This window comes from Lygodium microphyllum, chromosome 10 (assembly GCF_053477565.2).
Source record: "Lygodium microphyllum isolate KBCC chromosome 10, Lygodium_microphyllum_v1.1.10, whole genome shotgun sequence".
In the NCBI taxonomy this organism is placed as follows: Eukaryota; Viridiplantae; Streptophyta; class Polypodiopsida; order Schizaeales; family Lygodiaceae; genus Lygodium; species Lygodium microphyllum.
Genome location: NC_141144.1, coordinates 19,933,737 through 20,005,825, shown reverse-complemented (window position 1 = coordinate 20,005,825; position 72,089 = coordinate 19,933,737). Strand labels below are relative to the sequence as shown.

At 42.0% G+C, this 72,089-nt stretch overlaps 1 protein-coding gene and 1 long non-coding RNA gene across 2 annotated transcripts; one reads left to right on the top strand and one right to left on the bottom strand.

The window, feature by feature from the left end:
- Nucleotides 1–33,898: 33,898 nt before the first annotated feature.
- LOC148029774 (uncharacterized) lies at nt 33,899–38,132 on the bottom strand. The gene is made up of 3 exons (XR_015692098.1): nt 34,697–38,132; nt 34,272–34,588; nt 33,899–34,176 (listed from the first exon to the last, which is right to left on the bottom strand). It is a non-coding gene; the product is annotated as an uncharacterized LOC148029774 (long non-coding RNA).
- A 114-nt stretch (nt 38,133–38,246) lies between these two features.
- On the top strand, nt 38,247–44,019 carry LOC148029773 (laccase-4-like). Its single transcript, XM_087686094.1, has 7 exons — nt 38,247–38,577; nt 38,980–39,131; nt 39,479–39,726; nt 40,007–40,135; nt 41,012–41,601; nt 42,004–42,418; nt 43,398–44,019. The coding sequence occupies exons 1-7, from the start codon at nt 38,446–38,448 to the stop codon at nt 43,550–43,552; spliced, it is 1,821 nt and encodes a 606-aa protein (XP_087542220.1). The 5' UTR covers nt 38,247–38,445; the 3' UTR covers nt 43,553–44,019.
- The last annotated feature ends 28,070 nt before the right edge of the window (nt 44,020–72,089 follow it).

Sequence of the window (72,089 nt, the reverse complement as noted above, 5' to 3'; positions counted from 1 at the left end):
AAAAGGAGATGGTGAAGAGCTTCACCCTCTTGATCCCTCACTCCCACTCACTCACTCCCTCACATTCTCACACTCCCTCTCTTAAGAGCACACACAAGCAAGGAGAGGAGAAGAAGAGAAGAAGAGAAGAGCTCTTGTTGGGCACACACCAAAGAATGACTTCCCATTCACTTTTTGAACTTTGTCAAGAATTGCATGGTGGGGAGACTTGCTCAAGATGCTGCATCGAACACACACATAATGCACAAGGAGAAGCTCACTCAAGAGACAAGAAGAGAGATGGAGGCCAAAACATTTTCTTGCTGGTTTCTTCTTCTTCTTCCACACACTTTATAATGTACACAAAGTATAGATAAGATACAACATAAAGGAAAGTGGCCTACTAAGTCAAACAATGCATAACCGACTACAGTAGTCAACTGGCGCTATAACTATGCCAATTGTAAATAGGTGTAACAACCTAAATATAATAAGTAATGAGTTATTGGCCATGTGAGAGTCATAATGACCACCCACATGCTAAGTGTAGATGTGTGGACCCATCTAACCAGGCGGTCTATCACATCAATGTCCGCATGTGTTGAGCTTGTCATCTCAACACTCCCCTTCAAGCTCAACTGCATCTCTGCAACTCCAAGTAAGCTTCGAAACTTTTGAAGCTTCTCTGTACCCAATGCCTTTGTGAATATGTTAGCTATCTGATCCTGTGTGCTGACATACACCAAGTCAATCTCACCTGCTAGTACCTTCTCTCTCACAAAGTAGTAGTGTACCTCAATATGTTTTGTCTTGGCATGGAACACAGGGTTCCTAGCCAACTGTATACTACTCATGTTATCACAATAAATGACAATTGGACCTTCCACTTGCACATCCAAATCAACCATTAACTTTTGTAACCATACTGCCTCACATGCTGCAACAGCAGCACCTCTATACTTAGCCTCTGTACTCGATAAAGCAACTGTAGATTGCTTTTTGCTGCTCCAAGCAACTGCTGCACTACCAAGAGAGAACATGTATCCATTGGTAGATCTTCTATCAGACATGCTACCAGTCCAATCTGCATCTGTGTATCCAAACACCTATACATCTGTACCTACCTCATAGAAAATTCCATAATGTACTGTGGACTTCACATATCTCAATATGCATCTGACTGCATCCACATGTGGCTTTCTAGGTACTTGCATAAACTGACTCACAAGACCAACAGCATAGCTCAAGTCTGGCCTTGTAATGGTCATGTAGATCAAACTCCCCACTATCCTCTTGAACATAGTAGGGTCTTCTATCTCATCCCCAACATCAGCTCTCAACTTTACATTCTGCTCCAATGGGAAGTGGTTTGCATTCTGTCATACCATACTTGGACAACATATCCAAGCCATATTATCTTTGGGACAGCCATATACCATCATCACATCTTATCACCTCAATGCCAAGGAAGTACCTTAGCTCATCTAAATCCTTCATCTCAAACTTCTTCTTCAAAAAATCCTTGACTTCAGCAATCCCACTATCACTATCACCTGTAATAATCAAGTCATCCACATAGATGACTATAATGACCAAACCTACATCTCCCTTTCTCACATAAAGTGAGTGATCAGCATCAAAAACATAAAAGCCAATATTGACAAGGTACACTCTGATCTTGTCAGACCATGCTCTAGGTGCTTGCTTGAGCCCATAGAGCACCTTCTTCAACTTGCACACATACATGGGATGCTCTAAAACTTCATAACCTGCTGGTTGATCCATATACACTTCTTCTTGCAAATCACCATGTAAGAAGGCATTCTTCACATCCATTTGTTGCAACCTCCAACCTTTGGCTGCTGCCAAAGCAATCACACATCTGACAGTTGCCATCCTAGCAACTGGACTGAAGGTTTCTTCATAATCTATACCATATATCTGGGTATAGCCTTTTGCAACCAGCCTAGCTTTGTAGCTACTTATAGAACCATCTGAATTGTGCTTAATCTTATAAACCCACTTACATCTAATATCTTTCTTGCTCTTCGGCAATGATACTAGATCCCAAGTATTATTGGCCTCTAATGCAGCCATCTCCTCATCCATTGCTGCATCCCAATGAGCATGATCAACAGCCTCCTCAAAACATGTGGGCTCAACATCCTCAACTAGTTTCACCATATAAGCATAATGGTGAGCTGCATAACCTTCAAAACCAAATCTTTTAATAGGTATCTGACCCTACTAGATCTCGTACCATCGAATCACTCAATGGAGCCTTTACATTACTATGAGCTCTCTATACACCTGGTGTCCTGACAAAAGGAATACCAAGCTCATCATCCAAGCTCTCTGAGCCACTGGAGTCTCCATCAAGAGTTACATCAATGCCATCTGACACTTTATTCTTTCCTTTGTCTTTACCTGTAGTGCTACTAGATGCAGATGTAGAGGTACTCCTTAGTCTCCCAGACCAAGGACTACCAGATGATGTCTATGGTCCACTAAGAGTCCGTGATTCTTGCTTTTCAGCCTGCAAATGAGTGTCATGATCATCATCATCATCCAATGTATCACCACTAGATACATACCAACTACTCATTTAATCAAAGATGACATCCCTGCTTACTTCGAACTTACATGTGACAGGGTTATAACAACGATACCCTTTCTGCTCTAAAGAGTATCCAATAAAAACACATTTTTTTGCCTTTGGATCAAGCTTCTTCCGTAGCTCATCTGGCACATGAACGTATGCAACACAGCCAAATACCTTCAAGTGCGATACATCAGGCTTCTTGCCAATAAAGCATTCTTCAAGAGTCATCCCATGAACTGCAGTTGTGGGAGTTATGTTCATAATATAAACAGCAGTATGAATAGCCTCAGACTAAAAATGCTTAGGTATATTCTTTTCAGCCAATCAAGGCGCGTGCAACTTTTGCAATATGCCTGTTTTTCCTTTCTACAACCCCATTTTGCTGTGGGGTATATCTACATGTGAATTGTCTCTTTATCCCATGAGACCTCAGAAAATCACTAAACTCATTCAAGAGGTACTCTCCCCCTCCATCTAACCTCAAGAACTTTACTTTCAAGCCTATTTCTCTTTCAAATGTAGCCTTGAAAGTTCTAAAGTGCTCAAATGCTTCACTATTTTCCTTCATAAAATATACCCACAGTTTTCTAGAACAATCATCAATGAATGTGACAAAGTATGAACTGACTCCAAGAGATACATTTTGTGTAGGCCCCCCAAATGCCTGTATGCAGAACATCAAGGATATTTCTGCTTACATCTCTGTCATGTGAAAAGGGTTGTCTTTCCTGCTTACCAAACTGACATGCTTTGCATACCTTATGAAATTCTGCAACTCTGTAACCAACCCTTCAGACTGCATTAATTTTAGCCTTTGTACATTTGCGTGTCCAATGCGTTTGTGCCAAATTTCAATATCTGCAACAACACCTTTTCCTTTAGCATACATAGCAGATTCATAGTAGGAATTCCAGCATCCAAAGTAAACATACATCCAACTCTACTTCCCTTTGCTACCAACCTGCACTTGTCATTGAAGTCTTCTACAAAGCAACCCTTTGCATTAAATCTGACTTGCAGCCCTTGCTCTACCATTTGATCGACTGACACCAAGTTCTTTGTAATAGATGGCATATGTAATACATCTGAAAGACTCTTTGTCTTACCATCATGCAAGGACAAGGAAACTTTTTCAATATGTGAAATTGGGTGGCATGAATCATCACCCATCTGCACATAACCTGCATTTTGCAAATCTTGCATCTCTCCAAACCATTCGGCATGGCTAGTCATATGATTGGATGCACCTGAATCAACATACCAAACATTATCATGTGTTCCCTTTCCTATAATAGCATTCAGCATATGCTGCATAATAAATAGACGTTCATTTCTATCTTCATTTTATCGTGAAGACGATGCATAGTTTCGTTGCTGCAACTTACCACTACGAATATCATCTTTCTTAGTATAACATTGGGCTGCAATATGACCTGTTTTGCCACAGTCGTGACACACAATACCAAAGTTGTTAGAACCTCTGTTCTGCCATCCACCTCTTCCTCTAAAGCTCCCCCTGCCTCTAAATTTACCACGACCTCCTGAAACCTGCATATAGCCAAATTGCTTATTCAATCTGTTTTGCTGGTTGTCACTGCCACATCCTGTACCACGGCCTCTTGAAGAGAACCTACCATGTCCCCTTCCTGAACTGGAGTAGAAAGCTTAGACCTGTTCACCACTTCTTTCAGATGTCTCACTCTGCATATTGATCTCTTCAGTGATCATAAGGGAGACCAACTCATCGAAATCTGAAAATGGCTTTCTGACATATACGAAAGTTACAAAAGACTTCCAAGCCTTTTCATTGTTAAGTCCACCCAAGGTAGACAACACCAAATCATCATCATCGAGCATTGCATCAATCACACTGCCAATGCATCTGCAATGCTCCTTACCTTCAGTGCATACTCATTGATAGACATCTACCCTTTCTTCAATGTATTCAACTCTTGCTTGAGTTGAATCTTTCGTGCCTTTGTATTTACGAAAAATATACTTTCAAGTATGGTCCAAGCTGCATATGAATTCTCTGCATTTCTAATATTTCCCAGCATATTATTGTCAATTACTGTAGATAGCCAATACATGACCTTCTTGTCTTCTGCATTCCATTCCTTCCGTGCCTTTGTCTCTTCTGCAGTTAGAGGATCACTCACCTCCGGCTCCTTTTCTTCACCTAAAACAAACTCGTAGAGGCCTTTTCCAATAAGGAAGTTCGTGACACGGAACTTCCATGAAGGGTAGTTGTTCTTATCGAGCTTCTCAATGATGGGGCTTCCACTGTTCTCTACCATTATTACAAAACTAATACCAAACAACAAGCAAATCTTCTATAACCCTCAACCTGTAGTGCACAGCAATACATAGACAGCCTTTTTCACTATCTGCTCAATAATATATCTAATCTGCAACTTGTTTGCAGATAACCTTATGTTTGCTTCCTGCAAACACCTCAAGACTTACAGATTCGCAATCTGTAACTTGCGCACCCACTTTCGGTCAAAACAGCCGAAATCACAGTGTACCCTGAAACTACTGTCCACAACCTTGTGTCTCTAAAACGGGGCCTAAAACGGCCTCAGATGCCCAAAATAAGTGCGGAAAACCCTAAAGGGCTAATCTGCAGAATACACAACGCTCTTTGCACACACCAAATCTCACTGCAATTTGAGATTTTTTCTCTGCCTCTGCTTCTGGTGCCTCCACAAGCACTATCCAAGAGAAAGAGTGGAAGGATGGAAAAGCTTCTTACCCATGGCTTGCTTGCTCGAACCTTGCTCCTTCTCCTTCACTTTAGCCTTCGAAATCAGCCTCTCTCAGTGGCACAGCTCTGATACCACGTCAAGAATTGCGTGGTGGGGGGACTTGCTCAAGATGCTGCGTCGAACACACACATAATGCACAAGGAGAAGCTCACTCAAGAGATAAAAAGAGAGATGGAGGCCAAAACATTTTCTTGCTGGTTTCTTCTTCTTCTTCCACACACTTTATAATGTACACAAAGTATAGATAAGATACAACATAAAGGAAAGTGGCCTACTAAGTCAAACAATGCATAACCGACTACACTAGTCAACTGGCGCTATAACTATGCCAGTTGTAAATAGGTGTAACAACCTAAATATAATAAGTAATGAGTTATTGGCCATGTGAGAGTCATAATGACCACCAATGTGCTAAGTGTAGATGTGTGGACCCATCTAACCAGGCGGTCTATCATCAATGTCCGCATGTGTTGAGCTTGTCATCTCAATACTCACTTCCATCACTAAAGGGTTGGCAGTCTTCGTACTCATCGTCAGAGTCCTCTACACCAGACTGTTCATCGTCCTATAGGGCTTGATACATCTCTTGTCGTCGATCTGGGACTAAGGCCTAGTTGTACATAAGGTTCAAGTGATGCACCCTAGTCCATTGCCACTTGGATTCGCCTAAGAGATCCTGAAGTGGTTTGAGGTTTGCTGCTGAATTGTCTGCCAGCTTTTCTATTAAGTATTCCAAGGCCTCCTGGAGTTCTCTCTTGTTGCCTAGCACTTGGAAGGTGACGGGTTTAGGTCTCCCAAGAAGGGTTCCTTCCATCATGCACATTGGTATAGAGGGCATGGCGTCGGTCATGCCCATCATCTTGATGGCTTGCTCATGCGCCTCTTGATCCGAGAATGGCAGGTTGACTATAGCAAGGACATGCATCCAATCACGCTCATCCTCTGGGCATGGGATGTACTTGGTCAAGGGCCCATAAGACTTCTTGACCTGACTGTCACCCTTGAGCATCGAAGAGATGGCATCCAAGTTGACTGGTGAGGTCTTCCAAGTGTCCATCTCTACCCTCACAGCTTTCATCCTGTTGCCTAAGAATATCAAGCCGTCACCCCAATCTTCAATAACTCTGGCATTGCACATCCAAGGCTGGCCTAATAGAACATCATAGTCCACCCCCTTCATGACTATAAAGTCGAAAGAGATTTGGACACCTGCGATTTTCACTGGCCAGTTTTTAAGACTCCGAATGGCCTCATCCTCATGCCGTTTGCTAATGTGACATTAAACTGAGCAGTCTCAACAAGTGGGTTTCCCCAAGTCTGCAGTACTGCGTGGCTTAGCATACTAACCCTGGCTCCTGTGTCTATGATGCCCTTTCTCGTTGTGTCTCCTAAGGCTAGGACTGGTAACACTACATGCATCTCGATGCCTTTCTAGAAAGCATTAACGTGCAACAGATGATTGGATCCTTGCTAAAACAGGTGTTGGATCACAAGAAAGCATTAACGTCTTGGATCATGCATTTGCCCTCCTAGGCCTCTACCTCGTCCTCTCCCTAACTTCATCACTAGTACTGGTCGATAGTCCATAAGGACGACGTTGCCCTCGTCGTCGTGAGAGACATAAGGGTATAAGTAAGTCTCTTCCTCATTTGGCTCTTCCATATAGTGGACTGGAGCGTCACTCGGTGGATGGGTCACATAGGGACTGGGCGGCCTAGGTATACCTGTAGGGTTTATGTCCATCCTGGGGACAGCCGGCCTAATGTCGTTCGGTGCAGGAAGGGCCAATGGGGCTCCCCTTATGAAAAGTGGCTGTAGTCTGTTTACTAGGTAAGGCTGACCGTATGGTTGGGAGTATGAAAGTCTCCTGGGAAATCTGCAGTGCATAATGTCGTGGCCGAACCTGTCGTAGTTAGCGCAAGGCCTCGATTGAGGGTCTTGACACTCGGCTGGTGAATGATTTTCACCACAGTACACACATTGGACTTTTGGCCGCGTTGGTCGTCTCCATAGGTCTTGCAGCTTGACTATCTCCATCTTGACATCAGCCAAGTCGTGGTTTGTCTCAATGGCCTTCCCCTTATCTTGGGATGATGGGGCTGGTCGCTCACCAGATGTTGATGCTCTTTCCAAACCTCGTGAGATGGTTTCTTCTGAGTTGAAGCTCGTGGAGCTCCTCTCTTTCAGTTGATCGTCAACTCTGATAGCTTCCTCAAAAACCCTAGCTAGCGTGTCTCACTACAAGATCGAGTTGGCTGCCAAAGCCTTATACAGTTCCTCATTTTGAATTCCACTGATGAACATAGTTGAAACTGCTCTTTCAGTCGGTCGTTCACCTATAGGGATTCTCTTGAAGAGGCTCCTTATGTGGGTTACATTATCGCGAATGTCCTTCTCTTCTTGCTTGACATTCATCAGTTGTACTAGTAGATTATTGGAGTATCCAAGCTCAGAAAATATCTTAATGAAGAGATTCTTGAGGCTATTGAAGTTTGCTCCCTTTGCGGTGTCTAAGCTTGTATACCAGGTCCTGCCCTTGTCACCTAAACAGAGCCTGAACACTTGAGAATGTTGAGTCACGTCGCTCAGGTCGTTGGCTTCGCAGACTTGCTCGAATTGCTCTACAAAGCTGTATGGGCCGTCATGGGGTTGGTACTTGTTGAGCTGCTTTGTGACTATTGGGGTTTTAGACTGGCTCTTAGAGCCTTGGGTTGCTCCTAATCCTGCCAGCAGTGAGGTCGCCAATGCTACAGCACTTTGCTCTGCTGCTGCAGTGTTGTCTAACAATCGCTTCATAAGAAGTTCGCTCAGTGTTAAGTCTCCTTCTAGGGCTCTCCCATGATCCATTTGGTTTCTGCCGGCCAAGTTCAACACTCGTTGTACCTCATGCAACTCCGTGCTTTGCCTGTGACTCCTGGCCTGCTAGTCTTTATTGTACGCACCTATGCCTTGCAATGCCTTATGGGCTAGCTTCCTCTCTTCTTCTAAGTCTGCAATGATAACATCTGCTATCCCACTGCGGTGCTCATACTGAGCATGCACATTATAGTTGCTGACCAGTTGCTGAATAGCCTCTGGGAAGATGCCCAAGTCAAGTTCCTTGTTAGACCTGCGGTCTGAGCTTTCCTCTACCATAATAGAGTTCTCGTGCTTCGCCAAGCTATCGATCAGGTTGAGTGGGTTTGTCAAATCCCCTTCGTTTGCACTGCTTGCTTGGTACTACTTTGCGCGTTGATGGGTTGTCTCTGTCTGTGGGTTCTCTCCTATTCGTGGGTTCCTTGAGTGGCTTATTTGAGTGAAATCCTTGACTTATTAAATACAGTCCTCAAGTATGAACTTAGATTCATCATTTCCAAAGGTTAGAAAGATTTCCCAAAGTCACACATACATTCTACATAACACTTACATAAGGTCTACAGAACAGTTACAATACAGTACCAGAATAGCTACAGTACAATTACAATACAGAGACAGAGCAAAGATAGAGGCTCTACAGAGGGTTTACAAAAGGTCATCAGAACCTCATAACTCATACTCAAACCATTCCAAACTATCAAAAAATATTCAATAGGCTTCCAAAAGATCTCAATCTTCATCAATCATTAATCCATGCTTCATACAGAAGATAATCAGAACAAAACAGAAGCTATACAGAAGGTATACAGAACCAATTAGAACCTCAATAGAACCTACCAGAACATCACAGAGCTTCATATCTCCACTGAAAATCATCATGAACTTCCAAAACATAATCAATATCATCCAAAACGCTCTCAAATACTTCCATTAACAACCATACATCACTCTAAATCCATCAAAAATCAATCATTCAAACTTCAAAAACAACAAAAATTAGTCAAAAATTCAGTCTTTTTCCACTCTCAACTTATCCCCGCACTTAGAAAGGAAGCGTCCTCGCGACCTAAGGAAAAGAAGAATATAAGTTAATTAAAGAGCTCAAGTTTGTCTTCCGTTCGATCTTCAATAATCTTGCTAACCCACGAACCCATCTTATCACCTGTATCTGATAGAAAAAATACCACTAAAGGAAAACTTTCGTTATTCATTAACTCATCTCATTAATCAGTTTTAAAACCATAATAAATTTGTAAAGAATATGAGAAGTTCTCTTCAGCTTTCCACCATAGGCTTTTCTTCCACCAGCAATCGGTTGAAAAGAGCTCTCGAACAAGTTATTCTCAATCAGCACGAACTCATCACATACAATTATTACAACACACACACAAACACTAACACAACCATCTGAATGACACCTCCAAAAAGAAACATATCTCATTAAGAATCATCCAAGATACATTGCAAAGGCATCAATGAAGATGATCCCTTTTAAAAGCTTAGTGGTTCCGAAAGCGATCCATGAGAAGGATTCATCTACAAATGTCTTTGGAGGATTTTGAAAGAATTGCAAGCAGCACATCCTTTCTAGCACAACAAGGTATCTGCTAGGTAGACATAGGGCATGAAAATACAAGACATCCAACTGGTGGGAGTCAATGTTCACATTGACATTCATACAAAGTTTTGGAATGGCATTTTGATCATTATGGGAATGCCTATGCATGTATGCTAGATACCAAGCAAAATGAGCTGCCAATCTCACCAAAGGATCTAGAGATTGTGAATATTGGTGAGAAAAATGAAGATAGTTCTGATATGCTTGACTGGCAGTTGTCCAATCCCCTGGAATTATTGGCCAGTTTATTTGAGGTCCTGTAAGAGAATCAGTCGAGCTCCATCCTTGTCTTCTTGGAATCTGCTGATCAAACCCTTCATATTCACTAACCAAGTGAGGGGGTTGAGAGATAGAAGTGGCAGGAGATGGAAGTGGAATAAGTAAAAGAGGATGAAGAGATGGGTAGGCAAAATCATAAAAGGAGGAATAAGTTAAAGAGGAGTGGCTGAAAATTTTAGGGAATCAATTAGGAAGGGTGTTAATTGATAAATAGGAAAGGTAGAAGGTACATGGATGGATGGAGAAGGACATGGTGGAGAAGGGGAAAATACTCTATCTTCGATAAAAGAACAATATGTAAATATGGAAATTTGAGGAAAATATTGAGGTTAGAAAAGAAAGGGTAAGATTGCTGTTGAATTGGTTTGAGAGAGGGAAAGATAGATATCATAACGGTGAGCCATTTGTTGGTAATACATTAGGCTAGGAACAGAGGGACCTAAGATAGATCTTCTCTAATAGGCATCAAAACAAGTTGAATCAAATGGATTATTTCTGGAAAGGTGAGCTAAGAGATCCACCCTCACTTGGTTAGTGCTCTGTATATAGGTAGAAGCTATGTTTTGTCGTTGATTCAGGACCACAGAATCAATCATGGAGTGCCAAGAATTATCAGGGCAAGTAGCCACTTTTGAGGAGTAACTCTAGAACATGTCATCTATTCGCAACTCCAAATAGTTGACATACAAAACAGCTTGTAAAACCACGTCTCCCACATACTAGGCCATATCCACCTCATCTAGAATCAACAAGTCTCCCCGTGGATACACATATGACAGCAACATGGTATCCATCGTCACAGAATCTTCAAACACCATACAGACCACTTATGTCAATAACTTAGGAGATCAAGCTCCACTCCAACCATCCTCTCGAAGAGGAAGATCCATCGTTGAAAGCTTCATGTAAAAGGCCAACTTTTGCAATTGATAATGGACAAAGAGAGAATGGTCCGGAGGAACATATTCCTGGAAATGTTCAAAGGTAGACCATAGCAGATCCATCTTGGACTACAATCTTTCCACTTTATCTTGGAATGAAGGACACAAGGTAGCTTGTCTCTGGAGAACTGCCAAGTCCTGTTGTGAGAGAGAATGGATCAGTGGAACATTAGGGCTTGGAGGAATAGACCGTGACTATGCCAGTTGGTCTTGCAACTGCTTGATTTGGGAAGCTTGTGATTCCACTGTGTCATTAGCAGTCTGTAAGGCTGAGAGTTTTACATCTAAAAGAGTTTTAAACTCTTGCGCTTCTGTGGACATTCTCTCCTTTTCCTCTAAGATTCTAGTGACCTCTGATTGAGCTTCTGTTAACTGAATCTTCAAAGAAGATATCTCTTCTCTTTGGGTCTCAATCATTTGGGTTTGTTGCTCCATCTGCTTAACCAGATCTACTAATGTGTCTTTAGCAGAGGCTAACTTGGATGTTGCCTTATGCAATTGGTCTTTAGACTACATCAGTTCTTCATAAAAGGAAGCATACAGCTGTTGAACACAGGCTGTCACTGACAGTTCAATTGAACTTTGAATGTCTTTACATAGGAAGGGAATGGTATCTCCCGTGTTCAGTGAGGGGACTGATATGTCCAACGAACCTTCTCTATGTGCTCTGAACAGGTTGCTATATGTGAGATAAGTAGGGAGATCACTGCCAGATGTAGCAAGAATTGTCATGGAAGGAAGAACGGAAGGAGCTTTATCTGCCACCCACTTCAAGCATTTGCGTTGAATGACCAGTGGAGGAGGAGAATCCAGATTCTCTATATCAATTGGTTCTGACTCTTCTGAAGGTGGAGGAGGAGGTATTGGATCAGATGGAGGAGGTGAAGGCACACTCTTCTTTAAACCAGAATAGGTCAAGAAAGAAAATAGGTAGGATCCATAGGTGACATTTGTGACATTGCCCCGGGTTACTTTAATGAAATGTTGATCCATCTTCGTTAGTAGATAAGTGCTCCAATCAATAGCTACTCCTTTTAACACCATCCTTGAAGCTGTAAAGAGCTCTTTTGACAAGTAATGGGATGGCGTCTTTGTAGGCATAAACCTGTCTTGGAGAAAATGGCAGACCATCTTCCACACACGATCAATGATCATGGAAAAGGAAACTCCTGAAGTGTTGATCACTTTCTTGACATCCAGAATTTCCTTGGTCTGTTTTTGTAACAGCTTCAAAATCTCATCGTTAGAGAACAGCTGTCGAGCTGTAACAAAGGGCTCTCCTTTGTAGGGAAGAGACAGAGCCTTCCCTAACCCTCGAGGTATCAGGGTCATGGAAGTACCATGGACCAGTCCCGACTTCTTGCTGTATGAGGCAAGGAACTCATCACACATGGATGGATCTTCTGGAATCAAGGGGAAGGAGGTAGCTACGAAAGTCGCAAGTCCCGCCTTCGTGAGAGGCTCAAAAGTGAGTAGGGAAGAGTAATCCCTACTGACCAATGGGAGATACTTGATAGGAGAAGGAGGGTGAGGCACCATTCAGATGGTAAACACACACACACCACAACACAGATAGTCACAAAGAATGCCTGCAAAACAACCAAAGGGCTGTAAAAAAGGAATCAATCCAAAAAGAAGGACACTCATACAAACATAGACGTAACTAACCTAGTTACCACCCCAGACAATACACAGCCTAGAAAAATTTCGGTATGACCTCTACACATATGCGACTGAAAGCTTCATGCGATGCAACATTCAAGCACCAAAATCCCCGTATCAGGCAAGGAAGAAAGAACTATACACTGTACCCGTAATCGTAACACATGGACAACTCAAACTACCATAAAAATGTACATCAAGACTTGACCATAACCTAGACCATCAGTGTCAACTAAAAGACTTTTATGCGCCCATCCCAGAAGCGTGTTTATTCAAAAAAGAGGGAAAAAGTGCAGTGAGGGAAAATTAGTTTAATGAAGGATTCATTTTAATAAATTATTAACAATGGGTGACATTTTATTAGGTTATAAACCTTAATAAGAAAACGGCGGTTCCTTCTTAAAATTTTTAATTACAATTTATTAAGTTGAAACGGTGCTTTAACACAACTCGGACTATGATGCCCAGACTAGGTCTCTAAATGCAAATTCCTTAATTAAAAATTAATAGTGATGTGGAGCGCTTTTTTGCCAGCGCGTGCTCTTGTGACGGCTGGTTCATTTTTATTACAAATTAAAGTGCCTCTTAAGTGCATGTAGCGCGTGCAAAGTGAACGGCTGGTTGATTTTGAAATTATGAAGTTGTGTATTTAGCACGAATGCGCGTGGAAAATGTGGGTGAATAAATAGTTCATTTTAACAATTAATTGTGATTAAGGGAAAATAAAAATAAATAAAGCTCACAAAATAAATACCTGGTAGGGGTGTGTATGCAAGGGCCTAAAGGCGCATGGAAAAGTCCCCCAAAAGTAATGAATCCAGTCAACAAAATCAAAGACCACTAACTGAACAACAAAGACAACACCTTAGTGGGTTTGATAATTTGTAATGTATTTTTATTTTTTAAAATTTTTATTATATTTTTTTGTTTAAAAAAAGTGTGGAGTGTGTAGGGGTGATATTTTCGGTGTATTTGTTTTGGTTTTATAGTGTGGTTGGGTTAATTTATGCTATTATGTATTTTGGTTTGTTTGTTTTATGTGTTTTTTTCATGTGGTTGGTTTTTAATAAAGGATATGTAGTTGTTTTTTTTTCAAAAGGAAGAATAATTAAATATGGATATGGGATGAAGGAAAAAATAAAATTTCAGCCATTTAGGAAATATCCACAATTTATGTTAGGAAAAGAAGATTTGGATTTTTATGTTTAATCTGTTTTTTTTTTAAATATTGGTGCCTTGTATGAAAATAATTTAAAGAAAAAAATGAGTGGAAAAAGGTCAGGGGGTGGGTAGAATTTTTTGGAATTTTTCAGAATTTTGGTGTATTTTTTACTAATTTTTAATGAATTTTCTGCGTTTTTAGGTAATTTTGAATAAGTTGTCAAATATTTAATTTTCAGTAATTTTGATGGTGGAAATTTTCACCTGACGAATTTTCCAAAAATTTGCAGAAATATAGGGAATTTTTAGAAATTTTTGAATTTAGAAATGAACTAAGTCAATTAAATCATGGAAATCGGGTTAGTTGAGTAAGGAGGGTCAAATCAAGTCAGCTAAGTTTTGTTAGTCTGGTTAAATGAAGTAAGTCAGACTAAGTCAAGTCAGGTTAGTCAAGGGGGATTAGGGTAGTCTGGGTTAGTTTAGGTTAGTTAGGTTAGGCTAAGTCCAATCAGGTTAGGTTAGTCTGGGTGAGTCTAAGTTAGTTAGGTTAGGCTAAGTCCAATCAGGTTAGGTTAGTCTGGGTGAGTCTAGGTTAGTTAGGTTAGGCTAAGTCAGATTCTAACTAACCTAGGTTTGACTAACTAACCTAGGGTTAGTTAGTAGGGTGGGGACTAACCTGAGGTAGGTTAGTTAACTTACTATAGTTAGGTTAGGGTTAGGGGTAACCTAAGTCTAGTTAGGTTAGGGTTAGGGTTAACCTAAAGAGGGTTAAGGTAACTAAATTAAGGTTAAGGTAACTACATTAGGGTTAAGTTAACTAGATTAAGGTGAAGTTAACTAGATTAAGGTTAGGGTAACTAGACTAAGGTTAATTGAACTAGATTAAGGTTAGATGAACTAGATTAGAGTTAATTGAACTAGACTAAGGTTAGATTAACTAGATTAGGGTTAGTTTAACTAAAGTAAGGTTAACTTAACTAAACTAAGGTTAAGGGGTCCTAACCTGTGATGGCAGTTAGGGATGGCAGTTAGGTGGGAGGAGGAGGAGGAGGAGGAGGAGGAGGAGGAGGAGGGGGAGGAGGAGGGGGAGGAGGCGGTCGGTGGTGGCGCGCGCACGGCGGGTGGTTAGCGGCACGGCATAGGGCGGCTGTCGGCACGGCACAGGTTAAGGTAACTAAATTAAGGTTAAGGTAACTACATTAGGGTTAAGTTAACTAGATTAAGGTGAAGTTAACTAGATTAAGGTTAGGTTAACTTGACTAATATTAATTGAATTAGATTAAGGTTAGATTAACTAGATTAGAGTTAATTGAACTAGACTAAGGTTAGATTAACTAGATTAGGGTTAGTTTAACTAAACTAAGGTTAATTTAACTAAACTAAGGTTAAGGGGTCCTAACCTGTGATGGCAATTAGGGATGGTAGTTAGGTGGGAGGAGGAGGAGGAGGAGGAGGAGGAGGAGGAGGAAGAGGAGGAGGAGGGGGAGGAGGAGGAGGAGGAGGAGGTGGTCGGTGGTGGTGCACGCACGGCGGGCGCTGGGCGGCACGGCATAGGGCGGCTGTCGACGAAAGCACAGGAGCGTCAGGGCGGCGGGCCACAGAGGCGTCGTCGATGGGCACAGGGGCGTCAGGGTGGTGAGCCACTGCAGGAGGGGGGAGAGAAGAAGGAGGAGAAGGAGAAGAAGGAGAAAGAAGAGGGAGGGGAGAAGGACGAGGAGGAAGAGGAAGGAGAAGTGGAGGGAGAAGGAGAGAGAAGAGGTGGAGAGGAGGAGGAGGAAAAGAAGAAGAAGAAGAAGAAGAAGAAGAAGAAGCAGGAGAGAAGGAAGGGGAGAGGAGCGTCGAACAGGTATGTAGGTTTTTCTTTTCATTTTTTTCTTTTCTTTTTCAGCATTTTTGGTTTTATTTTTTATTTTTGATTGTTTTCTTTTATATATATATATATATATGTATGTATGTATGTATGTATGTATGTATGTATGTTCCTTTGTATGTGTATGTGTGTATTTTTATTGTTCTCTTTTTTTTCTCCTTCTTTCTTTGTTTTGTTTTTTTAAAGTGAGAATTTATTATTTTTATTTTTATTTTTTGTTGTTTTTGGTTTTTTTAAAAAAATTCTTGTGATATTAAATAATGAAAAAAAATAAGAAAAGAACACATCCCGGGCCTGTGCACATGCCCGGCCAAGGGTAAAATTTTTTTGCAATGACGGGTTCAAACGGGCAAGGACGGGAACGTGCGAGCCACGGATACCATGGGGCATCCTGAGGTGCGTAAAACCAAAAACAGACACGTTCACGCATGAGGCGAGAAACACGGTTAACGGGAAAAATAAAGAAAAAGTAATAAAATCCAAACCATTTGTCGAAACAAAAATTCGTAAAAAGAAAAAATGGGCCGGGGATGAGGGAAAAATGTTGGAAATATGCGACACGGGTTCCGGGACAAAATTAGGGTGTTCACATGGAAAAAATGCAAAAAAAAAACCCAAAAACACATACGGGCATTAATATCGGAAAATCCGCGCATCGGAATGAAGTATGGAAAGAAGGAAAAGTGTGCAGAACAATGTGTCCAACAATCCCAAAAATGGGCCGAAAAATGGACTCGAAAATTAATATGGAAAAAATCGTGCGTTGGAATAGTAGGCGATAAAAAGGAAAAATGTCTAGATAAAAGGAATTCATAAGACTGGCACATCAAAACTCAGTTTGGGGAAAATTAGGATGGGTTCACCTGGAAAAAAACACGAAAAATGCATTAAAAAACGCTCTGAAAAATTAATAACTAAAAATTCGACAGTCAGAAAAGGGGGGGAGGAAAAAGGAAAAGGTGGAAAAAAGGCTGGCAGGACACGACTGTCAAATCAAACTGGAATTCTAGTGAAAATAGGGCAGGTTCACATGGAAAAATGTGAAAAATAAGCATGAAAAAGACTCGAAAACCCGCAAAAATTAACAACGGAGGAAGTATGCATCGAAAGGACATGGAGTAAAAAGGAAAAGTGCCAGGGAGAATGGGTAGAATAGGCCTCACTCATCAGATCAGGGTTTCGAAACAATAATGACACGTTCACATGGAAAAATGTCCCATTTACGGGAATTGCTTCAAAAATTAATAACTTGAGAATCGTCTATCGGAACAGGGGTGAGTAAAAAGGAAAAATAGGCAGTTCAAAGGGACAAACAGGGCTGTAAGGTTGGATTGAGTTTTCGGTGAAGGTAAGGCCCGTTCATATGAAAGAAGCGCAAAACCCAGAATAAGGGCAAACGGTCAAGGAACAACCCCTAGGACAAGGTGAAATAGAACGGAAGGGTGGGGAAGGGACCCCATCAGGGTAAAATGAAATCACGGCATAGATGCATGATTAGAACATGATATATGCATTCGGGTATGCAACATGGACGTGCAGGGACGCGTCCCCACACTTAAAACCTTAGCAGGAAGGGTAAACCCAAACATCAAGGACTTGGCACCTCACATCAGACCAATCTCGACGTCCCCACACTTAAAACATGACCAGTATTGAGAAACAAAAGGTGTAGGGCTAGAAAAACTTGGTCCACATTGCCGAAAAGGAATGTTGATCGAGGTTGCATCTGGAGGCGTCGTCGGCTGTAGGAGGTAACAAGGTATCATCATAGCACACATTCTTCGGCCTTCGTGGCAGGGATCACACGGTAGCATCCAGGGAGGTAGCTGGTTGAAGGAATCACAGGAAATTCGTCGATGGCGAGGGATATGGCACTCAACTCACGATCACTCAAATGGATTGAAAGAGCAGTCACTCACCCCATAACTAATATCACTCGAGGAGATCAAAATGAAACCCATAGCTCACACCTGGTTTAGGAATTGACAAAAGAATGATGCAGAGGGAGTATGCCAGGGTGCATAATTGATGGTGCATCAGTGCGTCCAATCAGTCTGGCATAGGTGCAAGGAGAAAGGCCAGGGAGCCTTGTAATGCAGTGTATAGAGAAGAATGACGTGTCTTGTGCTTATGGCAGAAACCCATCCCGTGGGTGCATAGGAAAATGGAAACGTACCTGACTCCAAAGGTCGTAACGTCCCTCAATCCTCACCTCTCGGTAATTGATTGAAGAAACTCCAGTCACACTCAGCCCACCCTCTGTCTCACGCTCTGTTGAAAGATACAGAGGGCAACCCTTTCCTGAAACCTGTTGATGTAATCCTCACTGTCGCTTGTGCAAAGGTTGTATGCCTTGTGCACATTTGATGGTGCAATTGTGCATCCCGCCCTGTGCTCGCATACAATGCAAGCAGGAAGGCCAGAGAGCCTTATGGTGCAGTGCACAATAACAGATCGTGCTTTGTGCATTGAGAAGCCCATCCCATGCGTGCAACACTCCGTTCACACATCTCGCCTCTCATTTGATTTGAAGGGAAAGACTGGTCACTCCCCCCACCCTCTGTCTCACTCTTTGATAGATACAGAGGGCAGCCCATACTCACATCCCCATCCTGTTAGGATGAAAGCTCACATCACTCAAGGAGTTGATGATGAAGATCATGTTGGCTGTTGGTGTCATCAGGATCTTGAGGGCGAGGCATACCCAGGGAGGCAGCCTACAAATCTCATACTTCAATGATTGGTAAGAAGAGTTGTCTGTTAAGAAGAACAGACAAACTGATATTGCAAAGACAGCGCACCAAGGGAGGTGGCTTCAAATTGCTTGCTGAAAAGGTTCTGCTGTGAATCAGCTATCCTAAGCTGCGGGGTGTTGCCACCTTTTCCATAGTCAACTTCTCACCCAAGGGTGCTTCCATCTTTTCTTGGAACGAGGCCTATTGTGATAGGGAATTTCTTCCTTTTCTCCCATAATAGTTTTGTTATTTTTGTATTTTCTTCTTCTTTTCTTTTCTTTTATTTTCTTTTTCTTTTTTTTAAAAGTTTTTTTTTGTTTTTTTGTTTTTCATTAAGAAAGAGAATGGTAGAAATACCATATGTTAGGACCAACCTCACCACCGTTGTTAGATCAGACGAGAAGAGAACAATGTTGGGTTGAGATGTTTCTGCGAGGGGGTAGCAGAGCGAGACCGCCTCATGAGGAGAATCATAATGTTTATCAAAAGCACGACAAGAAGGACAGTGCGACGCCCGCCCAAAAGGAAAGGGGTAGGTCGATTGTGATTGTCAAGATCCCCAGAGAGGGAAATACTTCTTCAGGTGATAGCCATTGATGAGGAAAGGATCATTAGAAGCATCAACGGTCTGCACCTGAACAGAGCCGTTAGGATTGACGGCCAGTACCTTGTATGGGCCCATCCACTATTGTTGAAGCTTGCCAGGAAACTTGCCAAATCTCGAATCATAGACTAGAATAAGATCACCTTCTTTGAACTCCTTGTGCTTGATGAAACTGTCATGATAGGCCTTGCCTCGCGCTTGAGTGGTTTCCATGCACTGTAGGGCCATCCGCCATATCTCATCCAAGCATTCCAAGTGCAGGAGACAGCATTGCAGTGACTCACTATCTCCCAAGCATTCTTTAACTGCCACTCACAAAGAGGGCAATTCTAGCTCAACAGGGAAGACGGCTTCTGTACCATACACTAGCTGAAAAGGGGGTCTGTCCTGTAGCTGCCTGATGAGAGGTTCTGTACACCCAGAGGGCCTCTGTAAGTCGATCGTCCCAGTCACGAAGATATGGGGCAATCGTTCTTGTCAAAATGGAGCAAAGGATACGATTGGTGACTTCAACTTGGCCATTGGCTCTGGGGTAATAGGGAGTGGACTTGGGATGGCAGATCTTATACAGTTCTGTCAACTCCTCCATGATTTTGTTAAGGAAGTGAGTACCTCTGTCACTTACCAGCTCGAGGGGACTGCCAAAACGGGTGATAATATTCTCGTACATGAACAGGGCTACACTGTTACTATCATCCCACTTCAGGGCTTTAGCTCCACACCACTTTGTGACATAATCCATACATACTAAGATGTATCTGTTCAGCTTTCGTCTGGTCGGTGGATCAATGGGACCCACAAAATCAATCCCCCACTTCTCGAACGGCTTTAGGGAAAGAATGGGTTGCAGTGGCATGGCACTTGTTTTGGTGGGTTTCCCCATTCGCTGAGACAAGCATCACATCTTTTACAGTAATCAGATATATCCTTGTGGAGGGTCGGCCACCAATATCCTGCTTACAGAGCCTTCCTAGCTGTCGCTTCTCCTGCGAAGTGTCCACCACATGGTTCGTCATGGCATGCTTTCAATACTATGCCGATTTCATCTCCTGCAACACATCTTCACAGCACTTCATCTTTGCCTTTCTTGTACACTGCACCGCCTAATAAAGTGTAGGGGGCTGATTCTAAGAGAAACTTCTTCCTCTCACAACTTGAGATGCCAGGAGAATACTGTTGAGTTGCTAAGAGATTGGCTATGTCTGCATACCAAGGAGTAACTGTTTCAACTAGAAACAAGGAAGCATCGGGAAGGTCTGGATCATCCTGTTCCTCTTCTTCTGTTTGAGGGATCCATGACAGATGATCAGCTAAGACATGGGAACGGCCACAGGCTTAGTGACTACTTCGAAGTCGAACTCTTGGAATAGGAGCAACCATCTCATCAGTCGTCCTTTAACATCTACTTTGTTCATCAGGAAGGATAGGGCTTCATGATCCACGTAGAACTTGAAATGCATTAACAATAGGTAGTGTCGAAACTTCTCCAGTGCAAACACCATTGCCAAGCACTCAAGCTCTGTCACTGTATAGTTCCGTTCCCTATCAGTGACCTTTCGGCTTGCATAATATATCAGTTGATCTAATTTAGAAGGGCCCTTTTGACGTAGGACAGCACCATCCCTTCAACTGATGCATCTGTGTGCACATGGAATTGCTTCGTCCAATCAGGAGGCTGTAAAATAGGTGCTTGAATAAGGCATTGTTTTAGGGTATTAAAGGCCTCTTCACAGTCATCAGCCCAAAGGAAGTTAGCTTCTTTCCTTAGGAGCTTGTGCAGAGGGGCTGCCTTAGTTGCAAAATGTGCAATAAATCTCCTGTAGTAGCCCACATGGCTAAGAAATCCTCTTAATTGCTTGAGGTTTGTTGGTGCTGTTAAGGTGGCAATCTTCTCGATCTTCGGCGGGTCTGTTGCAATTCCTTGTGCAGAGACAATATGGCCCAATAGAACTCCCGAGGAGATGTGAAAGACACATTTGTCGGGGTTGAGAGAGGTCCCATACTCTCGACATCTATCAAATCATTGCTCTAGGTGTCCCTAGTGCTCTCGGATCAAACTATAGACACAAAGGTCATCCAGATACACCTCAATGAAATCATGCAGATGATTCTGAAAGGCAGCCATCATTACTCGTTGGAAGGTGGTAGGAGCATTACAGAGCCCAAATGGCATCATTCTATAGGCATAGGTTCCCCATTCTGTGGTGAAAGTTGTTTTGGATTGGTCCTCTTCTGCGATTTGGACGTGGTTATATCCATTGAATCCATCCAAGAGGGAATAAAGCTCATGGCCTGCCACTGTGTCCAATAGTTGATCTGTAAAAGGGATAGGGAAATGATCCTTCTTCGTCTTCAAATTGAGCTTTCAAAAGTCGACACATATTCGAAGTTTCCCGTTCTTCTTGGGTACTACCACAATGGGCGAAACCCATTCACTGTTAGCCACAGGATAGATGAACTCTGCTTCAAGAAGTTTCAATAATTCGGCCTTTACCATAGCAGAATAATTAGGATTCATACGTCTTTGTCTTTGCCTTAGAGGTTTGGCATCAAGCTCTAGGTCAATGTGATGTTGAAATACTGTGGGATCAATCCCCTTTAGGTCTTTATATGACCAAGCAAACACATCTAAGTTCTCTTTGAGTAGGTCTCGAAGGACCACTAATTCTTCTTCTAGAAGATTGAAACCCACTTTCAGGTGACGTTTAGTACCGTCAGCATCCAAGAACGTTACTTGTCTTTCACCTTCCACTTCGCGGATAAATGTCCCACGGATTGCTTCTAGATAGAGGTCTGACTCTTTCAAGAGAGTAGTATCCTCATTTGATGTTCCACTAGAACCACTGTCCTCCTTCTGAACAGATGACTCATTCATCTATTTAGGTTGCTGGAAGGGTATCAGAGCTGTGTTTGCTTCTGTGTGAGTGGTAATTTCTTCTGGAATTAGGGATTCATCTTCAGAGGATGCATCCAGGAATGTCACATAGCAAGGACCTTCTAGGGGCCGTGGCTCTGAGGGCTCTAGCTTCTGTTGGACAGGGGGCATCATCATCATCTTTTCTTTGGACGGAACAGTCAGGGCGATAGGAGCCACTGGTAAACTTAATTTTTATGCTTTTAATCCATTACTTATACAGATTCTGCATACTTTGTGGTCCGTTGATCAATCCAAATGGAGCCATAGTCATTCCATCCAGCACCCTGAGATATTTGGTCTCTGAGGTCTCTGTAGGGACATCAACCAGATCATCCTCTATCAGAGGAAATTTCTCATCTGTACTTTCATAACCTGCTTCATTTTCTTCCTCATCATTTTCATCCACTTTCTCTGGAAGCTCTGTCTCTGCTTCTGTAGAGGCTTTGTAGGAGAAGAACAGATCTTTTGTCTCTACATCTGCTTCTACTTCTGTCACCAATTCTGACTTTGCTTTTGCCTCTGGCTCTGGCTCTGTATCTATTACTATCTCTATAACTGTCTCTGTATTTGCTCTGTCTCTATTCTGTAGCCGCTCTGTATCTGCTCTGCCTCTGTACTGTCTCTGCTCTGTAACTATACTGTCTCTGCTCTGTCTTTGCGACTGTCATGTAACAGGGAGAATAGTACATCCATGCTTCTATTTCACTGTCAGAGGTGATTTCAGAAGTTAATTCTAATTGAGGCAGGAGATATTCTCCCATGGACAAGGATTTTACATCCTGTGGTAGTTGGCTTACAGTGCCCACTGTTAGGGACTGTGCCTCTGTTTTCTTAGGAAAGATTTGCTTAACAGCCTCTTCATCTCCTGATGTACCATCTGTTACCTCATTGGAGGAGTCACTTATGACCTCAATGGATGTGGATCCATTGCCTTTTTGCGATCCATACAGCTTTAACACCACTTTATTGGGTCCTTTGCCTAGGGTTAGGGTTCCTTTGAACCAGTCCATCCTGGCTCTTGCTTTAAAAAGCCAAGGCCTTCCCAACAGCAGAGGGTATGAGGTCCCATAAGAATTTGGTTTGACCACCAAATATGTCACCCAATAATCTCTTCCTGCAAGGGTTGTTTTTACGTATGGGAGGATGCCCAACGGTTTGACTCTGCTTTGGTCTGTCAATCTGATAAGCCACTGTGTAGGTTGAATTCCTTGCAACCCTAAGTCCTTCATTGTGACATCTGTCATTATGTTGACTGATGAGCCTCTATCAATCAATGCATCTGAAATAAAGCATTCTTCTATCCATACACTAATCTCTGGGGTTCCAGGATCTAGGAAGGCATTAGCCACATCTACTTCCTTTATAAGTTCCGGGGCCTTATTGGTCTTGGTCGTTGTTGAAGGAGCGATCCTTAGTCCACGTCTTCTTGTCAAGATGCCTTTGAATTTCTTTCAGTAGCTGGGAGACAGTATCAACAACTGCCGGAATGTTAAGTTTGGTTTAAAAGTGTCTAGGTCTTTGACCAAGTCATAATCTTTAATAGGATCCACACGCTTCTCGAGCCTGCTGGGGAATGGGGCTACACCATTTTCATCTTGCCTTTTTCTTCTAGTAATTGTAGCATCGGCACTTCTTCTGTTTTTGAAAGTGCTTTTGTATTATCCATCTCGTGGGCCTCTGGCCCTATTTCTGGGACTGTCTCTGTAACTCTCTGTGGCACTGTAGTGCTCTGTACTACATTGTTCTATTCTGTACTGCTCTGTCCCTCTATTGGCAGGTTGAACTTCATAGTCTTGGCAGGAGCGTTGTTTTCATTCAGAACCACTGGTTCCTTCTTCTTGGTGCATGTAACAGGGGCAACTTCCAACTCGACCAAATTGGAAGCAGGTTCTTGTACCTTCTGTTGGGTATCAATGGCATTGGCCTTTACAGGCACTGGACTGGGGTAGTCCTTTATAGTGTGGCCTTCTCCTTTGCATCGACTGCATAAGGGCTTGTAATCCACAGATCGTCTAGGGTTTGGACAATTTGGGAAGATATGTCCCTTTTCTCCACACCTGTAACATTCCACCTCTGATCTCTATCCACCACCAGACTGTCGTCCTCTGTAACTTTGAGAGGGAAACCTCCTCGGACCGAAATAAGGACCAAATTCCCTAGGCTTTGGTCCAATATCCTATGTTATCATTTTGGATTCTAGCAAGTTGAATCTTGCATTTTCATCCTTCTATCTTCGTTCATGCATCTCTTTCAGAGAGCAAATATCCTCTGTATGGTTCTTCCTCAAACAGTAGGAACATAAGGCTCGAGGAATGGTTGGATTTCGGGTACATTCAGTGGCTAAATGTCCTGCTTGATGACACTTTCCGCACCATGTATTAGAGCGCATCACCTCTCTTCCAGCTCCCATAGGAGTGGATATATTGGCGGTATTCACCTTTAGCATCTGTAACTGCTCTGTAATCACATCCAAAAGCTCTTTCTTGATACTTGCAACTGAGTTAGATAAGAAGTCCTTCGAATTTTCACCTCCTGAAGTGCTTGTGGTAGGGTTTTGGGAAGCTTCTGTAATTACTGCATACACTGGTTGGGTAGATCTAGAAGGTCCTCTGTTCTGGCTCTGATTCAGAGCTCCTGTTGAGACTTGGGGTTGTTGATTCCAGTTGGTAGGGTTCCACTGTTGTTGAGTCGCCATTGGAGGAACTGTTTGAGGCCACTGTTGTTGTGGTTGAACCATCATTTGAGGCACTGTCGTCTGCGGTGACCATACTGGATTAGGTGCACTATACTGCGACACTGTTTGCATCCGGGGATAGGGGTAGGGAACTGTCCCTGAGACTGCATTTGGTGGGTATACCATTCCAAGCATGGGGGGAGGTAAGACTCCTCTTCCTAGAGTCATTGACAGCCTTGCTTCAACTTCGTCATATAATCTTGCACCTTCCACTGCAGCTTGCAGATTGACAGGTCTTCTCAATTCCACAAACTTGTGAACTTCTGGTTGTAGGCCCCTGAGAAACACTCCTTTCTGGATTCCTTCATCCAAATGATGGTTAATCCATCTCGTCAGGATGGATTCCATTTGCGAGACATAAGCTTCTACTCTTTCTCTAGAGGACTGACTTAGGTTCATGAACTCCTCTCGCATCCGCTCTTCAAAACATTCACGCTTGAATTTAGTGAGGAAGGCCAACTTCAGGTCGTCCCATGTGCCAAAAGTTCCTGCTGCTTATCTCTCATACCACTGAAACGCCGCGCCCTTAAAAGTGGCAGGGAATATCGCTAACCAATGCTCAGGGGTTCTGGCATTGTTAGCCACACATGCTACCATAAACTCTGCTACATGAAGATAAGGGTCTTCATTGTACTCTCCCTTAAAGACTGGCAATGGGACTACATTTGCTGGCCTATCACATCAATATTTCCAAAATGAATCTGACTAGAAAGGGGACCTTGAGTCACCATGGGGACTTTTGTAAAGAGTACTTTTAGGGCGTCAAAGGAGGTTTCTGCTGCGAGCTCGTTCTCAGCTTTGATTTTTGCTTTCTCTCTTCTCACGTACCTTTGGACTCATTCTAGCGCTTGCCTCTTTATTGCGTCATTCATCAGGGGGTTGGCTTCAACTAGTTGGTCTAGACTCAACAGGATAGTATCAGAGAGGGCTTCAATCTCTGATGGATTCTCTGGCCAACATCTCTTCTACTTCCTTCTTCTCAACATCTCTGAACTCAGCTTTCAAACCACTACAGAGGGGAAGATATTCTGTTCTGAAAGTATCAAAACTCATTCTTCTTAGGATTATTGTTGCATCATTATAATAATGCCAGCTTCTGAGGGTTTCAACAGTGTATGTTGTGAAAAACACTCTGTCTACCAACTTCCAGTGGGTTGCTAATTGGACAAACAGAAGATTGTCAGTGCACCAAGCATCCCATGTATCTTGCTGTTGAGCATCCACGAGCAAATTCCAACTCTTTTCCTTTTTGTCTTCATGAACCTCCACAGACCAAGACTCTTGAAGCTTTTTCACAATCTCCCACTTGATGATGTCTGGAAACTTCTCAATGAATGCCAAATCTTCCATGGATGGTCATTCTCTCTGTTTCTTCTTTTCAGTTTGTTCCCAAACAGTTTGCCACCAAAATGCAAGTTTTTGTTGCTTCAACAGGAAGAGGAAACAGTCCACCACATAGAGCATGCATCATGATGGTGATTCAGTGGAAGAAGAAACTTTGCAAACGTCCATTGAATTCTCCTCTTCTTGGCAATGCCATTTCCTTCATTTTCAGCCTCTTCTGATGCTTGTTGATGGCAAGTTTCCCCAGCTGCACACCAAAAACATGGAGCCCCAAGAGGAACACCAAGGAAAAGGGAATTCTCTTGCAAGAAAATCTATCTTGTAACATCAACAAGCTTTTATTTCATTCTTTTCATCATCAAAACAAAGAAAACAACAATTCTTTACGCAACATCATCGTAGATATCTCCCACGGATTTGATAGAATCAACCATAATCTTCAAAACCTTCATAAAATCCATCAATAGAACAAAGAACATAGAAGAATACACCATCTTTGAATGGAAATCAATCACATATTATTCATCTTCAATGTCTTCATAGTTCTCTCTCTCAATCTCTCATATACAATTACACTGTTTTGATAGAATTTACTATCTCTGGCTCTCTCTCTCTCTCTATCAATAGTACATCATATCCTCACTACAATGCTCTCATAATAACCCTAAATAATCCTTCTTAGGTCGTGGATGGACCTCCCAATAGGTATGTCTGATATGAAGAGTCACCAGAGCCACTACAATGTATTTTCACAACTCACTACTGTCACTGTCACTTCTTCCACTTGTTTTAGCTCTTTTGAACTTAGATTCATCCTTTTTAAAGGTTAGAAAACTTTTCCAAAGTCACACATAAATTTTACATAACACTTACAGAAGGTCTACAGAATAGTTACAGTACACAGACAGAGCAGAGACAGAGGCTCTACAGAGGGTTTACAGAAGGTCATAAGAACCTCATAACTCATACTCAAACCATTCCAAACTATCAAAAAATATTCAATAGGCTTCCAAAAGATCTCAATCTTCATCAATCATTAATCCATGCTTCATACAGAAGATAATTAGAACAAAACAGAAGCTATATAGAAGGTATACAGAACCAATCAGAACCTCAACAGAACCTATCAGAACATCACAGAGCTTCATATCTCCACTGAAAATCATCATGAACTTCCAAAACATAATCAATATCATCCAAAACAGTCTCAAATACTTCCATTAACAACCATAAATCACTCTAAATCCATAAAAAATAAATCATTCAGACCTCAGAAACAACAAAAATTCAGTCTTTTTTCACTCTCAACAATCTCCAAGCTCCATCCACCATAGCCGTGCGCACAAGAGAAGAAAAGAGAAGAGAAGAGAAGAGGAGATGGTGAATAGCTTCACCCTCTTGATCCCTCACTCCTACTCACTCACTCCCTCACTCAAGAGCACACACAAGCAAGGAGAGGAGAAGAAAAGAAGAGCTCTTGTTGGGCACACACCAAAGAATGACTTTCCATTCACTTTTTGAACTTTATATATACAAACCCTAAACTACCATGGGCACCCATCCCTTTTTACATGACCGGCCATTGTGGCAAGGTCCCTCTTTCTAATTCCCTCTTTTTGCTTCATGCCATAGGCCTATATTCGACTATTCTTTTACAAATGGCATAGGAAGGAGCCTGGCGCTCTTTTACAAGATTTTTTGGAGTTTTTGAGGCACCTTTTGTTTAAAACTACGCTTTTGGCCCTAGCTTAGCTTTAGAGGCCGCCTGTATGTCTTTGCTCCTTTTCCATATTCTTTTCACTTTTTCATTCATTCTTCCACCTTCTCGACTTGGGGTTAATAATCATCTTCATTTTCCTTAAGATGGGCTACAAATTCTTCCTTGTGAATTTGTGTTTTGGTTCTTTCCACTCACTCAAGGGATGTGCTACCCCATTCCCCTTTGGCTAGGTGGTGCCTTTCTTTAGCTCTCTTAGTGAGGATTGGAGGCTTGGTAGGTAAGAGGCAACCCACTCATCTTTTTAGCTCTCATTTTGGTGCCCCCACTGAGGACTTCTCAAGCTATGCTCTACAATTTTTATGAAGGAAGAAACATCTAAGGAGTTGTCTTCTTCTTCAATGAGCATTTCTCAAGGGATCACTAAGGAGCAATCTTCATCAAACTCTATTCAATTGATTCATTGCTCAAGATTACAACTATGGTCTTCAAAAGAAGCTCAAGAGAAGAAGAATCTTTATCGGCAAATGGCACGTATGCGGGTAAAGCAAGTTAATTACACACACCCTTCTTTACTTTAAGAGAAATCTTGCTCTCATCAAGTCTCTAGGTCAAGGCATTGTGCTAAGTACTTTGTGTCTAGTGTAAAGGCACTCCCTAAGGAGCCTTGTCTTCAAGTGGTGAAGGCACATTAAAATTTGGGGATTAACAAGTTTTTGAGGGGAGTTACACATCAATGGTGTGCGGTATTGGTGAGAGGCTACATATGGTGATGCGCTTCAACTACTACTAGCAAGAAGGCTCAAAGTAATTGAGAAGGTAGCTATCGAATCCTATGAACTTTGCAAGGCTAATGATGGTCACACCAAAGCTAGGCTAATCACTGGTGAGAAAATCCTTTGCATCTCTCAAGTGGTGGGATCTAAGAGGCCAGAGCTTCAGCAACATGCTTCATGAAAGTTTGTAGTGGAAATTTGTAGTTAATGCATAGATGAATAATCCCATGCCAAGGCCTAGAGAAATAGCAAAGGTTCCCACCCGAACCAGAAATGCCACAGCAAGAGCTCCTACAATGCAATACTAATCAACTTGAAAGCTTTTTATTGAATTTAGTGCAAGGAGTATGACACCCTCCTCTCTCAAATGAAGGAAATCGGGGCCTAAGGAGATAAGAAAGAGAGTATTTTTGTTATAATTGTGGGGAGACTGGCCATGGTATGTACTTTTTTCCTCATCCCAAACATCTGCCAGGAAATTGGTTCCAACCAAGAAGGAGGGGATAACAAGTGACACCACCTAGGGAGAGGCTTGTTCCACCGAATCCAGGGCCTCCATCACCAGTTCAAGTTCTCCAGCATCCTTGACCACTTGTAGAGGTGTCACCCTTGCCTGTCTAGCTGCCAAAGAATCGTGACATCCGGATGATCAGTTTGGATGAGAGTGATGTCAAAGGGAAGACCAAAGTAGCAGAGGTTGAAGCAATTCCGGTGAAGAATGCCTGTAGAATTGAGAGGATGGAGCCTACACCACTAGAGAAGGTTGAAAATATGAAAGAAGAGGCATAGTCTTCTAAGGCTTCAAAGACACACGGTAGTAAAAAGAGGAGGACTCGTTTACCTGACGCATTGAACTAGATGATTTTTCCTTGGGTAAAGGTACTAGAGCTTATGATTTACTTTCTAATGTGAGGGATCAAGGGCCAAAAATTTTATGGCCATAATGACTACATCTATCTCCAAAAGTGTGGTGACAATGGTCAAAGATGGTAAGCATTAGACCCATGAAGAATAGACATGTGAATGTAATCAAGGCTAGAAAGACGAAAGATATTGTGCCTCTAGTGGAAGCCAAAATCAATGGGCAAAGAGTATCAAAGACATATGTGGATGGAGGTGCCGAGACTTGTGTCATGACAGAAGAGTTGATACATCGTTTCGGATTAGAGCTAAGTGAAACTACTAAATTTGGGGCCAAAATGGCTAACAATGTAGTAGTAAATTTTTTGGGAGTTATAAAGAACGTCAAGGTAAAGGTATATGGAGTGCAATTAGAGCTTGACATGTATGTGATGCCAGTGAAGGGAAACGGCTATCCACTCATTCTTGGGCGACCATGGCTAATGGGAATGAAAGCCAGACAAGATTGGGAGAGAGGGGCTTTAGAGCTAAGGCCATAGAAGGGGCTGCAGAAAAAATGGAACATCACTATCTACAACATGAAGGAGGGTCGACATGAGAATCTTGCATTAGAGACCATCACTGATGAATGGAGTTCCATTGAGGATTGGTCATCTACGAAAGAGGGTGAGTCTTTTAATGAGGAGGAAGAACAATCTCTAGAAGTGATGGGGATTACATTGAAAGGGCCTTCTAGTAGTGAAATTCCACAGCAGCTTCCAAAGGTCGAGAAGGAGGGGTTAGAAGAAATGTTGGCTAATGATCTATCAGCTGAGGAGAAGGCAGTCTACATGGAAGGGGTGATAAAACACTATGCACTTTTTATTTCTAATGATGAACACATCACAAGTGTGACAGCAATATAACATCACATTAATATAAAAGATGGAGCAAGGCCAGTGGTGCAGCGGCTACGATGGTTGGGAGTAGCTCAACAAAACACTCTACTCACTGAGATGCAACGACTTTTGAAGGCATGCTTCATCTATCCAGTAGGGGACTTAGAGTGGGTTTCACTTGTAGTGGTGACACCCAAGAAGAATGACAAATGGCGGATTTTTGTGGACTATAAGCTGCTAAATGCTGCAACAAAGAGAGATCACTTCCCTCTTCCCTTTCAGGATGAAATACTCAATGAGGTGGCCGAGAATGAGAGATACACTGTTTGTAATGGGTATTCAGGTTATTTCCTGATCCGAATAGCTGAGGAGGATCAACACTAGACCACCTTCATCACGCCTTGGGGGTGTTTTGCTTACAAAGTAATGCCATTTGGATTAACAAATGCCCCAACTACCTTCCAATGATTCATGAATTATGTCTTGTAGCCATATTTTGGTAAGTCCATTACGGTCTTTATTGATGATTTTTGTATTTATAGTTCTAAGACTCTACATCTAGGGAAGGTGGATGAAGGTTTCAGCTGCCTCGCACAAATGGAGGGGGCAGCTAAACTATGAGCAGTGTCGTATTGGCAAAAGTAGTGTAACTTTGTCAGGGCATGCCGTAAGTGAGAGGGGCATTGAAGCGGATCCAAATAAAATTAAGGCCCTATTGGCGATGCTGTCACCATCTTCTGTGAAGCAACTAACCTCTTTCATTTAGAAGGTGCGATATATGGGGTGGTTCATTCATCTCCTCTCCCAATTAGTGTTTCCACTACAACAATTGACCCACTCTAAGGAGCTCTTGTGGAGTGACGAAAGCAAAAGGTGCTTTCAAGAGGTGAAGAAGACTCTCAGCACCCTTCCCATAGTTTTATAACCTTTCTAGGATCAAGAGTTTTTTGTCAATCTGAGTTTTGGGGAAGATGCTCTACGGGCAGCACTAATACAAGAGGATGCTAAAACTAGCTTGATGAGACCAGTTTACTTTTCTAGCAGAGTAATGACAGTATCAAAACGAGGATACAATATGGTGGAGGTGATGGTTTTGTCTCTAATGTTTGCTGTAAGAAAGTTTCATGTTTATCTTCTCCCTAGGCCATTCATAGTGATCACGATAGAAGACCATTTTCCCTATGCCTATTACCCATCCTGACTTATGTTATGTTATGCAATCCTGACTATTACATGACCATTACCCATCCTGACTTATGTTATGCAATGGGGCTGATTAGTCAGTTCATGTAGAAGCCTTGCAAACCACATTTAGATGTAGTCAGGAGGATCACGAGATATATAAAGGGTACTATAGATCATGGGTTGTTTTATGCATATGGAAAATCCCTTGACTTAACAGTGTTTACCGATGATGATTGGGCTGGTTGTGCCTATGATAAGAGGTCAACTAGTGGTTATGCATTTGGATTGGACAATAGTATGATTAGTTGGCAGAGTAAGAAACAGCCTATTATTGCATTGTCTAGTACAGAAGCTGAGTACAAAGGAGCTACCTTAGCGGCTTGCGAAGCAGTTTGGTTGATGAAACTACTAAAAGACTTGGGAATACAACTGGAAAGCAGAGTGAGATTGCATTGTGATAACCTCAGCAGTGTTATGTTGGCTAGCAATCCTGTCTACCATGCTAGGTTCAAACATATTGAGGTTCACTATCATTTCATAAGAGAAATGGTTCCTACAGGGTAGATTGACTTAATTCATGTGAAGAGTGAAGACCAAGTAGCAGATATAGTTACCAAGTCTCTTGGTAAAGAAAAGTTCATATACTTCAGATAGCTACTTCGAGTTTATCATATGGTTTGAGCTTGAGGAAGAGTGTTAGAATATCAAGCTCCCGTTACTCTTCAGTCAGTCTATATTTATGTGTGTGACCGACATTAGCTGGATACAACTGTACATGTGTGTGACATCCAATAAGTCAGTGTAGTCAATGACTTAACCACAGTTAGTCTTGGTAAGTCATACCTATGCGTATAAGTCTCTTTCAATTAGTATGATGGAAGAATAATAGAAGAAAAATAACAATGAGCTAAGGATCATCTTCTGCTCCACTTTGTCTCTCTCCCTCTCTTCCAACATGCATGGCTTGATCCATCATGTAAACTATATAAGAAATCTATGGGAACCCATCCGAGAGTAAAGTTCGGAATAGAGCAGGTGAGAGGGTTTGCCGCATTACAAAACAATGCCACTATATTAGAGCTAGGTTATGCGCTAGAAAGTGAGCTCTTTAGACTCAAGGTCATGCAAAACCTAGGGTATATCTAGTCTCCTATGTGTGCGTAGTGTGTAGAGCTAATCCATGTGGAAAAGGCAGGAGTGGTAGCCATGGCATACAAAGAGAGAAGGAAAGAGAGCACAAGTGTAGGGAAGTAGAGAATGAAAGTGAAAATGAGTTGAACTAATAGCTTTTATGAATCTAGGGTTTTAGATAAAGGTTCTTTTTTAACCCTAAAGTTTCAAATTAAAACTCTTACCTTAGTTTCTTTATTTCAATACTCTAAAGTGACCATTAAAATTACTCATACAGACAAATGCTTCATTCTACACTATTGTATCCTCGAATATACTTGGATCACTGAGTATATTCAAGTCCAACTAGAGAAAATATAGAAAATTTTTAAGAAAAGGATTCTAAAATAACTTCAAAATCCCTTGGATCCAATTTAATATTTAAATTTAAGAAATGAGTATAAGAGATGAGCTACAATATATCATTATGCAAAGACAATATTGCATAGATTATAGAACTCCAGCTTGCAATTTAATTACGATTTTAAACTAAGATTATCTAAATTGAAAGTACTCAAAAGTTTAAAAAATTATATATTCGTTTTTAATAAATAAAAATTATAAGGATTCCACTATCTTAAAGATATGTGGAGAAGCACATTGTTTACATGTCATGGATTGCTCACTATGAATCCTGACTTTTCTATTATCTAACTTGAAATAGAAGTTGCAAAGGGGCTCATTGGACATTAATTGGATTTCTTATCTCAGAAAAGAAATGGGCCAATGGCTCTCTGCGCTGACCACAAAAGGATTATGACCATTCCACAGGATAACCACATATATGAGAGCTGTATATGTCTCATCTCGGGTATCTTGATCTAAGCTGATCCACTCCCCTCGCAAAATTTTCCATCTTCTATATCGAAAGTGAATGCATAGAGTTTGTCTAGTGACGAAATACATGTAATAAAAACAAAAATAATGATAAGTAAATGTAACTAACACAACAATTCATCTAAGCAAGACCTATGTCAATTTAATCAAGGTATTCAAAGTAGTAAAAAATATTCATCTGAATATGAGATCAGATTAGTTGACCCTACACACAATCGTCTCATCAAAATGTGTTGTTTTGACTTGCCAAGACTCACCCATTCCTCGAATGGACACTTGCATTGATAAGTAATCTTTGTTTTCTTCAGAATATCACATGAACCAAACAAATTTGTAAACAATGAGAATGGAATAAACCAACTAAGATGCACATCTTTGGAGCCTCTGGTGGGTTTAATAGCACTATTGATGTCAAAATTTATATTGAACTTACATGCTCCTCATAACTCCAAGCTACCAATCAACCATTCACCACCACTAGATAGTGGCGACAATGGGACATGTTGTAATCTCTGGCTTTCTACTACATACAATGAATTATAAAAAAAGATATTTTGAGTTACAAGTTGACTTGCAGAGTTATTATCATAGATCAAAGAACCTATGTCTTCATGCCAAACATGTATCTTGTCGCTCAAACATTCCACATTCTGCCATTCATGCAAAGTTGATGGATATAGAGCTGTCAGTAACACAATATTGAATTATAACACTGCAAAGATTTTGAAAAATAACTCTAATGCAAAAGACTTAACATGATAAAATTTAAAAACTTACTGTTTTGTTTATAATTTGTAATGTAGTTTTTGTCATGTAGAGAGATTTGTTTGTGCGTATAAACATGTTGGATCAACACTTCTGTTATTGTACTTGTTCCATTAAACACTTTTCTGAACTCTAAAAATCTACCTTTCCAATGTTGCTAGGGTTTCCAACATCCTTATGCCTGACCTTGAAACTCCTCAAGTACTTGGGTGCATCAAAATCCAATGCAACTTATAGTACTTATCACAAATCCAATTACCACCACTATCTTTCCTATTCAAGACCTCCACTGTAAGTATGTTACTGATGTTTTTCCTCTGTGAAGACATCTATTATAACCAAATAGAAAAGTTACCTATAAGCATGTGTATGATTTATAAATTTTCTCTCCAAATGAAATGAAATTAAAATGGAGCAATTTAAAAAAAATATTGTACCTGTAATTCTTTTCAAAAAGAAGACTAGAGATGTTGAACAAGAAGTTGACTTATAATAAGACCATTGTTCCTTCACTGACAAATTCCTACAGTACAAAAACAAAAGAAATCTTGGATCAAAGCATACATATAACTTACATAGGCTTCGTCCAAATGAGTTGAAACTTAACCATGGAGAACCAGAAAAAAGTGACAATATACCTGTGACTCTCTTTGCAAAGGAGCCCAAAGATGTTGAAGAAGTGGAGTTTTTAAAAAATCATTGTTCTCCACTCTTGGAGACTCTTGGAGTTTTCTTTTAAAAAGGAAAGCTCAGTATGCATATAGCTTGTATACATTTTGTCCAAACGAGATAAAGTTTAACTATGGAGCATCAAAAAAACAAGGCAATATACATTTAACTTGGTTTACAAAGAAAACATAAGATGTTGAATAAGAAGTTGAGTGTTCAAAATATCATTTTTCTTGACTCTAAGAGACTCCTACCAAAAAAAAAGAAATTACATGTCAGAGATAAAACTTTACCATAGAACATCCATGGAAGAGAACAATATACTTGTAAAGGTTGTGAAGAAAATCTTAGGGCTTTGGTAGAACAAGCTCTGCTCTCATAAAACATGTGAAACTCACTATGTGTTTGATTTTCACAGGGTTACAGATAGGGCAAGCAACAATGAAGTTATAAGATTTTGTTAGGAAAGAAGAAGCGGGGAAAGAGATATGATAAATTTGAGTTCCGCCTAAGAAAGAGGGGGAAACTAAAAAGGGAAGAAATGAAAATTCAAACATAAATAAATAAGAAAATCCCAAGTCACAAACTTCTAGGAAGTGTTAGCATTGCATTCCCCACATTTTTCCTTATTTTATTGTTGAGGGAAGATTTGGGCCAAGATATAGCTAGAAGATTCATGTTACATGAATCTAGAATCCAAGCTCTCATTCGTTAGGCCTATATTTGTTTATTCACTCCTTAAGGGGCAAAAAAGAGAGTCCATATTTCTCCTAATGTCCACAAGTTTTGAAAAGCATGTATTTTCACTAATAGAATCATACTTACCATATCCATATGTGTTACATCTAATAATATGCGTGCAAGAATCATGTGTTTGGGTTGGCTCCAATCAGTGCCTTTGTATTGTAAAGTTTTGTTAAGGGAAACCTCATTCATAACTTAGCCTATTGGTGGTATGAAGCTCCATGAGTTTCCGATGATCTATTGATAAGTTTATGAAATAGATAGTAGAAGTGCTTGATCTGAATGAGTTCCTCACAATTTTTAGGTAAGAGCATTAACTGATAATAGTACCTTGGTATATACTTCTATGAGTTTTGAGCGATTCTGAATCAAGTATCAATTTAGGGAGTTGTTGTCATCCATGGATTGTTTTAGGTTACAGCGTTAGTTCCAAAACTTAATGGAGACATTTGTCCATTGTCATTACTTATTAAACTGTATGAGTTGAATATGTTTCCATTCACTAATACTAATTAATGTCATGCATTGGAAGATCCTAATTGGGCCAAGCCTACTGAAACATGTATGGAAAAAGTTTGACAAGGTAACATATGGATCCTCTTATGTTTGTGATCTCAATCAAAAACTTAAAAAAAAATGTGTGGTTGTATTAACACTAATAAAAAACATTGGTGATCCCAGCAAAAAGATGCAAAGATATGAAATATTTGATGTTATCTGCCTCCAATATCGTTGCGCTTAGACACCAGCTTCGCACTCGATTTTGAGCACCTCTTCAGTTTGTCAAATTTTGCATATTGTTACTCATTTATCATATGTACATTTTCACCTCTATGTTTCATTATGAATCATTAGAAGATGTGATTCCTTTGGGTTAAAAAGCCCTATCTTTGATAGTATTGATTGCATACTATTGTTTTGGCACTTCATACTTCTCCTTGTTTTGTTAAGCTCCGTGGGTCTAAAATACATTTTCTAGCATGTAGGCATATGTCTAGTAATGTGTTCTAGGGTTATGGAGGACATATATTTGAGTAGTGTCTAATGTTTTATATAGGGTCAATATAAGAAGGAAAATTAAATAAACTAATACCATATTAGAGAATTTGAAAAATTTTCAAGTCCCAATTTGAAATAAGTGATAAATATTTGATCATGTGCCTAAATCTTGATCCATATTTGAAAGTGGGATTTGGAAAGGTAGCTTATATAGCATTTAGGATAGACTCCACCTTTAAGTAAGATAACAATATTTGACCACACACTCAAATACTAAATGTATTGGGGGTTCCCAAAGTGCATGATGATTTCCAAATTCCCTAATATAGTGTTAATTGTGTTGTTCATATCAAATCTATTATTTTGTAATTTTAACATCCATAAATAGAGGTGCACAAATAGTGCTATAACATACATACATACATACATACATACATACATACATACATATATATATATATACATACATAGAGAGAGAGAGAGAGAGAGAGAGAGAGAGAGAGAGAGGGAGCACATTCAACATCTCACAAGTGAATTTCATTTTTGTATGTAGATAGACAATATTCCTAACATTTCACACATTCGGCGCGAAGAATCTTGTACTTTGCATGTGAAGCACATGATTTCTTTTTTTGTGAGCAAAGTGAAGTGGCCATGGCTCACAAAAGAGCAGAGTGAATGAGGCTTCGCCTCATAAACTTTGCAAGTTTTCAAACTGCACAACGTGCGGTCAATGGGTCTGGTAGATGCTTAGACGTGTCGAAGTGTGTATGTATCTTTTATATATGCGTATTCATTTGTATGGTCTCATAATTATTTCAAAGCTCTGATTAATATATAACATAGATTACATATGCTTGGGAGCCTTAATCTAGTTGGTTTGCAGTCCCAAATGCAAAGCGCTAAATAACATATAGAATAGGTATTGCATGTATGTAGGGTGTTAAAGTCCCCATGCATCACTCCTTCTCAATTCTTTGGAAGAAGGAAATAAATCCTCTTCAAATTTCTCAAAATATAATTATATTTGTTTTATATATATATATATATATATATATGTGAGATACCGTCTCAATGAGGATTACTACTTCCTTCTCAGATGATGATGAAAAGGATTTACTTCCTCTTCCTCAAAAATGTTTTTCCCGAACCCTGACATGGTGGAAAATTGAAATTCTCCCTACGTGGCTCTGTATTTTCCATCTCTGCAGGATAGTTTGGGTTAGAAATGGGAGCAAAGATGCAGCACACGTGCAACTTGATATGGGCATTGGGCAGTTATTTTAGACGCGGTAAAGCAAAGCGAGTAAGGAATCAATGCGAGGCTGGAGTGCAACTACAAGCAATAGATGCTGTGGTTTGTTAGGTGGAAAGATATGTGATATTAATAAATGAGCCCTGAGCCTCTGACTCCATATTTGACAACTCCTCTTTCTCTCAGAGACTGTCTCAGTGTTTGCTCAGTCAACGGAGGTAAAACAAGACTCTGTCAAACATCTATTACTCACACGATGTAACTATATATATAGAACGATAACAGCATCATCTTGAGACTTGGACATCTGTCTGATTAGCGCACACACAAATAGTGGCTAGTCACGGGTCTCTCTCTCTCTCTCTCTCTCTCTCTCTCTCTCTCACCCATACAGCTAGAGGACTATCGTTCCACCTCCATTGCCTGTACAAGTGCACCATCCCATTACTGTAAGTTGGTTGCCCCTCTCATCAATATCCCCATCTTCATCACTGGTTTGTTGGCGCCGGCCTGGACAATATGGTTGCCTTCTTCCCCTCCAGCTCCTTTTACTTCCTCTCATTCCTTGTCTCCCTTCCGTTGATTCAATACTGCAATGCCAATTCTGTCCTGAATCCAGATGGAACTAGCACCCACCATTTGCACTTCAAGGTAGCTAACAACCCGTGTTCCATCCTCTGGAGTCTTTGTAATATTAGTTGCTGCGTATGCTATTCCATTAATGAACCCTTACCTCCATCATCAACCTAGACAGATCTATGGGAGTTGTTAAATTAAGTGTCAGTCTATGGGATTAATACAGACAGATCAATGGACGCTGTTTAATTAAGGGCCTCATGGGATTAGTTATGGGTGCAAAATAATTCTGCATGGAACTCAATACCGACTGATGAATATTGCTCCATCATCTATAATATAGACAGATCAATGAAAGCTGTTAAAGTAAGGGTCAGATGAGATTCATTAAGGGTGCAAAATAATTCTGCATGAAGCACAGTTATTTTGATACGTTAATTCAGTTACATGAAGCTGCTTGCTGGGTATTAATTGCAGGTGAGCTACCTCAATGTAACCCGGCTTGGCCACACCAAGCAAATTGTGGCAGTGAACGACCAGTTTCCAGGGCCTACTCTTTATGTGAGACAAGGAGATCAACTCTATGTCAAGGTCTCTAACCATGTCAACGACAGTATTACCATACACTGGTAAGCTGCCTCAATCCAGCAACCACCATATACCCTATGACACTAGCCAATTCTATATCACCTCTAAATAATTATCAATGAAACCATCCCACTTTAAACCCTTAGTTATGTACTTAGCTTTCAGAGGCTGTGTGTTTGTGCCAAAATGACTGGCAATCTTCTCTTCCTTTTTATACAGGGCTTGTGATAAAGTGAGCTTATAATATGTTATTGGATGGGCAATTGTTGTGAGAAGGAAATTACTTCATTCAGTTAGTAGACGGATGTCAAGCAATTTGATAGACCAGCTTCATGGCATTGCTTTGACTGGAATCCCTGTAATCCTAAATTTCTCTTTTTGCTTGCAGGCATGGAATCAGGCAGATGCTCACCAACTGGGCAGATGGGCCTGCCTATATAACACAATGCCCTATGCAGCCAAACACTGCCTACACATACAACTTCACAGTTGTGAGGGAGCAAGGAACCCTCTTCTGGCATGCCCACATAAGTTGGCTCAGAGCAACTGTTTATGGAGCTTTAGTCATTATGCCCAAAAAGGGGATGCCTTACCCTTTTCCAATCCAACCAGCTGCAGACTTTCCTATTGTTCTAGGTGAGGACCACTGAGTGATCATGTGGATAGCACAGTCAAAGTTCTTACATCGATTTGCTTTGTGATCATGGATTCAGGGTTTAGTCATGGTAAATGAGAGCGGTACTTTCAGCTTTAGATGCTAAGACATAGCTGTTCATTTTCAATAAACCGTAGCAAAAGCTGCAGACTCAGATGCATTTTTAGATCACAGGGAAACGGCAACAGCTAAAACATCTGATGCACTCCAGAACCGGGTTCATAGCAAAAACATGACAGCCTGCTCCTTCCATTTTTCCAGGTGAATGGTGGACAGCGGATGTGCTGGATGTGGAGAGATATGGTTTGGCTGATGGGGCAGGTTACAATATCTCTAATGCGACGACCATGAATGGGCAACCTGGCTTGCTCTACAATTTTTCAGAACAAGGTTAGTTTTGTGTTGCTGTCTATCCACAGGTATCTTTTGAAAGAGGCCTAGGTAGAGATCATATGTTTATGCACATGTGCCACAATTGCATATCATGTATGTTGGTGTGTATGTTTGAATATCTTTGCACCTATATGTATATGATCCATGTTTTGCGAAAATGTAGACCAGTATGCTTCTAGTCTATGGGAAATCTTATACTAGCAGCAGAGCAGAGACAGCAGGCTACATAAGAGTAGACTCATGAGGTTTCCCTGCAATTGATTATATGGCACCTGTAAGATCAAATACTTGTACTACACTCCCGAGGGGAGTGGCGAAGCCCATATTGTTGCAAGCATAAAATACATATATCAGAAAAATTGCATAGAAGACTCACACTTGACCAGCTGAAGCTAACAAGCAGTGGATAAGACCTAAATTGAGTTGGGCATGGGGCATAAAACAAAGTAGACACTCTGAAAGCACCTTACTGCAGTTAGGTATGCACAAAAAGCACTGTCTATAGCTGTACTTTGTGCATTTAATAAGATTCACAGTGTTTTGGTGCTCCTATTGCTCTGACACTCAGCCACGAGAAGTTTTTGACATTTCTCACATTGTGGGAAAATGTGTGTTCTCCCCTTATTATTCTCTGCATAGTGTTCAACATCATGAGCTTCTGCTTGGGAGGCCCTGCATACCTAGCTAGGTGCGATGGGGGACAGGAGGACTGCCGGTTGGCTGACACCAACCACACCTAGCTAGGTCTGCGGTCCCTCCCTCCCAGAACCTCATGATGCCGTCATAATTTCCACTGTGGGAAATACAGTGGGAATTTCTCTAAGACTTATTGTGAGTACAGTATCCATTGCATAACATGTTTGCGTTCTGCAGATGCCCCAGTCATCACTGTAAAGAAGGGACAGACCTACCTCCTCCGACTTGTGAATGCAGCCATGAATTTTCAAATGTTCTTCCAAGTTGCAGAGCACAAGTTGACAATTGTAGAGACAGACTGCCTGCTAGCAAAGCCATACACAACCAATGTGATAGTGCTGGCACCTGGCCAGACAGCAGATGTGTTGGTGACTGCTGATCAAGAGGTGGATGACTATGTGATGGGAGCCTCTATATACTCTCCTCCGAGCACGGAACGCGTTCCCTTTCCTGAGATACCAACTACAGGCCATTTCATTTATGAGGGGGCAAAACAAAAGTCAGTGGAAGAGTTGAAGTTCCCTGAGTTCCCTGCAGCCAATGACTCTCCCTATGCACTGAATTATGTGGCCAGCTTGAGGAGCCTAAACAGTGAGCAATATCCCACCAAGGTCCCACAGACAGTTGACAAGCATTTCTTCTTCACAGCTGGATATGCCCTTACTGAATGCCCTGCAGGGCAAACATGCCATGGCCCTGCTGGTGACAAGGTTGGAACATCCATCAACAACATCACCTTTCAACCACCGCCCATTTCCATCCTGCAGGTGTGTTTCAATGGTATCACAATCAAGGAATTTAACTGTGTGACTGCTGCCAATGTAGACTTCAGTTCTTACACGACTTACAATCTTATGTTCCCAACAGTTGCTTATTTGTTTCCTGCAATGACAAGTGACATGTAGGCTTGTTTGCTTGTAGAGATTGAAGTTTATAGAGTGTGTTAAAGCTGTGTAGATATTACCTTTCTGCAGCAACTGTTTGCATGCGTTTCATTTTGTCTGGCAGCAGAAGTTACTCCATTTTCAATGATTTCAGTGTTTAGGATCTGGCTGCCTTTCCAGCATTGTATGAATTTAGGCATAGGTTTTGGCTGCTCAGATTGCATAGCTGAAGCATTGAGTGGCTCTGTAACTAAGAATACCCTTTCAAACATTGTCTACATGCAGGCATACTATGAGGAGACTCACCCTAATTCTGTACCTTCGAATTGGGCAGAACAGTCCATAGCCAACACGGAGGATGTGTTTGAAGAAGACTTCCCTGATATGCCCATCTTCCACTACAATTACACAGCTGCTACTCCGCTACAGGAGATCTACTCAGGCTCTGGGACTAAAGTGGTGCTGCTGGACTACAAGACCAGTGTGCAATTGGTGTTGCAAAACACTGGTGCTTTGTTTGTCGAGAGCCATCCCTTCCATTTGCATGGGTACAACTTCTTTGTGGTGGGCATGGGCCTGGGCAATTACAACTCAACCTCTGATCCAGTCAAATTCAACCTTGTAGACCCCCCTGCCATGAACACTGTTGCTGTTCCGGCTGGCGGGTGGGTTGCTCTGCGCTTCCTTGCTGACAATCCAGGTATGGCCTTGTTTAGCACTGCTTTGCTTACAAAGAATTTTGATGACCACTTAAATTTGGGGGCAGCTTGAAAATTGGTAGAGAGTTGTCTTATGTTGTGCATCCGTTGACAGTCCAGAATGTGCCAGGAACACCCATAACACCTAGTTAAGTCCATGCCTTGGGAGTACTCAACATAGAGCCTGGGTTTCTGCATGATTACAGAAGATGGATAGTATTAAGAAGTTGGTACACCTTCTACTTAGTGCATTTTCCTGTATCAGTAAGGTGACTAGACAACAAGGCTCCTGTGACCTGTGCATTAGGGAACTAAAAGGGAATAATTAGTATTGTTACTGTCAACAAGATTACTGCACTCTTTGCATTGAAGATATGAAAGGGAATCAGTACCTTATGAAGACCATCCGGTACGATTACTGCACATTTGCATGAAAGAACTAAAAAAGGACTAAGTCTTCACTTTTTATTGGGTAACAAGAAACTGATACTCAGATTCTCTTGTATCACCAAGTCTAAAAGATATCCACCGATAAGATAACTGCATTGTACTCTGTCCTTCCTTAAAACTTCTGCTCTCTAACACACGATGTGAAATGATGTAACTCTGTTTTCATTTCTACTGTTCTATCTATGGATGCTTGCCTTCTTTGCAAGTTGGATGAAGAGGAAAATGATTTAAAGCAAAAAGAGGCAGACAAGCAGCATGTGACCCATCAAATTAGGCTTCATGATTGATTGTCCTGGATGACTTCCCATCTTACCATTACTGTATAGATGCCCACCGTTGTACGATGCTTAATCTTGCCTTGGAAGGTTGCATGGTGTTTAATCCTGGATATATTGCAATTCTTCTGCTTAGATTGTACATATGCCTTTCAAAGGTCTTATGATGTTTAATCTTTATTCTACTCTACAAACATGTCACTCTTTCTTGCAATCTCTCTCTGATAAGCAGGCTTTCTCTTTTTTGGGAATGCAGGAGTGTGGCTGATGCATTGCCATTTCGAGATGCACACTTCATGGGGTATGATGATGGTGTGGATAGTAAAGGAAGGGGAAAAAGCACATGAGAAGCTGCCACCTCCACCCAAGGATTACCCAAAATGCTCAATCATTCCCCACCAGAATACTTGAACTTCCCATAGTACGAAGGACTCGAACTTTTAATGCAAGAAGAGGAAAGTTTGTACATGGTTGTCATATCTGCCTGCACATACCCACCTTGCACATGCGAATGTGTATTTGAACGACGGGGCACTTGGAGGCACTCCTTGACAACTATTTTTTAAAATAATGCGTGGAGAATATATTAGGTTAAAAAAGAATTGATATACACATCTACCACCACCATGGCTGGGTTTTCAGAAGAGTCTTCTAAACTTTTTAAAGGACATTGTAAAAGACTTTGAAGGACCTATCATTGCTATAGAAGGATTTCAAATAGGCCAAAACATCACCACATATATTGTGCCAAAGAGCGGTTGGTACCATCCTTGAAGATTTGATTGTTCGTACATGGCCAAATTGCCATCATTGAGAACTAATTGATACCATATGCAAAATTCTTTATATCAAATGAGCAAAATTCTTTGATTTGTTGTCAATAGAGTTGTCCTTTTGCTATGGTTTTGCATCAATATTACATTCTTGTCAATTTATGTACTTTTCCAATTGAATCTTTTCATTGTTAAACTTCTTCCTCCACTTTTCACAACAATTGAGAGTTCAAGCTTAATGTTAGGTCAATGGAAAATTTTGTAGAGATCTTCAAATGGACAATTATACATATGCCTAGATGATCAAGAGACTCCACCAAACATGAAATGTGGTAGGATCCATTTGTGCATGGAAGCCCATGGATTGCGATAGACTACTATGAGTGTAATGTAAAAGAATATTCTTGTAAATGACGCTTTCAATGAAGGACTTGAAAGAGGGGGAATTTTAGGTCACTCCAATGGCCAAGATATCTAGTTAGCATACTAGAAAGACCTACACTAGGGGTCTTAGAAGTAACAAGCCCGATAAGTAATATCAATCAAGATCTTCATCAGGAGAGGTCTTATGTCTCACCCATGCATCAAGTTGCAATTGATGTAGCCTTAGCCATGCTTTAGGTTGCAATTGGTTCCTTAGCCATGCTTCACTAAGCACAATGGTTGGAAGGTTACACCCAAAGTGTGCTTCTATCTCCATATAGTTGAAATGTGTTAGCATAGCAAAGATGATTGGAAGCACAAATATGCGCTTATACAATGTCTTAAATTAGAAAGCTATTAAAATAGATCAATAGACCTCAAAGTTACATTGACACAAACATTCCAAGAAGCCATGTAATTTCAAACGATTCTTTTTGTTGACGATGGTTGGGAAGTAAAAAATGAACCACATTCTCATTAAAGGAAAACATTGAAACGATAAAGATTCCAAAGATAAGATTTGCACATTGATCATGAAATTGGGGGGTATGCTTGATTATGTGGGCAGGTAGTATTAAATGCACACTCACATGCTTTGTCAGCATTGCTTGAGTAATGCTTAGGACTCAATGAGTCCTTCCATTTCCTTGATAATGCTTTGTTAGTATTGCTAGAGCAATGCTTAGGTTTTAATGAGTCATTCCATGATGAGGATGACTTGAAGTGCTAGAAAGGAGTAATTGCAAGGTATGAAAGGATCAAGACTCATTAGAAGTACATATGAAAAAGTTGGCTTTCTCTGTGTGCTTCAATACTTGCAGTTTAAAGCCTCTAGTGTAGTCGTTTTCTATGAGAGTGCTTGTCTTCTTATGCACAAAAGATTGGGTTGGTAGATTGGTCTACATTAGGCAAGCCAAACTTCATCAAGTATCTCTCTTCAGGATCCAATCCATGTATAGGTTATAATGTAAATAATGTGCAAGGGCACAAGCATAATGGACAGAAAATGTCATTAATGATGAGGAAAAAGGGTTAGATAATTTTCCTCCTTACTATTTGCATGTTTGTTCCTTTAGCACTAGACTAGGTTAATGGAGGTGCAAAGAAGAAAGGGTGCAAATGTCATGCGTTTCAAATCGAGCGGCCATGGCTACCTCTCACATAGCCGACGTACTCTCCCTACCTATGGGGTGAAGTGAGCTTACCTTGATGCTCGATCAAGTACCCTCCTCTTTCTTGCACACTGGTAGCTCCATGATCCTCGATGCAAGCTCGAGCAACCTTAATCCCTATCTGTCAAGCTCCATCCTCCATAGCCGCGCGAGACAAGAGAAAAGAAGAGGAGAGAAGAAGATGAAGAGAGTAGATGGGGAGCTTCTTCTCCTCAATCCCTCACTCTCACATACTCACTCCCTCATCTCTCACACTCACTCACTCCCTCACTTAAGCACACACAAGAAGGCAAAAAGAAGAGAAGAAGAAGAAGAAGGTTTTTGCCACACGCCAAGCATGAGAGTTTCCATTAACTTTTTGGCTTATATAAATGCCCTCTTTCCTTTGGGCATTCATCCCCTTTTTACATGGCCAGCCATGGTTTAGGCCCTTTTGTCCATTGTCCTCCTATCTTCCTAGCTTCCTTCCTACTGCCCATCTACCTTTCCAATTTGCACAAGAGGGAGCCTAACGCTCTTTTACAACATTTTTAGGGGCGTCTTGTATTTAAAAATACACTTTTGCCTTTGACTTGATTTTTTAGGCCGCCCTTGCGCTTTTAGTCATTCTCCTTGATGCCTCTTTCATTGTGTCCCATTTCCTCATGGACCACCTCTTTTAGGTCCCGACTTGCGCTTTTCCACTTTTTTCCTCTTTCTTCTTGTGCTGAGGTTAACAATACCGCCATCCTAGCTTAGTGCAAGTCCAATGGCACTGATGGGTAGTAGTTGGAAGGTGGGATAGGTGTAGCCAGATGGCTTTTTTGAGTTTGTATACAAGCCCTTGCAGGGGATGGTGTTGGATGGACTAGCCCTTGAAATTGAAGATGTAGTTGGGGAGGGTCCTTTTTTGCTACTGGTGTTGAGGGGATTTGTCCTTTGAAATTGAAGATAAAGTTGGATGAATCTTGCATGGAGAGAGGCGAATGTGCGGATCCATCTTTAAAATTGAATATGGTGTTGGATGGATTCTTGCTTGGAGGATGGCGGGTGGATGAATCCATCTTTGAAATTTAAGATGGTGTTGCATGGATCCATCTTTTGGCCCTTTGTGGTAGCTGCCTTCTTCTACACTGTTCCAAATGAACTTTTTCATTCACATTTTGACTGAGGCTACCTCGGTTTGCCTCTGCCTTTGGTTTGCATGCATGGAAATGTTGTCGCATAAGATGGCCCCTCTCTTAGGCGGGTGCTAGTTTCGAGACATTGTGGTTTTGAGATGATGAAGATTCGATGAGAAAGGGTAAACGTGTGAGTCAATGATGACAGGGCTGTAGAGAAATTGGGCTTGGGAAGAAACGGATCACTTGGTTAAGGTTGTGGGGGCCGGGGGGCATATTGCATGGATGATGGGGCCACCGAAGTCAGTGATTGAGGCCTTTGTTTGAATCTATGCCTTACCGTGTAGTGCATGGTGCACATGCTTGTGGAACTAGGAGATGGGTGGTGTCCCACACTTGAGGACCTAGTTCGTGCATCGTTGTATGTGCGGTGCCTCACTTATGGAGATAGGTGTGGGAGAATGTCTTGCCCTTGATGTGCCCTAAGCATGTGTAGTGGGAGACAAGGCTAGGTATGGAAACTGTAGGTGCAGTGATTGTGGCACTCAAGGTGCTTTTAGGGGTTCCAGTGTTTTCACTTTTATTTTTATTTTTATTTTTTATTTTTTCTTTTTCACTTGATTGTGGCACTCAAGGTGCTTTTGGGGGTCCAATGTTTTCACTTTTTATTTTTGTCTTTTTTTTGTCTTTTTTTGGAGTAGATCATTATAGCCGGCTTTTTGATGCAAGGGGTGCTCTTAACTCTACCCTGATCTTCCTCGGATGATTCTGAGGTAGCCTTAGGGACTTAGTCAAAAAGGCGTGGCTCTGTAGGTATTCCTTGATACTAGCATTTTGCATTAAAAGGTATGGTTGACAAGAAAGGATGATTGCACCTCGTAAAGTGGCTATCACTCATGTCCTCAAGGATCTTCATAAAAAAGAGAGAAGTAAGGTTGCCCTCATCATGAGCCTCTAGCAATAACACAGCTATCTATTCCTAGGTTAATGTCAAAAAAGAGTGGGTAAAGGTGGGCTTCCTCAGCTGATGGCTTTTGTTTAATCAAAACCCTAATGGTCTTAAGATAATTACAAGTAGTTATGAAGGTTGGGTCCAAGAAGAGAAATCCTCAAAGAGCGGTTGATGGATGGGCTCAAGTTCCTTGCTTTGAAGGTCAGGTATTCCTCGGGAGTCTCTATGTTGACATTGTAGATATTCTGAAAGTCATTTCTTCCATGCACCTCCCTGTCAGAATTGACTCCGTGTTTGCGAGGGTAGGGCATGTAGATAGGATCATTCCGTTCCTTCGGTTCCGTGCCAGAGAAGGTTGTCCATGCATCAAAATTGGTGTCCCAAATCCTTCTCCGCCACTTTGGCTGCGCCTCGTAACCTCGGATGGTTTTGGAAACCTAATAGATTTTATCCTCCTAATAGTCCATGGGTTACCACCTCCATTGTGTGATTACGATGCTCTGCTCCTTGACCCATCGATTCTTTGATCGAACAAATGATCCTTTTCACTACCTCGAGGGGTAAGACTCGGTCCAAGGCTCGTGGGTAGAGGAAGGAGAACTCGAAGGGTCACGATTGGAGCTCCCGCTGTTGCCAGATATTCAACTCCTGCAGCTAGTTGACAGGATGGTGATCCTGGCATACTGGCATGGGCTTGTCAAGAAGCTGCTATGGCCGTGCTCGCACTCTTTGTTGGGCTTGCTCCAAGAGTTTCTGTCTTCTTCTTCTTGCAGCAATGATGTACTTGGGAACCTAGGCACCCTCTGGCTCTTCTAGGGTAGATTAGGCAAGGGTAGACTAGGCTCTTTGATTTGCAGTTCTTCTTTAAATTCCTGCTTGAAGTCCTTCCTCGGTGTCTTGTTCCATTGTGGGTTGGATAAGGGGTGGATGGGGCTACTCTTGTTCCTCGAATCCAAGTTCCCTGAGCTCATCTGTGGAGAGGCCTACTTGTCGCAAATAGCTGCATTGCTGCTCCTTGGTTATGCCTGTGCCGGTTGGGAGTGTGCGATCTTACAGGCCATACCTTAAAGCTTTGGTTATCAACTCTAGCTTCCTTTTCATTCTCTCCATCGATTCCTCTCCTTCAACTTGTTTGCCATGAAGCATTGTGCTCAAAAAGGCTTGCCTTTGCGTGTTGGAGCATGCTTCAATGGCCCTAGCTCTGGATTCTGTGAGCACCCTCTCACACTTTGCCAACTGCTAGGCGCTCTGTCAATCCTCGCACTCTTTCAAAATTGCGCCTCTCCCATTGATGTGCCTTCTCTTCCAGATCTTCCTCACCCCTTTCCATCTCCCGAGCCAACATCATTACCACCTGCTATACTACTCATTCCACACTTCTAGCATTTGGGTCCTCTCTTTATCTTGATGGTTTAGTTGCTCTTCGGTTATTCTTCTACCTTGATCAGTCACACCAAGAACTACTGGTGGGCTTCTACTGCTACGAGCCTTTCTGATAGATCTTCATTGACTTGCAATTGGCTTTGAAGTTCTACTCAATGCAGCCTTCTTTCGGTCATGGCCATGGCCATCAATCCCTCCACTTCCTACTGGGCATTAGGTTGTCTTGCAGGGTCCTTGTGGCTTCTTCTATGGCCTCTTCCTTCTCCTTCGATACGACTCCTATCTCTCTCTCTAACCTTCCTTGCTCCTCCATTGCTAACCAGAGCTCGAATACCATCCTCCTGTTTTTGGCGTTGTTCTTCTAATGCCTCGTCCCCTTTCCGCTGGCTCTCCCATAGTTCCGCATTCATCTCTTCCGCCTGTGTGATTCATCGCTGAGCTCAGCGTATTGTTGGATGAGCAACTTGTGGCCCCGTTGCTCCACCACTAGGTCTTGGGCTTCATCCTCTAGCCTTTTCCTTAGGTGATCTTCATTCTCTTGTGCCTCCTTCTCTTTGGCACTGAGTTTCTCTTTCAGGTTTTGAATTTCTTTTTGATGTTCCTCGGCTTGCCATGTTATCTCTAGCCTTAGAGCTGTGAAAAATTCTCTTTCGACCTCTAGTTCTGCCGCTAGCGGCCTTCTGCTCTTCCTTGTCCTTCTCTAGCTGGGCTAGGAGTTCAGCTACATAGGCATCATAGTCTGTAGTCGGGGGCATTGTTGGTGGTGCTGTGGTGGTGGATGCTTCCAACATTTCCCGCTTTGGATCTTGCCTTGACTCGGCGTCTGGTGCAGCCAGTCTTTTGGCTCCTACCCTTGGCACTATCTCTTGTCCTTTTGTAACTAGGAATTGCATCATGGACATGAGTTGAGTGGTGTTCACGGCAGGCACTAGCTCCTATGTTGTGGAGGTGGTGGTGGCCATCTGTGGTGTGAGAGTTGAAGGGAGGGGGTGCAATGGGGCTTTGCCCTTTCCTACAACAACTGGGGCTGCTTCAACGATTCTGCTTGGTTTGCCTTCGTGCCGAGGGCTCAAGGTGGCCATTTCTTCGGCACCATGGGTCTCCCCTGCTAACCTATGCATGGTCTTTGCCATGTATTCATCCTCCTTTCTCCTTAGCTCCTCAGCCTCTTCTTCCGCTCTCCTTCTTCTCTCTTCCTCGACTCTTTATGATTCTTCTCTCACTTTCTTCATTTCTTCCTCCTATTTTCTCATCCCTTCTTCTTCCACCCTTTTGGATTCTTTTTGGGCTTGTGGCTAGGATAGCGATCGAGGTCTTGATGGTTTTTAAGACAACCCATTCCAATCCATTTCTTCAGGGGACCCTGCAGCTATGCTCTGTAGCAGTGGCATGCCAATCCTGTTCATCAATGCATTGTACCTCTGTCTCGAGAAGAGGGCATGGGCCATCTTCACTTACATCCTCACTTCTGGGTTTGGGATGTCTGCTAGACTTATCCCGTCCATAGTGTGCACATCATGCTTATTAGTTCCCAGTGTCTCTCTGTCTTAACGGCCAAGCCTAGGGCCTTCTTGATCATCGTAGCGCTCAGTGGTACGTCCACCTGATGCTCTTCTTCTCCTGTCCTGGCTGTTACTATGCTACAGTTCCTATCAAAACATGGATCTAGGACATGACAATGTGGAAGCTATGGAGGTTGAAAGATGAAGACCAAACTCATGAAGACATAGACACTGACAAGACCGACTATCACACATGTGAAACATCACATGCGTTCAAAGCCTATTTATAAATATCCTTATCTATAAGAAAAATTCTAAATAAAACATAACCCTTTTCTATTCAATCTATAAATAAATACTTTATATTACACCCTTCTGTATGTAAAAAATGTATAAAAATGGTATTTTAAAAATACCTTATTTTGAACTCACGTGATGCACACATATATTTATGAGTAACTTATTCGAGGGTAGCACTTCTCCTACTGTATATATGGGATTCTAGTCATGAGTCCTCATTTCTCCTTACAAAGAGATTGAAATAGGTGTGATTGCAAACATCTCAACACCCCTCTTCAATCACAACTAGAAGTACAAAGTGTGTAGAGGCTTTAGCGAACACAACTCCTACAATAAACATGGCAAAAAACCAAAGGCTATCACAAAAAAAAGGCCAAGTGTGGGTACCACAAACATGATGGACATCCAAAGGCTGTAGCAGGGGCCTTAGAAAATGTACAGAGGCTGTAGTATAAGGCTACATGAGGAGTTTACAAGTTTATGTCTAAAGCATTAGGGCTAGGCAATATAAGAATAAAAGACTCTATCTGAGTAGAAGGATTGATGAGGTTTGTTCTTCTCTTGGTGGTCTTCTTCTTCTCCTTCTTCTTCTTCTTCCTCTTCTTATTTTGCTCCATTTTCTTCTTCTTCTTTAACAACAACTAGATAGGCCTTTTGGGACCTCTTTCTAGCATGGCAAAACTTCTCGGTGTGTCCGGTCCTTTTGCAGAAGTCATAAAAGACCTGATCCTTCTTGCCTTTGTACCTGTTACCAACATATAATGCTTGTTCATCTCTAGAGGTGCTTGGTTCTTTCTTAGTTTTTAGCTTCTTTTCCTCCTCTAACAATGATACCTGGATATCAACAAGCTCAGGGTTTGGCATATTTATTAGAGTTGTTGACACATTATTATATTCAGGAGGCAAACTTTTGAGCAGAACACCAATGCAAACATCTTCTTCCATTTTAATGTTGATTCTTGCAAGTTGGGTTAGAACACCTTCCATGTAATTTAGATGTGTGTCAAGTGATGTGTTGGGACTTCATTTCAAGCCTTAAAAATTCAATTAAGAGACCATATGTTAACCCCAAGTCAAGAAGGTGAAAAAATGAATGAAAAAGAAAAAAAAGGATGGAAAAGAGCAAAGATACGCAGGCGGCCTCTAAAGCTAAGCTGGGGCCAAAAGCGTAATTTTAAATGAAAGTGCCTCAAAAAACTCCAAAAACTCGTGTAAAAGAGTGTCAGGGTCCCTCCTGTGCCAATTGTAAAATATTAGACGGGTGTAGACTAAAGGCATAAGGCTAGAAGAGGAAATAGAGAAAGGACCTTGCCATAATGGCCCGTCATGTAAAAAAGGGATGGATGCCCATGGGATTTTAGGGCTTGCATATAAAGTTCAAAAAGAAAATGGAAGATCATTCTTTGGTGTGTGGCTAACAAGAGTTCTCTTCTTCTTCTCTTCTTCTCTTCTTCTCTTCTCCTTGCTTGTGTGTGCTCTTGAGAGAGGGAGTGTGAGAGTGTGAGAGAGTGAGTGTGTGGAAGTGAGGGATCAAGAGGGTGAAGCTCTTCACCATCTCCTCTTCTCTTCTTCTCTTCTCTTCTCTTCTCTTTTCTCATGTATGCGGCTATGGTGGATGGAGCTTGGAGATGGAGGACGCTTGAGGATGCTTGAGCTAGCATCTAGGATCCTGGAGCTATTGGTGTGTGTGAGAGAGGAGGCAAATCATATCGGCGTCAAGGTAAGCTCACTACTCTCGTAGGATCGACGGCACGTTGGCTAGGTGAGAGATAGCCATTAGAGATCGTTTGAAACGCTTGAAATAATAAGTTGTCCATGGGTCTTGGTGGTTGAGCGTGAGCTCCCTCTACACCATACTCTGATGACTTAGACTATGCACCAAACAAAGTGTCAAGTCTCTTTCATATATCCTGTGAAGTATCATAGTAACTATAAGGTCCGCATCACCTAAATTCTTCTCTTTTCCAATGGTAATGGCCTAGGGGCCCTTCTTCATCAAGATGAGTTTGATGCGGGTCTACGAGGTGTGAAACTCAACTCCTTTGAAGTGAGAAGTTGGAGAGTCTTTGCCCATGTTAGATGGCTGAACCAACACCAAATCAGCACCAAAATTCTCAAATTTTGAGTAGCATAAGAGATAATCTTGAGTGTGCTAACAAGCACAAGTGCCAAAAAACACTAAGTGATCAATATCAAGAGATACTTGTGGAGCCAAATGCTTGGTAAATGCTCAATAGGTCTTCTATTCCCCTCCTTAATTTGCTTTGTTGAACTGCTTGTTGGGAACTCAAAGTGACAGAACCTTGAATAGGGAAGGATGAGATGTAAGGGGTTTGATTTCTTCAAGACTTCAAAGGTCTTCAAGCACTTCCTATCCTCAATGATTTTATGGCCAAAAGTTTTGCTGAGACCTCAGTTTTGAAGCAAATCAGAGTGACAAAATGTTAGTTTTACCCAATGGGAGTGAAGGAAGAAGTGGAAAATAAGCTTATGATAAAGTGGCTATGGCACGCTGTTTCTAGGGTTTCAGACCCGTCTGCATTTTTTATTGCATCGAGTCGCAAGAGAAGGCATTTACCACAAAACTTAGTGTCCAAGGAGCTTAAGCCATGGGCTACAATTGCCCTATGGTCAGTTGGAAGATTGTGCCCGATAGCTCTGTCATGAACTGTACGACCGTCTGAGGCACAAATATGGATAGTGATAGTGAAAATTCGTAATGCTAAGCCATGTGATGACCAATGTCAAGCTCTAAAGTGATACAAAGAAGTTCCTTTCGGAGATGAACAAACTCCTAGAAGAGAGCTCCTAATGATATGGCCTATAAAGAGAAATATGGAAGCTCTAAGGAGGCAAGGTCATGCAGGCTATGGCTGCCATGAAGGTCAAAGTGAGATGAAAGTGGAATTGGAGCTAGAGATGAGGTCATGAACTCAAGTTGAGCTGGGAAAAGATAAAGAGAAGCTAGAAAAGCACAGAGGAAACTAGGCCATCCCCGACTGGGCTCTGATACCATGTCAAAACATGGATCTAGGACATGGCAATGTGGAAGCTATGGAGGTTGAAAGATGAAGACCAAACTCATGAAGGCATAGACACTGACAAGACCAATAGTCACACAAGTGAATTAGGTTCCAAGATTGAGACTTGGACTCATAAACACAGCCTTGTGTGTGGAAAATGACACAGATACTTTACTGGAAAGAAAAGAGTACTATCATTGCATTAGAAAAAGAGTGCAAGTACAATGATTTATAGGAAACTGAATGGTAGCACTTCTTCTACTGTGCGTATGGGATTCTAGTCCTAAGCCCTCACTTCTCCTTACAAAGAGACTGATGTAGGTGTGATTGCAAACATGTCAAGAGTTCCTTGCATCATCAGAACTTCTCAGGAACTCTGCACACATGCTGTAGTCAACTGCTTGCCCTACTTTCTCCATGTACTTCCGGAGGGAAAATTTGTCCACCAATTGCTTTATAGTTGGCTCTTGCAGGATGAATTCGTCCAATTTTAGTGTGTGTTTGAAGGTGAAATGGCTAAAGCCCCTTGTCTCGACACTCACAGGAGGCCGTACCTAGTCTGCTCTTCTTCCATGAAAGGGAGCTTGCCACCTTTATCTTGCCGGCCATTGTGGGTACCTGTCATTCATCATAATCCAACATTAATATTCCTCAAGGTATTCCTTAGATGACTTTTTTGTAAGTAGGAAATTGATTTTGCTTCCATGAATAGAATGAATAGGTTGAATTAAAGACATGAAATTTTTAGAGCAGTAGCCTATTCATTCCAAAACATTTTTGACATTTTCTTTCCAACCCTTTTTTACTCTTTCCTGCTTCTTTGATTAAGTCTTTTTGTTTCCTTCTTGCCTATGTTTTCTTAATCACCTAATCACCTTACCTCCTTCTTAATCACCTAAGCCCCTTACCTCCTCCCCCCTCAGGAAATGATGAGAATCCTTCCTAGGATTGGATATGGGAGAGGCAAGGCATTTGGGCACAGTATGGTGCTATCTACTTTGGCATAAGCCAATTGTAGAAATCAGAGTTGTATTCCAAGTGGGCATGACGATCGAGATTACGAGGGCTAACGCGTACTTGGGTTATGTAAGTTAGGACATCTGTTAGAAAATCACCCGAGTTAATGTGGCTAGCCACATGTAGCTCCTCTTCCATAAGGATGCAATCAATGTAATGGTGAGCCAAGACCTGGTCCTCTAGGTGTTTGTTTCGAGTGATGGCCAAGACCTTGAAAGAGGTTGGTGCTATGTAAGTTGGGTCATACTTGGTTGTTTTAATCGCACGTCGCTACTCAACATTATTCATTACTTGGCAACTCCATTTTTCCCATTGGAGATGTAGGTTACACCATTTTTGTAAGAACAATGAGTCAGAGCCAACAAGGCGAGTGAGTTTCTCAAGCTCAGCAGGTGATGTAGGCATGTGGGGCTTGCGGTATGATGTTATTAGCCATCTGATGAGTGCGTGCTCTTTTGAGATTTCACCATTATTGATCAAATCCTTTGCGACCTTGGAGGATTTTACAGTCATGAACTCGTATTCTTCCCAAGTATAGAATAAGGAACGAACATCAGAGGCAAGGGGTTCATCAAGCAAGCCAAGGTCAAGTTTTCATAGCTCCTAGTGAACATGGTGAAAGTATTGTCCAAGAGCTTGATGCAAGTCACCAAATCATCTCTCGTATTCTCAGCAAGGTCCTTGGTGGACCGATAGAAATGAACATCACTCATAGGAAAACCTAAGACCTGCTGGTGGTTGCAGTGGAATTGGGCTAGATAGTGATGGTTCTAGTGGCATTGGACTAGACATTGGTGTTTCTAAGGGAAGCTCTATAGTCTAATCTTTGTGTCCTAGTGTTGCTTTGGGGTACCGAGGATGGCTCCAATGGTATAGATGGTACGTTACCTTCCTCTTGTGCAGCTATGAGGGTGCCAAGCTCTCTAGACTTAGATGATTTCGGGGTACCAAGCTATTGTTTTGGTCGATATATTGGTTGGGGTTTGATGACCTCAACTGTTGCGGGTTTTGTAGGCTTTGCAGCTCAGGTTTCCTAGGTGTTCATTGCCTTAGTAGGAGTATGGCTTCCTGGAGATGGGGTGGCAAGTGATGGTCGTGGTTGGTATGCTACGCCTCTAGGATTTTCCTTCTTGGGCACCCATATCTAGGTATTTCCTTCATAGTATCCTTGAGCTTGGAAGAGATCTTTGGGGATCCATCATAGCTTGATTGTGTGCCTACGTCTATAATGTAGGGTCAGTCTCTTTGATTTTGAATGATAGTTTTTGGCCTTTCAAGGCTGTGTTTGTTGGCTATGAGTAGGTTGCTTTTAGTGCTTTGGCATCCATTTAAGCATGGGCTTTGTGGCTTTGGGGATGGCCTTAGTTGGTGGTGGTTTTGTAGTCTGGGTGGGTTGTGATGACTCACGATCCCCCTCCCTAGACTTATTCCTAGGTAGCTCTATCGGTGGCATAGCAAGCTTAGGTGGAGCCTCGCTGCCCTTGCTGAAAGTTGTCACGATTCAAACATTACCAATGGCAAGGTGAATACGCTGTAGATCGTAATCTACACTGCAATGTGCTTTCTTCTTGAAAGTGCATCCTAACAACGATTCTTAACCTGCATCCTTCCTCGGGAGGTTCACTGTATATATATTCTCTATATAACGTGCATTCATGGCCTATTTATAAATATCCTAATCTGTGAATTTTCTTGAATAAAACACAACCCTTTTCTATACAGTCTGTAAGTAACCCCTTTAAATGACACCCTTCTGTATGTAAAAAATGTATAAAAATGGTGTTTTAAAAACCCCTTATTTTGAATTCATGTTATATATACATATATTCATGAGTGACCCCCCAAGCATCCTTCATATTTGGCAATACATAGAAGATGACTGATAGGCTCTCAAACTCGATAGAGGCTGCGATCTTGCACTTCCCTAGGAGTACATATGACTTGCCCTTGAATGGGCTGAGTTTAGCATTGGTGGGTTGTAACTATGCTTACCAATGAGGGTCCAATGAGTGTAAGTCAAGACATTGAAGTCAAATCCCTTGTCAATCAAGGCATCAAATGTGTGTGTGCACGAGGCAGCGGTCGCGATGCGCAGGTATGCTAGTGCTACTACCTCCTCATTCTCGTCTTCTAGTTCAATGATGGTAGCTATGCGGACATTGACAGGGGGCTCATGCAGTCGATGTGTGGGAGGGTAGTACTTCTTCATGCAACTACCATTAAAGAAGCCTATGCCCTCACCTTCAAGGGTTTCAAGTTCTACATTACCCGTCCTACTAATGGTGTGCACTTGGAAAGGTCCTAATCCTCGTAATTTCATTTTCTGCTTGTGGCCCTTTACCAAGTAAAGCAAAACAAGCCCTATCCAAAGTTGCATTGTTTGAGATGCTTGTCAAACCACATATTCCATCATGCTTTCTCACAAATTAAGGCATGGGTAGCTATGAGCCGAGTCTCAGTGAATCATTCCAATTTCATGAGATGGTCGGTCCAAGCTTCCTTCCCTTCCCATCTCTTGTGTACTGCTATCCTAAAGCTAGGGACAAAGAATTCTAATGGCAAGATGGCCTCAGTCCATAGGTCAACATAAAGGGCGTTTGTCCCCCACAGTTGTTTTATAGGCTGCCCGATAGGCCCATAATGCTGCCATAAGTTTGTTGTCCCTATCACTTTGTGAGGTAGAAACTACATTCGTAAGGACATTGACTAAGATCTTGTTTGTGGATTATGCTTGGCCATTAGCTTGAGGGTAGTAGGGTGGGGATTTCCTGTGGATGACCAAGAAGGTTGAGAGTGGGTGGGCAATCACCTCATTGATGAAGCGAGTGCCTTGGTCGCTTACTAATTCGATAGGGCAACCAAATCGTGAGATAGCCTACTCCCACAAGAACTTCGTTGTGGTCCTAGCATCATTCTTCCTGGTGGCTCATTCCTCGGCCCATTTTGGAAGGTAGTCAGTTACTATGATGATGCATCTAGCCTATGAGTATTGTGTTGTAGGACTGATGGGTCCAATGAAGTCGATTTCCCATTTCCTAAAGGGTTGTCATGCAATGATAGGGGTCAACTCCATCTTATCCTTTCATGCAAGAACTTTAGTCCTTTGGCACTCATCACAATGCTTTGCAAGCTTAGTAGCATCGCAGAATAAGGTGATCCACCACAACTAAGATTGCATCACATTGTGGGCTGCTGTATCCCCGCTGAAGTGCCCTCCAACAATCCCTCCATGAGCTTCACTCAAAACATTGTACATTTTGTGATCCACACACATCATCGTAGCAACCCGTCTTGCCCTAATCTAAAAAATTGATTGGTTATCAATTGGTAAGGTTGGATTCTGAGAATAAGTCTTCTAACCCTGGCCTTCTCGATAGGTCTCTTGGGTAAACTGTGCTCTAGCACTTGGACTATATCATCTGCTAGTACGGTGTTAGATTGGCTTTAAAAATATCTTTCACACTAGACAAGCCAAAGAGATTGTCATCTGACAAATCGTCAGTGATGCCTTGTCCAACGGCTTCTCCTGTGGGTATTTGAGGACATGTGATCAGCCATGTAGTGCTGCTTGCCCTTGGGTACAACCACAGAGAAGTCAAATTCCAGAAGAAGAAGTAACCATCCTAGTGATGCATCTCGTTATGCAAGGTTTATTTACAGGATATAGCAAGGCATGATGGTCTACAAAAAAGGTGAAAGGCATGGCCAAGAGGTAGTATCAAAACTTGTTTATAGTGAATATCATGGTCAACCCCTCTCTTTCTGTGGTGGAGTAATTCATCTCTATGTCAATGAGATGCCTACTAGCAAAACTCACTGGGTAATCCAAGTTATGTTCACTAGGCTAGCAGAAAACAACTCCAATAACAAATTTAGATGCATCTATATGCACATGGAACATGATGCTCCAATCTAGGGCTTGTAAAATTGGTGCAGTTTTGTGAGAGCCTTTTTCAATTCCTCATATGCCTGATGGCACTCGTTAGTCCACTTGAACACGATCAAAAGCTTATATAATGGTCTTCCAATCAATGCATAATTCAACACAAAGAGCGGATAGTATCTGATGTGACCTAAGAAACACTGAACTCCCTTATAATCCTTAGGTGGTGGCAAGTCAACAATGACCTTGACTTTTGAAAAGTTGGTGGCTATACCATCCTTGGACACCACATGCCCTAGAATGCATTTGTACCCTGAACTAGCACTTCAAGGGCTTCAACAAGTTGTAAATCTTGCTTCATTCAAAGACTGCTTGCAACGTTTCCAAGTGTTCTACCCAGCTAGAGTGCACGCATAATCGTCTACAAAGACCTCTAGCTCTCGTCTAAGCATATCTTTGAAGATGGTGCACATTAGATGCTGAAAGGTTGCAGGTGCATTCATTAACCCAAAGGACATTACGATATAAGCAAAGACACCCCACTCAGTGGTGGCAAATGTGGTCTTGTGCCTATCATTGGGATATACTTGCACATGGTTGTATCCTGAGAAGTCGTCTAGAAATTTATAGGCCTCTTTACCTGCTACCCTTTTGAGCATGTGCTCCGTGTATGGTAATGGGTAATCATCCCTTTTTGTTACATCATTAATCTTCTTATAGTTCGGATCTTCCCATTCTTCTTCATGACTATCATGATTGGTGATACTTACTCTGTGTGCTCTATTTTGTAAATGAATCTTGCACTCATTAGCTTATCGATTTCCTCCTTCACAGCTTGGGCATGTTTTGGATTCATAGGATACGGTTGTTGTTTTACATGCACCGCATTAGGGGCCATTGGTATGTTGTGCATCACCACTCTAGGATCCACTCCCTTGTGCTTTTCTAAGCAGCAGGCAAATACGTCCGTGTACTCTTGCAAGAGTAAATTGAGACTGGCCTCTTTCTCCTTGGTCAAGTTGTCAGCTATAAATACAAGTCGAGGCTTCTCATCTTCCCCTGCCAAGTTGACTTCTTTGACCTTGGTGGGTCCCTCCATTAGCTTAGTAGCAGGATCACTACCATGTCCCCTTCGTGAAACATTTTGGTAGGTCCTGCAGTTTCTTCGATTGTTCTACCTCCAATTCCTTCATCCTCCATCCTCTCCTTTCTTCCTTCAATCATCAGTGCCTCAGGTGGACCGGCAGGTCTCCATTGGTGCATTTGGTCCTAGGAGGTCGGGGTATCTCTAGGTCACTCTTCATACTAACCTCCGAATCAGAATTAAACTCTCAATCCTCGCTAGAGGAAGGAGTTTTCCCTGGTAGTCGAATCTCGGTAGGTGTGTTTGTCCTAAGAAAGGGTGTTGTGGGTGGTTGGGCTATCCATGCTTGTTCGTAATCTATTGCTCCCACATGCTCCAACCAGGAGAGATCACACTCCATCCGCATGACTCCTCTCTTGATCTTGTAAGCACTCCCTTTTTGAGGCTTGGAGTTCACCCTTATTTGCTCTATCACTCTTCCCTCAGTGTCATATTGTATGGTGTCTATCTCTTCTTTGCGTTCCTCACTAACAGAGAGGTAGTCCTTGTACTCATCATCAAAATTAGCTCCTCCTGATTGCTCGTCATCCCCTAGACTCTCCTCTCTATCCTGGTCCTTTGTCATTGACTAAGGACCAACTGTACAGTAAGTTCAAATCATGCAGCTTAGTCCATTTCTGCTTAGTTTCGTCCAAGAGGTCTGTGAGAGGCTTGAGATTAGCAACAAGGTTGCCAATTGATTTTCCTTTCAGATACTGGAGGGTCTTGTGAGGTTCTAGTCTGTTGCTAGGAACATGGAAAGAGATAGGCCTTGGCCGACTCCTTGAGCTCCTAGCCATCATGTAGAGTGGCACTATGGGCCCTCTTTGACATGCTCATAGTTTTTGCAACTTGTTTGTACGTCCTCTCTTCTTATGAGAATGGGACATCGATGGTCACTAGGACATGCATCCAATCTCCCTCATCCTCTAGGCAAGGGATGTACTTGGTTATGGCTCATACAATTTCTTTAATGGCACATTACCCTTGAGCATGGTAGAGATGACATCTAGGTCAACAGGGGTTGTCTTCCAAGTGTCCATCTCGACCCTTACTGCTTCCACTCAGTTTCCTAAGAAGATTAGATTGTGGCCCCAGTCTTCAATAACTCAAGCGTTCCTCATCCAAGGTTAGTCTAACAGAATGTCGTAGTCCACTCCCTTCATGACAATGAAGTTCATAAAGAACTGGACACCTGTGATCTTCAATGGCCAATTCTTTAAGACTCCTAATGGCCTTACTTTTTTTCCGTTAGCTAGAGTGATGCTGAACCTAGTAATTTTTCCATGCGGGTTTTCCCAAGCCTGTTGGAGCACAGTATGGCTCAGCACACTCACTCCTGCACTAGTATCTATGATTCCCTTATGTGTTACATCTCCTAGGGCTAGGATAGGCAAGAATGTGTGCGTCTCAATGCCTTCCCAAAAGGTGTTGACATGTAGTGACTTTGGCACTGAGTGCAGGGTCAAGCTAGGTATCTGCGTGATTGCATCGTGGTCTTGCAAGTCAGTGGCAGCATGCTTCATTGGTTCTTCCACCCAGTGTTTCAACTCTTGCCATAGCATGGGGTGCTGCCTGAGCAGGTCTCCTAAACTCAAAGTCATTGGAGTGGTCATTAACATTGTGAGGAGGTTTCTCATTGCTTGCCTCTCTCCTAGGTTTGTTCTTCTTGCCCATTGGTCTTGACTGATTGGCTGTCCTATAGCATCTAAACTTGGCCTAGGTGGCACCACCTATGGCATGCATGCATCTCTCAACCTTGATCATGCAGGCAAGACTGGCGTGCTCATGCTAGAGAGATTCTTTATCTTGTCCTCTGAGATAGGCTCAGCATCCTTGAGGAGCTCTTGGGCTTCCTTTACCCACTCCTTGACTTTGGCTATTGCCTCGAGTTGGTGCCTAGGGTGAGGGTACTCCCCTACCTTGGCACTCCCTTTCTCTGTTGTCTTTGGAGTGGTGGTCTCTACCTCTGCATCCGTGACCTTCTTGCCAGTCACTAGCATTGTCTCATCCTCACTCTTAAGTGTGACCTTTGCGTCAGCCTTTTTATCCCTTCTCCTTTGGCTCTTCTTTCCAAATGAAGCTGCATCTAAATTGCTAGGCACTGGCAGCAATATGCCTGCCTGCTTCGTCTGTGCTCTAGTCATGACATGCAATGGGATGGGTGTGTCCTTGATGTCAAATGTCTCAACTCCACATAACCCCAATGGCAATGATGGCACGATTGTCGATGAGCTAAAGGATGGCTTCCATCTAGGGCAATCAGCGAAGAGATGAGTGATGTCGTACTCGATACATCTGAGGTCGTCTTTTTCCCTATTAACTTGTTCTCTCTCTGGACATTGTGATGAGATGTTGCCTAGGTGATGGCAAATCCAACATGAGATTGGATCTTGGGTTGGCCCTGTGAATCCTCTACCCCTACCTCTACCTAATGCCATCACCGACACTGGTTGATAGTCCATCAGGACTAGATTTCCCTCTTCATCATATGAGATGTAAAGGTTCACATAGGATTTGTCTTCATTAGGCTCCTCCATGTAATGGACTAGAGCTTCGCTCGGTGGATGGGTTACATAGGGTCTTGGTGGCCTGGTAATACCTCTCGAGTTGATCTCCATCCTAGGGATGGCTGGTTTAGTTAGGGCGGATTGTACTGCTAGACATAGGGGAATCTCCTAGGGAACCTACAATGCATGTCATCATGGCTGAACTTGCCACAATTCGGGCAAGACGTAGATCTAGGATCTTGGCAATCGACAGTTGGAAGGTGGTTGCCACCACAACGCACACATTAGACATGCAATTGCGTTGGTTTCCTGACCGATTCTTCTAGTTACGCTAGCTCCATTCTCACCTCACTTAGCTCCTAGCCTTGGTCTACACTCTTCCGCTTGTCCTATGTTGCTAGGGGTTGATCCCTTGCTAGAGATTGTGGTCCTCTCTGAGGTTCTCTGACTAGAGTTGTCGTGGTTCAAACTTTGAGAGCTTCTCTCTCTAAGCTGGTCATCCACCCTAATTGCTTCGTTAAAGACCCTAGCCAATATATCTCCTTGCAAGCTAGAGTTACTCGCTAAAGCCTTGTACAACTCCTCGCTGCAGATTCCATTTATGAACATGGTGGGGGCATCTCTTTCATTGGGTTTCTTGTTTACAGGGATTCTCTTGAAGAGGCTGCGCACATGAGTGACATAGTCTCTTATGTCCTCCTTGTCCTTTTGAATGGCGTTCAAACTATGAGGTTGTTGGAGTATATCGCTTTCAAGAATCTCTTATTGAAGAGATCTTTTAGTTGGGAAAAGTTTGCTCACTCCGCCATGTCTAAGCTGATGTATCACATCCTATCTTTATCGCCTAAGCAGAGCCCAAACACCTGGTAGTGTTGTGCAAGGTCTGTGAGACCATTGGCCACACAAACTTGCTCCAATTTTTCTATGAAATTGTACGTGTTGCTACTAGAGTGGTACTTGTCTAGCTACTTAGCTATTGCAAGGATTTTTAATTGGCTCTTGGCCCCCTGAGTAATTCCTAGGCCTAAGAGTAGTGAGGTTGCTAGCATTGATGCACTCTTTTTGGCAGCCATCTTGTCCATGAGCTGCTTGGTCACAAGCTTGCTCAACATGAGGTCTACCTCCAGCGCTCTCTCTCTCTCCACGTTTGCACCTACCTTGCTTTTGCTGGCTAGTGCTAGCACACATCGAGCTTTGTGCACATCTATGTGTTATTGCAACTTCTTAGCTCTCTACTCGCGATTGTAGGCAACTATGCCTTGCAGTGCTTTCCTAACCTCTTTCCTCTCTTCTGCTAGGCTTGCCACTAGCTCCTCTACTGGCCTACCGTGGATTACCATCTTGGTTAGCAGGTTGTACTCAATGATCATGTCTTGGACAGTGACTGGGAATTCACCCAAGTCCATTAGCTGATCGTTTCCTTAGTTTGCATTTGCTCCTAACATCATTCCTGCTTCTCGCTCCACGAGGTTGTCTATCAGTCCCACCAGCTCTAGTAGCACTTTGCCCTCAATCCTATTGTCCTTTTAGTCCCACTGCTATCTCCAACGGTCCTATCAATGGGGCTCTAGGGCACTCGACTATGTTATGGGGTCTCCTCCTATTGGTGGGTTTCTTCAAGTTATTATGTCTGATTATATTCCTTGTTATTGAAAATAATCCTTTACTTATGTACACCCAGTGTTGAGTGCTTTTTTGTGCACGATGCAAAAGCAAGTTTTCTATCTTTTTCCAATGCACTTATGTGGAAGAAATCATTGTGGGGTGCGTAAGCAAAACAAAATAATCATACAAGTATGGCTACCCTCTTGGCTTGTCTACAACCTAGTATGGCTCTAAGCGCAATCTCTGGTTTCTCCTAAGGATTTTTCGAGATCTATGCCACTTCCTCTATGCTCTATCAAGGTTGGGTTACCATATAAAGGTTGGTTTTTGGCTCTAACAAGGTGCTAGAGGTCGCGTCTAGACTGTATAGTTGTGGTTTTCTAATGGTTTTTGGCTTCTGCAAACTAGATTGAGCATCTAAGGATGTTCCCAAATGTGTCCCAATTGGTCCTAACCTAGGGAGGTGATCCTATTCCTAGTTTTTTTTCTTTAGCCCACCTGGTCCGATTGAGGTGGGTGTCCGATTGGACGTGGGATATAGGTCCGATTGGACCACATGGTCCGACTGATGGGTGGTCCTATTGAACCAATCAGATGGTCCAAATCTTTTATTTTGGGAGTCGGGAGACTAGGACACAGTGGTCTGGACTGCGAGCCCGATGGCACGTTGCGATGCGTTTCGGCCAATTTCTCCATATGGTGGTTGCGACTGCCTACAGGACTTTCCAGATCAAGTAAATATGCAGTAAGGAAAGTTTGTATATACCTGGGGTGGCCAGGAAACTTCTAATCAATGGGCATGATCTCTTCTTTGACTTGCATTTCTCTCTCTCTCAAGCTCTCTCTTTCACTCTCAATGTGAAAAAATGAGCTTTGTCCCCCTAACCTTGGGGTTCTAGGGTCCTTCCTTACTCAGAGTCCTTACCTCCCAACTCACCCTCCTTAGTCATTAGGCCTAGAAGCCCATCTTTTTTTAGCTCTTTTCCTAGTTGTGCCCTGTTTACAATAACAAAACCCTACTATTTTCTCATAATCTTTTGGTCTTATCCTACCTTAATGTAAACAAAAATCACAAGACAATAGTAGGGCTAAATCAACCTACTCATCCACACATTAGAAACCCAAAATACTTACTTGTTTCCAAGATTAACACTCCTAAATATCTGATCTACCTCAAACACCGGTTCAGGGATGAAACTCTACTTCCATGCTCGATTCTAAGCGCGTGGTGCTCAAGGCTCAAATTCGTTGGTTCTGACAATTGAATCAAAATGAAGGGAGCTCTCTCGCTCAACCCTCGAGACCTACGGACCGCTTATTGGTCAAGTATTTCAAGCTAAATGGCCATGGCTACCTCTCACAGAGCCAATGCGCTCTCCCTACCTATGGTGTGTAGTGAGCTTACCTTGATGCTTGATCGAGTACCCCCCTCTTTCTTGCACACCAAATAGCTCCATGATCCTCAATGCAAGATCAAGCAACCTCAAATTATCCCTCTCCGTCAAGCTTCATCCTCCATAGCCACGCGAGCCAAGAGAAGAGAAGAGAAGAGGAGAGAAGAAGATGAAGAGAGTAAATGGAGGGCTTCTTCTCCTCGATCCCTCACTCTTACACACTCACTCCCTCACTCGAGCATACACAAGAAGGAAAGAAGAAGAGAAGAAGAAGAAGAAGATTTTTGCCATAGATCAAGAATGAGAGTTCCATTAACTTTCTGGCTTATATCCATGCCCTCTTTCCCTTGGGAGGTCATCCCCTTTTTACATGGCCAGACATGGTCTAGGCCCTTTGTCCATTGTCATTTTATCTTCCTAGCTTCCTTCCTACTGCCCATCTAGATTTACAATTTGCACAGGAGGGAGCCTGGCGCTCTTTTACAATAGTTTTAGGGGTGTCTTGTAATTGAAAATGCACTTTTGCCTTTGACTTGATTTTTGAGGCCACCCTTGCGCTTTTAGTCGTTCTCCTTCGGACCTCTTTCATTGTGTCCAATTTCCTCCTAGGCTACCTCTTTTAGGTCCCAACTTGTGCTTTTCCACTTTTTTCCTCTTTCTTCTTGTGTTGAGGTTAACATTAGGTATGATGAAACTTCCTAGACATTTTCTACCCTTGATATGCCTTGAGTATCTATTCACATCTAAAGACAAGGGATTGCAAATTAGTGTAATTGATTGAGTCCATTAGGCATCTTTACCTTGATGACCACCAAGTGTGGTGCAAGTGAGTGCACACATTAATTTCATTTCTCCTTTTGTTTTGTTTTTTTTTCAAAGAGTCATACACCATCCTTACATCAAGCTTTCAACCTTGCTTATATGGAATTTGAACTGCAAAAATCAATACATCTTAGACATATGGCTCTCATGTATGCACATGAGTGCGCACAAGATACTAAGAGCTAGGAGAACAATGACTTAGATTAGAAATCTTGATAATGATATGGTTTTTGAACTAGAGCTAAGCTCATATGTTATCATGGAAGGTCTTTAAGCTTATTGAAGAAGCATTAATAAGTGACTCTATTTGAGGGAGTTTAACATTGAGTGAGCTGGATTGCCACGTTACTCTTTAGTTAAAGGATTTGCAAGGCTAATTTTAGTTTATGGGTGGCGTGGGATTCACCACGAAGATAGTATGATACCATGTGAATGTCAAGGAAGTGGACTTTCGAAGGGTGGGATAGTACATTTATTGAGACATTATCCATTTATAGTGAGTAGATCGAGGTAACACACTTGCAAACCTTTTGGATAATATTTTGTCTTAGGAAAAAAATTTGGAATCTTTTCAAAGATTCCCTTAGAAACTACTATTTCTTCAGATAATTATTCAAAATCACACATTTGTGAGAAAGTTTTAAAAACATGATATGAAAATGACTAAAGTTTTTGAATATTTCATCTTGAAAAGTGCCTTGATTTTGAAATAAAATTCAAAAAAAATTATAACAGTATTTCAATATTATCCATCATGTGAAACTTGCCATTCACCACTATAAGACTCCATGTACACTTGTTGTTGAGATTTGTAAACAATTGCTAAATTTATACCTATTTTAAAATGATAGAAATTTCAATAAGAAAATATTTAAAAACAATGCTAAATTTCATAATTGTAAGGCATTCACTCTTCTTCGTCTTCCTCTTTTGTTGCACCACCTATATCAAAAGCTTCTGTTTATTCACCTTTTGAACTAGATGATGCATCACCTTCTCTACTATCAACAAGAGTATTAGTTTCTTCTAAATGTATATCTTTCTTTTCCAAGTTTTCAACTTTACTTCTAGTGCATATTCTTTTCCTATGCATATCATAATCAGAAGCAACATCTTCATCTTTTTGCAAACTAGAAACTTTCTTTTTAAGAGTTACAGTGGTTGACTTCCTGAGATGTCTAGTCGTTGTTGTAAGGGAAAAATTATATACTAATATATCTATCTCATCAAGTTTCAATGTGCTTGCGCATTGGCCTGATTTTCCTTGCTTTCCTTTTGTTTTAGGATTTCTTGTAGTGTTCATGGCTAGTATGTACTTACTTGCAAGTGTATCCTTATGCTTTGTTTGAAACAAATGCACTTCTATGGAGAAAATCCTACCTAAAGTATCGCCTTTCTTAAATTCCAAAACTTTTTCTGTCGAAAATGGATGACCCATCTCATTATCCCAAGCTAATGTTGCCACAAGTGAGCCTAAATTAATATTATTAATGTCACCTTGCCATATTTCTTATAGCTTCTCAATTATTGTTCTTGATCTTCTACTACCAAGGTATATTTCTCGCTCCTCAGGATGTAAGATCCTTTGGATCTTCTCTAACATTTATACATCACTCCTTGCAAGAGGATGCATAGTACTCAAACTCTTAGGCCATGCAAAAGGTTCTATTCTTTTGATCCATATGCAAAAAACTTGAAATCATATGCTTCTCTTAGGTACACAACAATTGGTTTTGGTATATAAGCATTATGTATGATACACATCATTTTAGGCAAGCTAAAAGTACTGTGTGAAGATAAACACTTAGCAAATTTGCTAAACATTTGATCAATATGATCATGTGTATGCTACACACCATAAAATATGCCCATGTATACAAATCATATTGAATTTTACTTTTTGAAATATGTCCATGTATACAAGCATATTCACTTTTACTTTTTGAAATATGTCCATGTGTACAAACATACTGAGGTAGGCCAAAATTGTCTAATTTTTGTTCTCTCTTTCTATGTAATCCAACTGCAAATAATGAATGTTAACTGTCAAACGAACAAGGTGGAATTTTCAGACGAACAAGGTGGAAAATGTGGAGAATCTAAAGCAGAAGACAAAGTTCAAGGCAAAAGAAAATTGAAGACGAAGGCACGACATGAAAAATATGTAAACATAAGGAGTGTAGAAAAGTCCTAAATAAAGGAAAAATGCGCACAAGAAAAAGCGCAAGTCAATATTTTTGTAAAAGAGCACAAGTTCATCATGATTTAACTTAAAGAGCACTGGGCTCTCACCCGTGCAATTTGTAAAGGTAGATGGGCGGTAGGAAGGAAGCTAGGAAGATAGGAGGACAATGGGAAAAAGGGCCTAGACCACAGCCGGCCATGTAAAAAAGGGGATAAGGAGATGACCGCCCGAAAGAGATTTAGGGTTTTGTATATAAAGTTGAAAAGTGAATGAGAAGCTCTTTCTTGTGTGTGGCCAAAAGCGGTTCTCCTCTTCTTCTTCTTCTTCTTCTTCTTGCTTGCTTAAGCTTATTCTTGAGAGAGGGAGTGTGAGAGTGTGAGGGAGTGAGTGTGTGAGGGTGAGGGACCGGGGAGGAGAAGCTCTCCATCTTCCCCTCTCTTATTCTCTTCTCTTCTCTTCTCTTCTCTTGCTCGTGGCTATGGAACTTGGAGCATGGAGCTTGAGGATGGAGCTCACTTGAAACTCTTGAAACAATAAGCGGTTCATGGATCTTGGCGGTTGAGCGTGAGCACCCACTACATTTTGGTTCTATTGCCAAGACCAATAGATTCAAGCTTGAGCACTTGCGCACCTCATATTGAGCATTGAAGTAAGGGATTCATCCCCGAATTTTTATCTTTGAAGCAAGTAAGTATTTTGGGTTATTTTGTTTGTTTGATGATTGGAAAACATGGAGAAATCATTTCAATTTTTTGCTTTTGATTCTTGTTGCATTTAGCATAGGTTAGGATTAGGAAATCAAAACGGAAAAGGGTAGGGTTTACCGTTGCAAAACAGGGCACAAATCATACAAAAAATGGCAAAAAGATTTCTTGGGATGCTTAATGTCGGCAAGTGAGTGATTGGGAGTGTCCAAACCTTACCTAGGAAGGGGTTTAAGAGCCAAGAGGCCAAGGGAGAGCTCATTTGCAACCCTTGCACAGAGAGAGAGAGAGAGAGAGAGAGAGAGAGCCCGTGGAGAATCGACTCGATCTTGTCGCCAGAGAGCCTACCAATTGCTTTAGGTATATCAATCACTTTCTCCTGCACCCTAGTTGTGATCTGGAAGGTTGTGTGTGAAATGATTAGCTAAATTGTTAGTTTCGATCAAAATCACCTCGGTGTTGCCTCGTCGTGCATGCAACGTGGCTTGTCCGAGTGGCCGATTTCTGGGCCAAGTCCCAGAATCGGCCCTCGGCCCTTTATCTTTCAGCTGACTCAGCCCAAAACCCTATTCGGCCTGTCTGAGTGACATCACTCGGCCCCACTTACAAACTCAACCCTTGGCCAACCATCTCTCTTGGCCCTCGTCTCGTATGAGCGACCCAATTTGGCCCTCAGTCCGTGCAAAACTTGGCCCTCGGACAAACCTAATTTGGCCCTCGGCCCGTGTGCCTCGGCCCGTCTGAGTAGACTCCCTCGGCCTGTCCAAGTGACTGTGTCCGAGTAGACTTTTCAGCCCGTCCGAGTCAGCACCTAGGCATGTGTGCCTCGGCCCGTCTGAGTAGACTTCCTCGGCCCATCCAAGTAGACTTCCTCGGCCCGTCCGAGTGACCCTGTCTGAGTGGACCTTTTCAGCCTGTCCGAGTCAGTACCTCGGCCCATCCGAGTCCACCCTATCCAAGTCGTCCATTCGGCCCTCGGCCCGTGCACCTCGACCCGTTCGAGTCACCCACTCAGCCCCTGCAATTTGGACAAGTTGGGCCGAGTGTGAAATTTTCCAAATTTTCTAGAAATTTGACCAGACCCAACTAGAGCTCAGCTACACAACTTGTTGCGAGTCCTCTTGATGCTCAGAACTCGATTCTGGCACAAGAAATAGGCAAAATCATAAGGCGCAGCTGCTTAGCCCAACCTCTATCTCCATTGATGAAGACATAGTCGATGTGAGCTAGAGGTCAAGATATTAAAATCTGCAAGAAATAGGCAAAATCTGCTCCATTGACATAGTACCACCTCTAGCTCCATTGATGAGTACCACCTACTTATCTTAGGGTCAAGATATTAGGCTATCTCCATTGACATAGTACCACCTGCTTATCTTAGGGTCAAGATATAGTTGGTGTGAGCTCTGATTGATGAAGGAGCAGATTTTTATATCTTGACCTATGAAGCATGGACCCTAGTAGACCAACCAGAGCTCACACCGACTAATGCAACTCTTAGCCCTTACAAGGGACACCCACAAGCACTCATAGGGAAGTGCAAAATCCTTGCGACAATTGAAATTGAAAGCTTGCCTATCCTATTTCATGTCCCTCCAAATAGTGCTAATTGTAGGAAGGAAACCCTCCTAGGAAGACCCTTCAAAAGGGTGACCGTGTGATGCCGATTATGTAGCACAGAGGATACACTTGACACTACCAAGTGTGAGGATTGTCACAACCTTTAGCAAGGCTGACCTCATCGAACCTAGAGGGAAAGGAAAGGAAAGTACTGACATAATAGTCAAGCCTGCTAATGAGAGCAAGGACTTATTGGAAGAGTTGATACAAGCACAGGTCAAAGAACGAGAACCAATGAGTGAGGCCATGCTTGAAACAAGGAGATCGGGTTCCAATGCCAAGGACATGCTTTGGACTTATAAATATCATAGAAGACCCCAAAAGAAGCCTAAGCCTTATAGACAAAGGCATCGATGGAGAGCCAATACAACGCCAGATGGATATCCAAAGCGTTGCTACGTGCTCAAGGGTATTATGCAAGTAATCGATGGATTTGGATAACAAAACCCCCTGCTACACCACCTCTATCAGAAGGCCAGATTCCATCAAAACCAACGAAGCATAGGAGGAAATCTAAGAGAAACTCTAGGTCTCGAGGCAAGAAACCAAACATGAGTGTTCAAAAGAAAGAGCCTTAGCCTAGCATGCTTAATAAGCAGATGTCAGATGTAACCATTGAGCATGCACAAAGACCACTAGTGCTCAAGGATCTTTTGACTTCCCAAGAGGATAATGAGCACTAGAGGCACAAGTTGAAGGCTGATTGCTCAACAAAGCAAATGGCACAATCATCTAACAGCCTCGAGCAAATCATTCAGCTAGTGCCAAGTCCACCTAAGAGTCCTAGATCTCCTACACCCTCTTTTCCCAAACGGACACAGGAAGCACAATAGTAGCCATCAAGTGCAACTGCTCAATCCCAACCTCTATCTCCGTCTAAACTTTCAGATGTCCAAGAGGTGGGACATGACACTACCCTAGCTCTCAGCCCAAGGATATGCCTATGCAACCTAATGTGACTAGATCGACTGAGATCTGCACAAGTGAATGCACAAAGGGCAAAAAAAGACATGGCCACTTCTTATCTTCTTAAGGACTTGACATTGCAGCCTACCAATAATGGCCAGTCTGCTGAACTAGCCGTTACTACTTCCAATCAGGGATCACAACAATCATAGCCCTTGGCCGTGACAATGCCCCTTGCGGAACGTGTCCTTAGTAGTTCACCTGTGGAGGAGGTGTCGCAACCAACTTCCTTGACAACTCCAGCACTTCTAAAGCGCCTAAAGCCTAGGCTAGAGGAGTTAAACAGAAGGGAATTGGCTGAAGAGCTAGACTCTTCAAAAAGAAAGGCAGTTGTACCCTCACAACCTAGCAAGGCTATTCAAGAGGCCGTGGCTATGTCCCATGAGGACATACTAGAGAAAGAGAATGTTGAGGCCCATCCAAGCACATTGACGAATGACCTAGTTCAAGGTCTCGAGTCTTCAAGGGATACACCTCGATTTCCTAAGAAA

What these genes read in the sequence shown, in the direction of transcription:
- LOC148029773 (XM_087686094.1), top strand. Translation starts at nt 38,446, where the DNA reads ATGGTTGCCTTCTTCCCCTCCAGCTCCTTTTACTTCCTCTCATTCCTT. An exon ending in CCCACCATTTGCACTTCAAG is followed by an intron (nt 38,578 to 38,979) that starts GTAGCTAACAAC and finishes TATTAATTGCAG; the next exon opens with GTGAGCTACCTCAATGTAAC. An exon ending in CTACAATTTTTCAGAACAAG is followed by an intron (nt 40,136 to 41,011) that starts GTTAGTTTTGTG and finishes TGCGTTCTGCAG; the next exon opens with ATGCCCCAGTCATCACTGTA.